A 72,089-nucleotide genomic window follows, 5' to 3' on the forward strand; every position below is an offset into this window, starting at 1 on the left:
AGAAGATGGAATTGAGAGAAGCTGAATGCAGAAAAAATGTAATACATTAACAGAAATATAAACTGCAGACTGAGAAACCTTATTTTATTTTGGTATTATAACATGAACTTGTTCTTGCAAAAAAATACTTTTGTGTGCTCACATTTTATAGGCATTCTATTTTTCAATGAAAGTCTAGGCAATTTTTTAATTAAAGAAAATGAACAGACTAACATTACCATTATATTGCTCCTCTCCAGATTACTGTGCTTAAGCAATTTTCTCACTGTTATAGTTACTATGTAACCTAATATCTTTCATTTTGCATAGCAGTTACAGTATATAACATAATGGAAAAGCAACTTACTTCAACAGCAATTCCATTGTTTTATAATGTAGAAAAATAGTAAAATAAGAGGTACAAACAGCGGAAGGAAAAATAAATATTCTTAATTTACAAGCTGCAATTATTATACACTATATAGTGTATAATAATGGAGGTTTATTATTAGGAATGCACAAGAGTTGTGATAAAAATATTTGAAACAAGCTAATTGATTCCATTCATAAAATTTTCGGTTTGACTCATTCAAATCTCTTTAAAAATTCCCTCAGTTTTCTTTAGAAAATTTCAATAGATTGCATAAAACACTGAAAGCTGAATATGACCTCAAGTTGATGACCTTGAGTTTCCTCATAATGCTTAGTAACTATCATGTTATATGGCCAATCAAGAGGAATAATTATAGCCAGTATAAATGCTTTGTCTGGGAATGAAGCAACCATCCATCTTAGGCCTCTTTCACATGTCAGTGAAAAACACACACGTTTTTCACTGACATATTAAAGGTATGAAGTCTCCCGCGATAGTGTGTCCTGCAGCTGCTGCCTCCCCTCTGCTGTTACTTCCGAGTTGGCTGTGCAATGCATATGTATGAGCATAATTAGCCGGACTGGAAGCAGAGACAGCAGCGGCTGCAGACAAAATCGATGCTGAAGACGGGTGAGTTTAAAAAGCTTTTTATTTTAAATGTACGTGATTTTTATGGTACAATGTTTCACGGATCACACAATAGCGTGGTCCATGGGACATCAGTGATGCCAGAAAAAATGAACATGTGTCCATGCGGAGCACACGGCCACGCGTGTACGCCGCACAGAAACACATCCGTGAGAAATCACTGATGTGTGCATAGACCCATTGATTATAATGGGTCTGCGTATGTCCATGATTCCAGTATGTATAACAACAGCAACAAACATAACAGAATCACTGATGTGGGAAGGGAGCCTGAAGGTAATTTTAAGATAGTGATAGTTTGTCAGAGTTCACAATTCATCAATACGAACAGGTAGAGAAAGCACTAGAACATAGGACAAATGCTGCAAACAGTAATATGTTAAATAATTGTAGCAGCGAAGAAAATGAGGATAAACGTCTTGAAAAAGCACAAAGATACAGTTTATATGTGAAGAGAGAGAGATAAAAGGTGCTAGTCTTAGTAATAGGCTGGGTTTCTCCTTCGAGAGAATTGGGTCAATTATGTTAATGACTAGTGATGATTGAATACTTCAAATATTCGGCTTCGCGAATATTTGCTGAATAGGTCGCCGCTATTCGACTATTCGCGAATATTCAATGCGCAATGCTAGTCTATGGAAAACCCGAATAATAACTATTTGGAACTATTCGGGCTACCCATAGACTTACATTGCGCATCGAATATTCTCTTAGCAGTGACCTATTCGTCGGATATTCGCGAAGCCGAATATTTGAGATATTCAGTCATCCCTATTAATGACATTTTTATCATACTATGATCTGCGTTTGATCCAAGTATCAGAATAGTGTGCTCTGATTCTCTTGGATGAGAGAATTGGAACAATCAAGACAGTAAAATGGTTTTTACAGAAAAAGAATCTGTAATCAAGGTTAGGGTAGGTGCACATAATCAATTTCTCTCCAATTTGTCCAATTATGCTAATCAGACTCTGATCAAAGCCTGATCCAAATTTCATCAGAGTATGATCAGAGTGAGATCAGTTTTTCTTTGTGTTGGGGAAGAAAAAGTTTCCCTATTTTCTCCATTTATTTCAGGCTGTGAAAATGAGATCGCACTTGGATATCTTCGGAGCGTGGTCCCATATTTTTCATGGATCCACAAACTTGAATGAGTGAATGCCATCCAAAATTCAAGGAAATTCATGCATGCTGCAATTTTTTCACATGCTGAATCAGATAGTGAAAAATAAATGTTAATCTACACAGCCCAATTGAAAAAAAAGGGGTTAGAGTGTTATCTATTTTATTAACGAATAGCACTTACACCAAAAATACAGTCATCTGCACAAGCTATTACAGAGTATGCTTGCTTGTCACAAGCAATTGTCCAGAGGTGGCAAATATTTTTACTTAAAGATGCAAATTAAACTTCTCACAAAAAGCCTACATGCCAAAAACGAGGAAAAAAAACAATTGATCTGTACACCAAAATATTCACTATAAAATATATAATACAATCTAAACTTTATGAAATATGCCTTACCATATTCTGCATCCTTCATTTATTGCATTGTCATATTGAACAAGGGCTTATTAGAATTGTAATTTAACCAGCCTTGCCCATTTTGGCTTACAGGAGAGTCAGTTCATGTATTGCTATTGTTTTTAAATGTTTTTAGTATGCTCCTTGATATATAATAAAGTTTAATTACAAGGGACCTAGAAGTCCAAATTTTTCCCACTTGGGTACCCACTCCATCCTTCTGTATTACTTGGAAAAAAGATCTTCTAAATTGTTTGAATATCACCTATAAAATGTTATTGGAACAAGATAGGTAGCTATTTCCCAACACAAAGGCTAACACCTGTCTATCACCTTTCATGTCCTTTCCTTGGCTTTTTCCCTTGACAATCACTGCAACAGTCAGCCCTTCATCTACAATTCAGATTAACGTTTTGCCGCCACTGCACAGTCAAGCTCTCTCTGCACTATTCCAATGGCAGCTGCCGGCCAATCAAAGGCAAGCAGGTGACGTCATATGCATCAGCTGCTTTCATTTGATTGGCCACCTATTGCAATTGGACTAGTGCAGAGAGTGCTTAACTCTACACAGCGCCAATAAAACATTCATCTGAAATAAAGCAGCGAGCAGTGATGGCGGTGGCCCCTGCACTGGCCACGATTGTCAAGGTGGGCACATGCCTTTGGGTTGCAAAATGCAGCCTTTGGTGCTGCATGCAGCCTGCAGGCCACGTATTTGAGACCTCTGTATTAGACCATGCTGTGACGTTTGTTACTTGAAGATGTGAGAAAAGAACCCAGTAAAATGAATGGTGGCTGTCTAAGAGGTGAAACCTTGGTAAATATACACTGATGAGCAAGAGGGTAAGAATGTTTTGAACTTTTGACTTTCAGGCTATATATTTCACCATTCACTGCAGGTTTGACTGTGAGACTACCTTCATTTTATAGACAATCATCTTAACTATCTCATACATAAATTTGTTGCTAGTATGTAACATGATTAATTATGCAGATTTCTGTCATGTAACTGCAATACTAGTAGTTTTGCTCCTAAAAATCTAAGTTTTTATTTTTAGCAATTTGTTGATATTTTGTAAATCCACCTTTGTCTTTTAACACTGGAACCCTCAGATGCTTCACACAATTTTATAACGTTGAGAAATGAAAATTGTTACTTCAACCAGATGGCTGTTTTCATAAGGGTAACAGGACAAAATGCATCATACAATTTATTGTGCAATTTCTCCTGAGCACGCTGATACCACATATGTGGTGTAAATCTACTGTTTGGGCGCACCGCAGGGCTCAGAAGGGAGGAGCGCCATTTCAGTTCTTGAATGCAAAAATTGCTGCAATCGTTAGAGAACACTGCACCCACTTAGGAGCTTTCTGCCTGTGCACAGTGTAGACAGAACGCTAACAATCAGTTTTGTGAATACAATTATACAGCGCTTAGAATCCAGAGACCTGTTGGATCTGCAACAGATAAAGCTGGGATTTTATAAAAACTTTAGCAAATATCCCAGAAAGTGAAGAATTGTCAGAATGAGAGTATGCTGTTCTTAGAAGGGATAGCAGAAACCTGGTGACATATTCCCTTTAATACTATTTACAGCATTTTACTCTGTTTTATAATTCTCTAATGCATGCATCTTCCGATATTAGTAATAGCTATCAAATTGTAAATATTCAATGAAACTGTGAATCTTTTTTAATTTTTAGTTATTTTTCATATTCTTGTCTTCACTGAAAAGAGGTTGTGAGCAGGTTAAACAGTAACCACATTTTCGAGGTTATGCAGTTAAAATTGCAAGTGCTTCTTTGTGAGTGGTAAAAAAAAAATATTAGGAATCCCTAATTCAATATTTATCATTTTTTATATGAATGGAAAATGGATTTAAAACACTTTTTAGTTATTTTACTACCTCCAATGTTTATTTAACAGATTTGTATTTGCGTAAGTTATATGACTATCCCTCAGTCACATTTCTGGAAGATTACCTATTCATTTTCAGCCGGTAGACTTACTGCTGTTTCTATTATTGAGTATATAAACAATGGCTCTGATTGGAATGGAGTGTTATACTTCATACGGGGATCACTTACAACAGAGTTTTATTGTCAATGTTAGTTGTACTGTCTTCAAGTGCAATCCAGTTTTATTAACTCAAAACTATATAATTTAAAATTCCTTATGGAGAATTGCATTTTGAAAACTGAAAGGAAATCTGCTTGTACATTTACACATTTAAAAGAAGGATCTTTTAAAGTTGATTTCTGATACACACTGCATTGAAACGTTTATTAATCTTTTATTGCTGTTGGTGACTTTAGTGTAGAGTAGGAGAAGGAAAATAATATTATCTGCATTTTTTGAAAGCGATCTACCTCCCTCAATTTTTAGTGCACAGGCAAAAAAGAAACATTATCAGCCTTACCTACCCCTGTTGCTCTAGGCTTGCCTCTCCTCTTCTTGAACCTCTTCAATTTTTAAGGCGATGAGGGAGGGGGGGCAGCAGAGCCAAAAATCATGTAAGGACAAGATTTTTTTCGTTTATAAACTCCAAAACATTTTTTTTAAAACCAGACCCATATATCAGACTCTTAATAGCCACGTTATAATTCCATTTGAACTGTAAATAGCCAAAACTCTAAAATATGCTGCAAAAACAGGTTACAAAAATATAAATTAATGCTGGGGAAATCTTCACTGCATCTGATACTTACTGATGTCAGTGCATTTTGGGTAAAGGAAAAGTTTGAGAAAAAATCCTGCCTAAGGCTTCGGTTCAACTTGCATTTTGCACAAACAAGTGCAATCTGATAAAACATCGGATTACACTCACACCAGTGCAAAACTATGGGGCAGTGTGTTAGGAGATCTGACTGTTTGAAAATAATATGTAATGAAATTTACAAACGTAGCCCGGTGTCTACGATGCAGTAAGAATGCTGCTGCTAAATAACCCAGAGGCTAGGCAGATATAAATAGTAATACTGTAGCACTAGCACTGCCTGTGTTACGCCACACAGGAGTGTAGGAGAAAGTGGCGATAACCCCTGTTTACGTCACAGGGATTATGCAAAATAAACCTAAATCACCGTAATCTCTGTTAGCATCCACAGAGGCTACGCACAAAAGGAAGAACAAGCTGAAGGTGAATGCACACCGTGTAGTAAATGCCTCCGCTTAGGTGACTACCGGACAGTGGAGTAACCCTCTCACTATCCGGCTAGCGATGTGTGCGGTATCTGCCTAGCATTCTGCTCTAATGTGCGGAGTACCCCACTCACCAGAGCCAGACTGCAATCACGCAGAGTACCTGTCTAAGCTACCTGTTCTTGTTGTGGAGTAACCCTCTTGCAGGACAACAGGTAGCATTAAGCACAGCACCTACCTAAGCAACCTGCACTAGTTGCGGAGTAACCCTCTCACTGGACTACAGGTCGCAGAATAGCTGGAAGCTAAAATGGTGGATGAGCACATGGAGCCAAGATGGTGGGCATCCACACACATTCACCAGCAAACAAAGAATGATCAGAGCACACTCCCATACTTGCAGCTGCAGTATTTAAAGGCTAAGCCATGCCTCCAGCCGCATCACCAATGATGTCTCCCGCAAGCCAATCAGATGGTGCCGCATCATCAGGTCTGCTGATGCTAGACTTCCAATCATGACCCGCCACGTGACGGGCATGCTTAGTGCCGCAAATTTCAGACTTAAACTCTGGAGACCTTGTTTTCTACAACTGAGCATGCTCCACAGCATTCACTATGCTGTCAGGAACAAAGTCTCCACTAAGATCCTGGATGTCACCTGTCCAGGCTGGGTGCTGGGTCTAAAAGTGAAACTAAGCAGCAGTTCCTGTGGCCAAAACTAAATGGGAGACCATTGGAACCAAAGCTGCCCTTGGCTGAGCTTCAGAACCAGGAATAAACCAATGTCTAACACACTGTCCATCTACGATTAATTTCTCTTACCATATTGGCATGAAAAATGAATCACAGCATGCTGCATTTGACAGCGATTCTCAGGTCAGACACACTTGTATAAGTCTATGGGAGTGTGGGAAACATCACACTATACTTGCATGTCATCCCAGTGCAGTGTGATATATGCAGAGACAGACCACGGAAGAGAGGGGGAGAAAATGCTCCCTCTTCCTTGCAGCTGTGATCTGATTGGATCACAGTTGCTTCATCCTCAGCTGATGCTCAAAACAGAGGGTCATTAGCATGTTGCTTCTAATGATCTCACATCAGAAGCTAAATGCTAAGCCTAACATTCATTGTGTTTACTTCATCCAACCATCCCTAACAGCAGCAATAAAAAATTGTTAAAAAGAACTGAAGTCCTCAGTGGTTGATACCTTTTAATGGCTAACTTAAAAGATGGTAATAATAGCAAGCTTTCGAGACTACTCAGGTCTCTTCATCAGGCATGGTATAACACAAAATCTGAAGAGTCACATATTTATACACAACAGGACTTAGAATAGTGCAGTAAAAAAAAAAAAAACAAGTTAGGGTAAGTTCACACAGTGCGTTTTTCGCGGCGTTATTGCACGTTTTTCGGGTGCGTTTTTGGCCTCAAAACTGCATGACATTGCTTCCCCAGCAAAGTCTATGAGTTTTCATTTTTGCTGTCCGCACACAACTTTTTTTTTAAGCTGCGTTTTTGAGCTTAAAAAAAATGGACATGTCAATTCTTTCCTGCGTTTTTCTGCGTTTTCCCCCATGCAATGCATTGGAAAAACGCCGAAAAACGCAAAGATCAAAAACGCAGCAAAACGCAGCCAAAAACGCACCAAATCGCGGTAAAAATGCATGCATTTTTTTGCCGCGGGTGCATTTTTGTGCGTTTTTAGTGGCAAAAAACGCACAAAAACGCAGCGTCAAAAAAACGCAGCGTGTGCACATAGCCTTATATGAAACAGAACTATCACTATGGCAGGGGGGCAAATTGTTGTGGCCATAAATATTGCTGCAGTTCAGTGTGAAAGTTTTATTGTCTTCTGATTAGGGTCTTGTCAAGGGCTGTGACGCGCTCGGATGGTCAGAGGAGCACATCTCGCAACAGCAGCAAGTAATACATTGAAAAATAGTTCCATCTTCATATTACTGAAAACTGCATTTTAAACTTGTTGCCTAAAGCTATGTTGACACATTGCTTTGTTGCTGCTTTTTTCTGCAGCCAAAATCTAATATCTTTGTGTTAAAAAGATGCAACCAAGACACATGTTTTGCTGAATTATTTGCTTGGGTTGTTTTTTTTTTTGCGGCCTTTTTCCTGTGCTGTTTTGCTTTATTTTTCTGTATCTCAAAGTTAAGTTTTGCTTCCAACTTGTAAGCATAAACAAGACAAGGTGTTAGACCACCAGTGCAAGATGTATGACACCATAAAACATTGTTGGAAAAAAGGGCAACTTGATCAAATTATTTAGAGGAAATAGTTTATATCTAAATAAAAGTGACTATTCTTAACAAATTAGTTGGATTCATGTATGAAGCACAATCGTGAAGTAAGGATATAAGAGTTCATAAAACATACACAATTGTATAGATGGAGGGGAAGTTAAATTGGTCAGGTATTATTTACTAAACACATATATCTAATTTAATTAAACTGTACTTGGAGTCTGGAAAAACAAATGGAGTCCTGTAAAAAAATACTATCATAATATCAATGCTCCTTTGAGGATACCAAAAAAATATGATATATATGTGACGGGGTATGCGGCAGAGCAGTAAGGGATGCCAGACCAAGGAACAATCCAAAGGGCTTTATTGGAACCACAAAGATAAAGTACCAAACAAATATAAATACTTAAAGTCTCCAAGGAGTCCTCAACAAAACAAAAGATCCATGGGCACCTCCCGGTATTCCGATGCCAGGGAAAATATGGCAATGGTCCTTATATGAGTTCCTTGAGTCCAACAGGGTGAACAACAAAGCGCAATCCCACATGGCCACTGATCTCGTCTCTAATAGTCCATACACAGGCCCTAGGATCTAGCCTCAGCTACAGATCCTAGTACTTCTCCAGCCGAGATCCAACTAACTGACCTAACATGGGTCTCATTGTTCTTCTCTCCTGGGATCAGCCCCTTAGGAGGGCAGAAGAGTCCAACTTTGCCTGGACACTTAATACATGAATGGACTTTAGACTCCTGGCTCTGTTCTGTTTACCAAGTTGTGGATTGGAGAAGTCCCATGCTGAGAAGAACAAACAATCCCCCACCAGTAGTACATACAGGACAGTCAAGGAGAGACAGACTATTACACCATGAGCCAAGGGGGGGAGGGACACACTGTTACAATATATACTAGGAAGAAGCACAAAATTATATGGGCTTCCCATGCTGTTGTACATGTGTTTAACCACAAAGGGTGCAAACACTGGTAGCAGAAATTTTGCTACATTTTTATTTTTTTCCACTTAGTCATTGCATTGCATTGAAAAAAATTAGCATATTGCAGTTTTCAAAAACATGTGCATGAAATTTCTGAAATCTCACAGCTTTTGAAGATACTGTAAAAAGCAAATTTTTTTTTTTAATTTGTTTATTTAACAGCAAAGAAAATGTCCAGGTACAACACAAAGACATATGAGATATGTGTACATAAGCTTTCAGTAGATTAATTAAGTAAGCTCGTTATTGCCAAATAACTGTTCATCTCAAGGCTTCTACAATGTTACACAACCTAAATAAAATTGTAGAGTTGTTGTACCTGAGATACACAATAGTCACAACAAGAACAAGAAACAATAAACAATAATTAACCATTTCTGCCAAAGGGTACTAGTCCAAATGTTTTAAATCAACACCAATCCATGATCATTAGTATACTTTCATCAGTTATGTAAGGTACTGGAGAAAGAATGGATGTATTGCCACGCTACCACCAATGCGAAGAAGTGTTGATTAATATTAGTAATTTATTTTACAGGTTGACGCATTTCTGGGATCAAGTCCTCTTCCTCAGGACCATAGAAATCAACAACATTTATCTGGGAAAGCCCTATTTTGCGCTCTCCTTTGTTTTCATCTTGATCAGTTATGGACACAGGGAACACTTAAATTAATCAGTGTCAAGTGGGAGGAGTTCCCCTTTTCCCACACTTTAGTAAACTTTTCCGGGCATCCTCTATTCTGGTACACAGTCCGTTCATAGGGAAGCACTGTGTTCACTAACTCTATCCACACTCGCACCTTAGAGAGAGAGCTGCCTATCTATCCTAAAGCTATAAGTTTCCTGGACATGAACAGGGACTCACGTAAAAAAAAAATTGTGATGATGCAACCATGTCTCCTCATCCATGACTCAAAGACAGAGGATGGGTGGTTTAGTAATGTAGGGAATTACGCATTCTGCCATAAGGGCATTTCAGCTATACGCACACATTTTGCTTGGCCTGTCTCCAAACCTGTCTTGCCAACCTGAGAAGCGGTAATATTTTTGGTTAGCCTAGTTTATCTGTTTCCAGAAATCCAAAGAAGCATCTCGTCCCTGCTGCCTGCACAAGATGGCTTTCCGAATTTAGTAGATAGGAGTCGGGCATCCATGAGGGTAGCACTTTTAATTGGTCAGGCAGATAATACAGGTAAAAATATAGGAATTTTTAATTTGCCTAAAAAAAGCAGAAAAAAAGCAGCATAAACACAATGTATGAACAGACCTTAAGTGCTATAAACTTAATTTACTGTTAATAGTAGGAGAAGGCTGAGGGATGAGTTTACCAGTTGGAGGAAGAAAATACTAGAGTTACAAATAATCCAAACACTCTCCATCTTGTTTAAGTCTCCCACCATCTATATGATGTATCAAGGTCACTTGCTACGTAGCTTTTCATTGATTCATTTACTGTACAATCCTTTAAAAAAACCTTCTATCAAGCAACTGTAAAGGGTGGTCGAGCCCCTTCCCTTGAAGATGTTGATCATACTGTTGCTATATGATGTTGCATGAAAATATGTCCCTATAGCAAAAAGGTATAGATGATAAACAGATGTAGCAGTAGCAGTGATAGTCATGTTAGTTAGAGAAATAGTTGGTAAGGTATTGCTATGTAGGCTTCTAGCATAGGGAGCCTTTACTGTAAAAGTAGTTCAGGGGCATTGATATCTGAGAATAGAATTAGCCTCTATAGTAGGGGCTAGTGAGAGGATATTAAAAGCTTTCTAAAAGGTTAGATAACGAAGGGTAAGTAGTGTTCGTAGGAAAGTTACCTCCTCGTGGAAAACAAGCTGTTGCCAACAACTGTTGGTAACAACTCGGGCAGATGGAGGCTCATGGAGAGTGGAAAATTGGCAATTGGGAGACTGGCCACTGATAGAGAAGACAGGCGTGTAGCTGCGGCAGGGGTAGAAAAAAATATCCCATAGGGTTTCATGCTCCTAGGACTGAAGGATCTGGCTACTGTAGCATTCAGTGAGTGCAGCAGTTTACGAAGAAGTGAAGGATTACCCTGAAGTGTAACATACTGTGTAAATTCAGTTGAAACCAGAAGTTTATATACACTATCTAAAAATACAGATACACATGTTTTTCACACTATCTGACATGAATTCAGAATAACTAAAGAATGTACGTCTGGAACACCAGTAGTGTGAACAAGGTGCAAAACTCAAAAAACATAACTATACAATAGGATAAAGAGTTGCACACTATTTACAATGTATAGGGGAAAAAATAAAAGCAGAACTGCTTTGGGAATACTAGAATGAAAAATACAATAAACTATCTGAAAAAGTGAAAATTATGAAAATGGAATATGCATAACTGTTATGAATAATAGAAATATAAGAGATGTTTAGCCATTGTATTGATCAATGCAAAAGAGACCCAAATCTAAGCTATATATGTGAAATTGTATGGGAAGCTTGGTCTTTTGCTTCCCATACAAAGCAAGTTTTTTAACTGCAGGTGAGGTTACATATAGGTTAGGGATCCCAAAAATAGAGATTACCTTGGTGTAGTTTTGGGGCTCTTTTGCATTAATCAATACAATGTCTAAACATCTCTTATATTCCTATTATTCATAGCAGTTATGCATATTCCATTTTCATTGTATTTTTCTTTCTAGTTTTCCCATAGCCGTTTTGCTTTTCATTATTCCCCTATACATTATAAAATCAGAATAAACCTTTCCCATTTTAGGTCAATTGGGATTACCAAAGTTATTTATATTTGCCTTATGCCAGAAAAGTGAGAGAGAGAATGTTTTAAGGCATTGTTATTAGTTTCTACAAAGTCAAAAGTTACATCCACAATACCTTTAACCCCTTAACGACCGTTGACGTACTGGGTACGTCATGGTGACATGGTGCTAAACGACCCATGACGTACCCAGTATGTCATGGCGAAATCGCGGTCCCGGAGCCCCGGGGAGTCCAATTTGTTTAATTAAACAGTAGATTCGGGAAGGAGGGGACCTCTGCCTGACCTCAGGAGGGGTGGTGCCTCCTCTCGGAACCTACAGAGGCTGTGATTGGCTGACGAACGCCGCTCAGCCAATTACAGTCACTGTAATGTTCCAGCCATTGAAAATGGCTGGAACATTGAAATCCAGCCCTGATCAGTGCTGCTGTAGCACTGGCCATTGGCTGGAGCTGGGTGATCGGTGCTTCACCCGCCCCCAGCTCTGATTGGAGAGACTGGTCTTGTGACCGATCTCTCCAATCACAATGGATCTGGTGCCGGTGACCTGTGTCCGTCCCTGAAAGCCGAGGAGAGCGGTCTCTGCGGGTGCCCATCGGTAAGTTGCTGCCCCCACCGCCCGCCCCTCTCCCTGATCGCCCTGCCAGTCCCGCCGCTGTCTCCTATCGCGCTGCTCGCCACCGCCAGCCCCGCCGCTGTCTCCAATCGCCCCGCCAGCCCCGCCGCTGTCTCCGATCGCCCCGCCCGCCACCGCCAGCCCTGCCGCTGTCTCCGATCACCCCGCCCGCCAGCCTCAGCCCCGCCGCTGTCTCCGATCGCCACTGCCAGCCCCGCCGCTGTCTCCGATCGCCCCGCCCGCCAGCGCCAGCCCCGCCGCTGTCTCCGATCACCCCGCCCGCCAGCCTCAGCCCCGCCGCTGTCTCCGATGGCCACTGCCAGCCCCGCCGCGGCTCCGATCGCCACCGCCTGCCAGCACCAGCTCCGCCGCTGTCCGATGGCCCTGCCCGCCACCGCCAGCCCTGCCGTGGCTCCGATCGCCACCGCCAGCCCCGCCGCTGTCTCCGATCACCCCGCCGCTGCTCCCAATCCACCGCTGTCCCCGATCGCCCCACCCGCCACTGTCCCCGCCGCCACGTTCGCCACTGTCCCCACCGCCACGCTCGCCACTGTCCCCGCCACTGTCGCACCCACCTTTTTCAGCCGCTGCTGCCCCCGAATTGGCCCCCACTGTTCCCGATCGGCCGCCGCCGCCTCCTCCATCGGCTGCCCCTTCTCCATCGCCACTACACCTCCTCCCTCTCCATGTGCTGCAAGCCACCCTCCCCCCACATGTGCTGCAAGCCACCCTCCCCCCTCCATGTTCTGGGGGCCCCCCTCCCCCCGGGGCCCCCCTCCTCCATGTGCCATCTCTCTCTCCCATCAGACTCTGCCCCCCTCCCCGATCTGCTGCCTGCTCTCTCCTATTCTCTTAATCTACTGCCCCCTCTCACACTCCTCAATCTGTTGCCTCCTTCATCTGCTGCCTCTTCTGTCTGCTGTGATCCTAATGCCTAGATCCATCCTGTAAGGCAGGTATCCCCATCTCAACTCCCTCCCCCCCATCCTCCACCGCTCCTCCATCCGCTGCGCCATTTCCCATCATCCATCCGCTGTGCCCTTTCCCATCCTCTGCCGCTCCTCCATCCGCTGCGTCCTTTCCCATCTTCCATCCGCTGTGCCCTTTCTCATCTGCCGCCCCGCCCTCTGGCATCGCATTATCCAGCGCAGTTGCTCGCTTCCAGACTGGAGTGGATGATGCGATGCGAGACTCGTGCATTGCTCTCACGTTTGCCACTGGTCTTAGTGGCAGGCGCTCATATTTTTTTTTTTATTGATTTTTTTCTTTCTACTGATGTCTGTATTTTTTATTTCGCCAAACTAATTTTTTTGTATGAGGGGGGTCTAGTTTCCAAAATGGGATCACCTGAGCTACCTGGTTGAAGCAACAGTTTTGTGGTAAAAAAATTTGTTTTTCTTTTCACGGCTCAACGTTATAAACTTCTGTGAAGCCCCCAGGGGTTCAAAGTGCACATCAAACATCTAGAAAAGATATTTGAGGGCTCTAGTTTCCAAAATGGGGTCAATTGTGGGGAAGCTCCATTGTTTAGGCACCTCAGGGGGTCTCCAAATTCAACATAGCGTCTGCTAATAATTCCAATCAATTTTACTGTGAAATGGCGCTCCTTCTCTTCTGAGCCCCGCCGTACGCCCAAACAATTGATTTCCACCACATATGAGGTACCTGGGTACTCAGGAGAAATTGCACAATACATTTTATGGTGCATTTTTCCTGTCCTCATACCCTTGTGAAAAAAAAGCTACCTGTTTGAAAAAACAATTTTGTGGTAAAAAAAAGAATAAAATATTTTCACGGCTGAACATTACAAACGTTTGTGAAGCTTCCAAGGGTTCAAAGTGCTCACTAAACAGCTAGATAAATTGCATGAGGGGTCTAGTTTCCAAAATGGGGTCAATTGTGTGGGAGCTCCATTCTTTAGGCACTTCAGGGGGGTCTCCAAACGCAAAAAATTTGTTTTTCTTTTCACGGCTCAACGTTATAAACTTCTGTGAAGCCCCCAGGGGTTCAAAGTGCACATCAAACATCTAGAAAAGATATTTGAGGGCTCTAGTTTCCAAAATGGGGTCAATTGTGGGGAAGCTCCATTGTTTAGGCATCTCAGGGGGGTCTCCAAACGCAACATGGCGTCCGCTAATAATTCCAACCAATTTTGCTGTGAAATGGCGCTCCTTGCCTTCCGAGTCCTGCTGTGTGCCCAAACATTTGATTTCCATCACATATGAGGTATCTACGTACTCAGGAGAAAATGCACAATACATTTTATGGTGCATTTTTTCCTGATACCCTTGTGATAAAAAAAGCTACGTGGTTGAAGCAACAGTTTTGTGGTAAAAAAAAAAGTTTTTCTTTTCACGGCTCAACGTTATAAACTTCTGTGAAGCCCCCAGGGGCTCAAAGTGCACATCAAACTTCTATAAAAAATATTTGAGGGCTCTAGTTTCCAAAATGGGGTCACTTATGGAGGAGCTCCATTGTTTAGGCACCTCAGGGAGTCTTCAAACCCGACATGGCGTTTGCTAATGAGTGCAGCTAATTTTGCACTCAAAAATTCAAATGGCGCTCCTTGCCTTCCGAGTCCTGCCATGTGCCAAAACATTTGATTTCCACCACAAATGGGGTATTTGCGTACTCAGGAGAAAATGCACAATACATTTTATGGTGCATTTTTTCCTGATACCCTTGTGATAAAAAAAGCTACCTGGTTGAAGCAACAGTTTTGTGGTAAAAAAAAAAGTTTTTATTTTCACGGCTCAACGTTATAAACTTCTGTGAAGCCCCCAGGGGTTCAAAGTGCACATCAAACTTCTATAAAAAATATATGAGGGCTCTAGTTTCCAAAATGGGGTCACTTATGGAGGAGCTCCATTGTTTAGGCACCTCAGGGAGTCTTCAAACCCGACATGGCGTTTGCTAATGAGTGCAGCTAATTTTGCACTCAAAAATTCAAATGGCGCTCCTTGCCTTCCGAGTCCTGCCGTGTGCCCAAACATTTGATTTCCACCACATATGAGGTATCTGCATACTCATGAGAAAATGCACAATACATTTTATGATGCATTTTTCCTGATACCCTTGTGAAAATACTAATTTTTATGGCTAAAGTAACATTTTTGTGTTAAAAAAGTAAAATTTTCATTTTTTCGTCTACATTGCTTTGGTTGCTGTGAAGCTCCTAAAGGATTAATAAACTTCTTGGATGTGGTTTTGAGCAGAGTGAGGGGTGCAGATTTTAGAATGGGGTCACTTTTTGGTATTTTCTGTCGCCTAGGTTTCTCAAATCACTCCAAATGTGATGTGGTACCTAAAAAATTTTTTTTTGTAAATTTTGTTGGAAAAATGAGAAATTGCTGATGAACTTTGAACCCTTTTAACTTTCTAACGGAATTTTTTTTTTTTTTTCAAAAATTGCGCTGGTGTAAAGCAGATAAGTGGGAAATGTTATTTAGTAACTATTTTGTGTGACATACAGTTAGGTCCAGAAATATTTGGACAGTGACACAATTTTCGCGAGTTGGGCTCTGCATGCCACCCCATTGGATTTGAAATGAAACCTCTACAACAGAATTCAAGTGCAGATTGTAACATTTAATTTGAAGGTTTGAACAAAAATATCTGATAGAAATTGTAGGAATTGTACACATTTCTTTACAAACACTCCACATTTTAGGAGGTCAAAAGTAATTGGACAAATAAACCAAACCCAAACAAAATATTTTTATTTTCAATATTTTGTTGCGAATCCTTTGGAGGCAATCACTGCCTTAAGTCTGGAACCCATGGACATCACCAAACGCTGGGTTTCCTCCTTCTTAATGCTTTGCCAGGCCTTTACAGCCGCAGCCTTCAGGTCTTGCTTGTTTGTGGGTCTTTCCGTCTTAAGTCTAGATTTGAGCAAGTGAAATGCATGCTCAATTGGGTTAAGATCTGGTGATTGACTTGGCCATTGCAGAATGTTCCACTTTTTTGCACTCATGAACTCCTGGGTAGCTTTGGCTGTATGCTTGGGATCATTGTCCATCTGTACTATGAAGCGCCGTCCGATCAACTTTGCGGCATTTGGCTGAATCTGGGCTGAAAGTATATCCCGGTACACTTCAGAATTCATCCGGCTACTCTTGTCTGCTGTTATGTCATCAATAAACACAAGTGACCCAGTGCCATTGAAAGCCATGCATGCCCATGCCATCACGTTGCCTCCACCATTTTTTACAGAGGATGTGGTGTGCCTTGGATCATGTGCCGTTCCCTTTCTTCTCCAAACTTTTTTCTTCCCATCATTCTGGTACAGGTTGATCTTTGTCTCATCTGTCCATAGAATACTTTTCCAGAACTGAGCTGGCTTCATGAGGTGTTTTTCAGCAAATTTAACTCTGGCCTGTCTATTTTTGGAATTGATGAATGGTTTGCATCTAGATGTGAACCCTTTGTATTTATTTTCATGGAGTCTTCTCTTTACTGTTGACTTAGAGACAGATACACCTACTTCACTGAGAGTGTTCTGGACTTCAGTTGATGTTGTGAACGGGTTCTTCTTCACCAAAGAAAGTATGCGGCGATCATCCACCACTGTTGTCATCCGTGGACGCCCAGGCCTTTTTGAGTTCCCAAGCTCACCAGTCAATTCCTTTTTTCTCAGAATGTACTCGACTGTTGATTTTGCTACTTTAAGCATGTCTGCTATCTCTCTGATGGATTTTTTATTTTTTTTCAGCCTCAGGATGTTCTGCTTCACCTCAATTGAGAGTTCCTTAGACCGCATGTTGTCTGGTCACAGCAACAGCTTCCAAATGCAAAACCACACACCTGTAATCAACCCCAGACCTTTTAACTACTTCATTGATTACAGGTTAACAAGGGAGATGCCTTCAGAGTTAATTGCAGCCCTTAGAGTCCCTTGTCCAATTACTTTTGGTCCCTTGAAAAAGAGGAGGCTATGCATTACAGAGCTATGATTCCTAAACCCTTTCTCCGATTTGGATGTGAAAACTTTCATATTGCAGCTGTGAGTGTGCACTTTCAGCCCATATTATATATATATAATTGTATTTCTGAACATGTTTTTGTAAACAGCTAAAATAACAAAACTTGTGTCACTGTCCAAATATTTCTGGACCTAACTGTATCTCTCAGATTTATGGGCATAAAGTTTCAAATTTTGAAAATTGCAAAATTTTCAAAATTTTCGCCAAATTTCCGAAATTTTCACAAATAAACTCAAAACATATCGGCCTAAATTTACCACTGACATGAAGTACAATATGTCATGAAAAAACAATGTCAGAATCGCCAGGATCCATTGAAGTGTTCCAGAGTTATAACCTGTCAAAGTGACACTGGTCAAAATTGCAAAAAATGGCCGAGTCTTTAAGGTGAAAACAGGCTGGGGGCTGAAGGGGTTAAACAATATGGAACAGCCCATATGATGACATCATGTCTTTGGAAGCTTACAATAAGTTTATTGGCAACATCTGAGTTAACTGGAGACACACTTGTGGATGTATTTTAATGCACACCTGAAACACACTGCTTCTTTGTATAGCATCATGGGAAGGTAAAAAAAAAATAGCCAAGATCTCAGGAAGAGAATTGTGCACTTGCACAAGTCTGGTTCATCCTAGGGTGCAATTTCCAGATACCTGAAGGTACCTCATTCACCTGTACAAACAATTAGAAGCAAGTACAAACTAGATGGGAATATCCAGTCATCATACCGCTTAGGAAGGAGATGGGTTCTGTGTACCAGCAATGAAACGTGCTTTTGTCAGACATGTGCATATTAACCCAAAAAGAGAAGCAAATACCTTGTGAAGATGCTGGCAGAAGCTGGTAAGATTGTGTCATTATCCACAGTGAAATGAGTACTGCATCAACTTTGGCTGAAAGCCCACCTTATCAGGAAGAAGCCATTTCTCAAGAAGAAAAATTAAAAATCCAGAATAATGTTTGCAAATGCACACGGGAACACACACCTTAATTTTTGAAGAGATGTCCTGTGGTCTGAAAAAATTAAAATTGAACTGTTTGGCCATAATGACCATCATTATGTTTGGAGGAAAAAGGGAGACGCTTTGAAGCCTAAGAACACCATCCCAAATGTGAATCACGTCTCCCCACGGGGCAGCATCTTGTTGTGGGGTTGTTTTGCTGAAGGAGGGACTGGTGCACTTGACAACATAAATTGCATCATGAGGAACAAAGATTATGTGGCAATACTGAAGCAACATCTCAAGACATCATCCAGGAACTTAAAGCTTGGGTAGAAATGGGTCTTCCAAATTTACAATGACCCGAAGCATACTGCCAAACTGGTTACAAATTGACTTAAGGATAACAAAATCAATGTTTTGGAGTGGCCCTTAAAAAGTCCTTATTTCAATTCTATTGAAAATTTATGGGTAAAGCTAAAAAGGCTGGTGGAAGCAAGGAAACCTACAATATGGCTCAGTTAAATCAGTTCTGTCAGGAGGAATGGGCCCAAATTCCCACCAACTCCCACCAACTATTGTGAGAAGCTTGTGGAAGAATATTTAAAATGTTTGACCCAAATTATACAGTTTAAGGGTAACAGTACCAAATACTAATGAAATATATGTAAACTTTTGACTTTGCAGAAAGTATTAATAATGCCTTAAAACATTCTCTCTCTCATTATTCTAGCATTTGGCAAATATAAATAATTTTGGTTCCTAATTGATCTAAAACGGGAAAGGTTTATCCTGATTTCATGTCAGATAGTGAGAAAAACATGCAGATGTGTCTTTTAAATAGTGTATGAAATATTCTGATTTCAACTGTACCTTTCAAAAAGTTCATGTCAATTAAAGAAGTGCTGTTATACACTACAATGGAGTGCCACCTGATTTGTATTCAACAGACCCACAACCCTAAATTTTGTAGACGTTCCAGGGCGTGTTACTTTGGACTACATCCGGCTATGACTACGGCGCTCTCAGGTAACCCCTTACATTTTGTCACAGTGGGTAGGATCGACCCCAGCATGGCATGGTTAACACCAGTTCAGAGGTGGGGAAGATTCTAATGTGACAGCACAAACCCTTACTCAGTTACGAATGACGAGCTGTGGCTCAGTGTGAGGGAAGAACACAGTAGATTTTTACCTGAGAGTATTTCGAGGTCTTGGATGCTGCACATCAAGCCAGGGAATGATGAGATGCCCTTCGGTTGAACAATGGCCACCTCCTAAGATTGTGACGAAAGACAAGGTCCTGCCTGCTACAAGAATTTGAAGGAAAACAAGCAGAGAGCGAGGAGCCCCTATCCTGGGACATATGTGCAGTGGCAAAGCTGATCCCACCGCAGAGCAGACCGTCGCCATTTTTGGGGCAGGAAGTGAGAGTGATGGAGCAATGTAGAGTAAACTTTGACGGAGATTGGCATTTGCTCAGGTCCCTGATCCGCAATGGTCCTGGATGAGTGTCCTGGAAAATATTACTTCATTTGCAAGACAAGGAGTCACATCCAGGAAGCCTACTGGGGTCAGATATACGGCAAGAAGTCTGGGGCCCAGTATTAAACTCTGCAGTATGGCCAGGGCCTCGCATTCGAGGAAACACCCAGAGCCCCTGATGAAACCCCAGTATTTCAGAGGTAGCCTGAATAACACAGCAGCAGGAAAATACACCAGATGTGGCCCAGAACCCTCTACCACAGATGTACATGGAGGAGAACCCCACTGCCCCAAGCTCCACAGAGGCCAAAGGGAGTGTCAAAGTGATACAAGGGAAAAAAGAGAGAGAAGAGTGGGTGCGGGCCCAGCTGAATCTCCCTGAGGAATTTGTTGGCCGTATCAAAGGATATGAGTTGATATGGGAGGAGAAGACTAGAGACCGGATATACATAAAAACCTAGAGCCGGCCCTGTATCAGTGTCTGACCCTTGGGATTTTTGCATTCCTATGGATTATCATGTTAGACTATAGGTTGAACTCAATGGACTTATGTCTACCTTCAACCTTAAAAGCTATGAAACTATGAGTAAACTTCTCTTAGATGCCCTGCTAGCATTGTTTAAATAGGTGATCTGTTTACAATTCAGACAGAATGAGATTGTTAGTTGACTTGCTTCCTCATGAATTCAAAAAGTAATAAAAAATAAATAATGCTTACACTAGTGATGAGCGAGTACTAAAAAGCTCGGGTGCTCGAGGCTCGGGCCGAGCATCCCAAGATACTCGTGTACTCGGCCCGAGCACCGAGCCCAATGTTATCCTATGGGAGACCCGAGTATTTTTGTGAAATGACCACCGGCAGCATGTAGAAACCCTAAAAATGGCACAAAAGTCTCAGAAGAGTGCTCAAATGATATGGCAACAGCATGGGGAAGATCCCTTGAAGCATTTATCACTCAAAAGTCACAGCTGTGAACAATTTTGTCCGCGTTTTACGCCATTTTTACGGACTCACCAGAAAACCTTCAAAAATGACACCAAAATGAATTTTCATGGCGGAAATGTTAAGGGCACATACCCAATAGTGAGATAGAGCTAATGTATGTTACTTTTTGAGATCAATACATGAAAGATTTTACGTAAAACATTGTGTGGCACTCCGATGTCCCTGAGAAGAGACGTACATAAAGGCCTCTGAGTCTAATGTGCCCATTTTGAGGAACTGAGTCTTTGTAGTATTTTCCTTTGCCAGGGCAGTCCAAAAATGTGAGGTTCACCAATGACCCTGCATACAGACGTGCATGAGGGCCTGTAAACCTGAAGTGCCCATTGTAAGGAAGTGGGTCTATTGTAGTATAGCCCTTAGGTAGGGCAGCGAAAAATTGGGAGGCTCCACGTTGTCCCTGGATAGAGACGTGCATGAGGGCCTGTAAACCGGAAGTGCCTATTGGAAGGAAGTGGGTCTATTGTAGTATAGCCCTTAGGCAGGGCAGACAAAAATTGGGAGGCTCCACGTTGTCCCTGGATAGAGACGTGCATGAGGGCCTGTAAACCTGAAGTGCCCATTGGAAGGAAGTGGGTCTATTGTAGTATAGCCCTTAGGCAGGGCAGCCAAAAATTGGGCGGCTCCACGTTGTCCCTGGATAGAGACCTGTTAGGTTCTTAGTGCCTCCGTGATGCATTTAAAAACCGCACGTGTGTGCCTGTTGGTGGCAGCTTTCCGCTGCACTTGTGTGCATTTTGCAAAAACTTGGATATAATGCACAAGTCTAGTGAATACACATCAGCACAGCATTGCAAAATGCACAAGGGCGTTGTCAACGAACAAGGAAGTGGACGTGATGGTGGTGCAGGCAGAGACCGAGGTCGTGTGCAAGCTCTAATTTTGCCACAACAAAGGGCCACATCTACTCGCTCGCACGTCCTGTGCCAAATTCTTGGTGACCGCAGCAGTACACCGCTCTTGAACCAAGACCAGTGTCAACAGGTTGTTAGTTGGATAGCGGATAATGCTTCCAGTCAGATTGGCCCCACCACAAACACTCTGTCTTCCACACGGTCAAGTGTCAGTAGCCGTGATACTGCACCGCACATTTCAGAACCTGATCCTCCTTCCTACCACCAGGCCGAGTACACGTCCACGGACATTACTGATCCCACACTTGGACACTCGTAAGAGCTGTTCGTTCACGTTTCCATTCACACATTCTGGCCTCTCGCCAGCTCCTGTTGAAGTGGGCCATGACGAGATTGTATGTACAGATGCCCAAATATTTGAGCAGCCACATTCTCACGAAGTTGGCAACGTGTCTCAACAAGGGGTGGACGATGATGAGACACAATTGTCAGGAAGTCAGGAGGAGGAGCACGGTGCGGAAGAGGAAGACGACGTGGTGGATGATCCAGTAACTGACCCAACCTGGCAGGAGGATATGCAGAGCGAGGACAGCAGTGCACAGGGGGAGGGAGGCGTAGCATCCCAACAGGCAGTAAGAAGCAGGGTGGTGGCCCCAGGCAGACGTCAGGCAACTGTTCCCCGGAACAACACGACACAAGGTGCCTGTACAAATGTTAGGTCTTCCCGAGTCTGGCAGTTTTTTAAGTTGGCTCCAGATGATTCTAAAAAGGCCATTTGCAACACCTGCCATGCCAGCATCAGCAGGGGTACCAAAACTAGCAGCCTGACCACCACCAGCATGATCAGGCACATGTCAGCCAAGCACCCGACTTTGTGGGATGTACAACAGAGTCGAGGAGCAGTGCTTGCTGATGTCACTGCTACGTCTTCACTTGTTGTGCATGCGAGCCAATCCCCTGTCCATGCTGCCCGTGAACAATCCTCCTCCGGCCCTGCACCTGCAGTTACCCACGCAGAAATAACACCATCATCAAGCACGTCCTTGTCCCAGCGCAGCGTTCAGTTATCCATTCAGCAAACCTTTGAACGCAGGTGCAAATACACTGCCAACGCCCCACATGCCACACTTCTAAATGCTAACTTTTCGCGACTGCTTGCGCTGGAAATGTTGCCTTTTAGGCTGGTTGAGACAGAAGCATTCCGCGACCAGATGGTGGCAGCTGTCCCACGTTACTCGGTCCCCAGCCGCCACTATTTCTCCCGGTGTGCCGTCCCCGCATTGCATAACCACGTGTCGCAAAACATCACACGTGCCCTGAACAACGCTGTTTCAGCCAAAGTCCACCTAACCACAGACACGTGGACAAGTGCATGTGGGCAAGGCCGCTACATCTCGTTGACGTCACACTGGGTTAATATTGTGGAAGCTGGGACCCTGTCTGAGCGAGGGACGGAACACGTCCTTCACACACCAAGTTTTGCAGGCCCTACCTCAGTCAGGGTTTCACCCACACTCTACAGCTCCGGAATGTCATGCTCCTCAGCCTCCTCCTCCTCCTGCGCATCCTCATCCACTTTACCCTCCACACCAGTCCCAAGCTGGAAGTGTCGCGGGCGGAGGAGGGGACGCTGCGCTCTCCCACTGCTCGGGTCCGGCTGCCGCTGCTCTACGGCTGCTGCTGCTCATTGGCTCGAGCGATGGCCGGATCCCGGGAACTCGAGCGGCGCTACTCGCCCGTGAGTGAAAAGGGGTGGTTTGGGTTTTGGGGATATTGTCCGTGACGCCACCCACGGTTGTGGTGATTGTGTGGACACCACCGCTGCTCTGGACGGGGATCCCGGGAGCCTGTGACAGGAAGCAGCTTTGTTGTTATTTCTCCCCTCCGTGGGTATGGGGGTTGGTTGTCCCGGGGCCCGGTGATGGGGTAGAGATGGATGACAGGCGGGTTGCGGGGCCTGATGAGGTGCAGGGTCGCAGGGGCAGCGCTGTGCCGCACGGCACGGAGGTACTCACTCAGCCCAATGATGATGACACAGTTCACGGTAAAACAAGTGGCTGGATGGACGGGTCCCTTGGACGGCTGCGGTTGTTCCTCCCTGCAGGTTAGTGATGACTGTCTCTCCCTGCACCTAAGTTAAGTGTTGGTAGTGATGGTTTCGCACCGGTAACCCGCTCCCCGACCTGGATATGGGCCGGAGGAGCTCCTTTTGCCCACAGGCGCTGGCCCTGGGAGACGGTGGCCCTTGGCGGTGTCTCCCCTTCACGGTTGGACGGTTGCCTTCTATCGGGACTTGGCTGTTTGGAAACCCTGAGGTCCCCTTCACTAACGGATTTGGCAAATTCACGGCGACACCAAGCCTTGCCGGGATCTGAAAGTCCTCTGCCAATGGTGCTGGCTTCTCTTTGTATACCGGTCCGGTACGGCCGGGTCACCACCCGTCCACGGTCCTTACGGCAGACTCCAATCGGCCTCCACTGCAGACGGTCACCACATCCTGCCAACCTTGCTGTCCTGTCCGGGCCACACACCCCGACCAACTTCAGGCTCTTTGCTGTCACTTTTCTCCTCTCTACTACTTTCCTCCTTCCACTTCCTTAGCTTAACTCTCACTGCCTGTGTTTTCCCTCCTCCTTGGTGGGTGGAGACCAACCGCCTGGCTCCACACCCTGGTGTGGACAACAGCCCCTGGGGAAGACAACAAGGATTTTGTGTTTTGACTATGATATGCCTGCAGGGAGTGTGGGGTGTTTAAGTGTTGTGCTCTGTGGCCCCTGGCTTGTCCAGGGCGACACAGAAGCACTGCAGCACTGCCTCGGCAAAGCGGCAACAGGCATTGCTGAAGCTAATCTGCATAGGTGACAAACCCCACAACGCAGAAGAGGTGTGGACAGCTCTGAAACAGCAGGCAGATCACTGGCTCACAACTCTGAACCTAAAGCCAGGAAAGGTCGTGTGTGACAATGGCCGGAACCTGGTGGCGGCTTTGAGGCGAGGCCAGCTGACACATGTTCCATGCGTGGCCCATGCGCTCAACCTCGTGGTTCAGCGGTTTCTAAAGTCATACCCAGAGCTGTCTGATCTGCTGGTAAAAGTTCGCCGCCTGTCTGCACATTTTCAAAAGTCACCTACTGCTTCAGCCGGCCTTGCCGGCTTTCAGCGCCGTTTGCATCTTCCGGCTCACAGACTGGTGTGTGATGTCCCCACGCGTTGGAATTCAACTCTGCACATGTTGGTCAGGATATGTGAGCAGAAGAGGGCAGTTGTTGAGTACCTGCATCACCTAAGCCGTCAGGAAATGGGTCAAACTCCACACATAACACCTGAGGAGTGGAGATGGATGTCCGACCTATGTACCATCCGCCAAAACTTTGAGGACTCCACCAAGATGGTGATCGGCGATGACGACATTATTAGCGTCACCATACCGCTTCTCTGCCTTCTAAAATGGTCTCTGCTCAAAAAACAACCATGATGCATTGCAGGCGGAGCGCGATGAGTTTGAGCAAGAAACAGTAGTGGGTGTGGGTGATAACACACAGCCCAGCCTCGTCTCATCACAACGTGCAGTGGAGGACTATGACGAGGAGGAGGATGAAGACATGGAGCAACTCTCTGGCCAAATTGAGGATATGACATGCAGTCATATCCTCGGTTCAGCGTGGCTGGCCAGAGGACAGGGTAGATGATGAGGAGGAGGAGGAGGAGGAGGACAGCATGTTCAGTCATCGTGTTGGTCAGGATACTGAAGTGATGGCTGTTAAGAGTCTGGCACACATGGCTGACTTTATGGTAATCTGCCTGTCTCGTGACCCTCGCGTTAAGAACATCTTGGCCGACAATCATTACTGGTTGGTAACACTGTTAGACCCACGCTAAAAGGAGAACTTTGTGTCTCTTATTCCCGAGGCGGAGAGGTCAGGCAAAATGCAGCAGTTCCAGAAGGCCATAGTCACAGAAGTAGGCAAAGCATTCCCCTCACAAAACGCTAGCGGCATAGGTCAGGAATCAGTGGACAACCAAGGCGTACAGCCGAGAGGGGCACAAGTCCAATCCGCCAGAAGTAGGGGAACAGTCTTTAAGATGTGGGACAGTTTTCTCAGCCCCTCACATACCACAGCCCCTGAGGTGCGGGGTAGTGCCACAAGAAATCCTAAGTTTGCCCAGATGCTCAAGGAGTACCTTGCAGATCAAACAACTGTACTCCGACATTCCTCTGTGCCTTACAATTAATGGGTATCCAAGCTGGACAGACACGTGGCATGAATTGGCTCTCTATGCCTTGGAAGTCCTGGCCTGCCCTGCCGCTAGCGTTTTGTCAGAGCGTGTTTTTAGTGCCGCAGGTGGAATCATTACAGATAAACGCACCCGCCTGTCAACTGTAAATGCTGACAGGCTGACTCTGATCAAGATGAACAAGGGTTGGATTGGGCCAGACTTCACCACACCACCAGCAAATGACAGCGGAATTTAAAGTTTGTAACGGGAATTTGCCATGTACCTCCACTCAACCATGGTAACACACTTCTGGACTTTGGCTAATCGCTGGACTGCTCCTCCTTCTCCTCATGCGCCATCATGATGACCGTTACAATAGTTAGGCCGTTGTTTCAGGTATACCCCCAGTGGTAAATTTTTTCGCCCATTCTTTCAGAATGGGCATTACAACGAAAGGAGACCCGCTCCTTTGCAATGGTAACAATGTTTTGAGGCCCTCATGCCCATCTCTATCCAGGGACAATGTGGAGCCTCCAAATTTTTGGCTGCCCTGCCTAAGGCCTATACTACAATAGACCCACTGCCTTACAATGGGCACTTCAGGTTTACAGGCCATCATGCACGTCTCTATCCAGGGACAATATGGAGCCTGACGCTGCCACCAACAGGCACACACGTGCGGTTTTTAAATGCAAGCACGGACGCAATAAGAACCTAACAGGTTTTTAGGAGCGACAATTACTGAGAAGTCTGACACTATCAGCCACTGCTGACTGACGTGTATTATACACTAGACTTGTGCGTTATATAATAGTTTGTGAAAAACGCACACAAGTGCACCTGTACGCTGCCACCGACAGGCACACACGTGCGGTTTTTAAATGCTAGCACGGACGCAATAAGAACCTAACAGGTTTTTAGGAGCGACAATTACTGAGAAGTCTGACACTATCAGCCACTGCTGACTGACGTGTATTATACACTAGACTTGTGCGTTATATAATAGTTTGTAAAAACGCACACAAGTGCACCTGTACGCTGCCACCGACAGGCACACACGTGTGGTTTTTAAATGCAAGCACGGACGCAATAAGAACCTAACAGGTTTTTAGGAGAAAAAATTTCTGAGAAGTCTGACACTATCAGCCACTGCTGACTGACGTGTATTATACACTAGACTTGTGCGTTATATAATAGTTTGTGAAAAACGCACACAAGTGCAACTGTACGCTGCCACCGACAGGCACACACGTGCGGTTTTTAAATGCAAGCACAGACGCAATAAGAACCTAACAGGTTTTTAGGAGAAAAAATTACTGAGAAGTCTGACACTATCAGACACTGCTGACTGACGTGTATTATTCACTAGACTTGTGCGTTATATAATAGTTTGTGAAAAACGCACACAAGTGGACCTATACGCTGCCACCGACAGGCACACACGTGCGGTTTTTAAATGCAAGCACGGACGCAATAAGAACCTAACAGGTTTTTAGGAGCGACAATTACTGAGAAGTTTGACACTATCAGACACTGCTGACTGACGTGTATTATACACTAGACTTGTGCGTTATATAATAGTTTGTGAAAAACGCACACAAGTGCACCTGTACGCTGCCACCGACAGGCACACACGTGCGGTTTTTAAATGCAAGCACGGACGCAATAAGAACCTAACAGGTTTTTAGGAGCGACAATTACTGAGAAGTCTGACACTATCAGCCACTGCTGACTGACGTGTATTATACACTAGACTTGTGCGTTATATAATAGTTTGTGAAAAACGCACACAAGTGCACCTGTACGCTGCCACCGACAGGCACACACGTGCGGTTTTTAAATGCAAGCACGGACGCAATAAGAACCTAACAGGTTTTGAGGAGCGACAATTACTGAGAAGTCTGACACTATCAGCCACTGCTGACTGACTTGTATTATACACTAGACTTGTGCGTTATATAATAGTTTGTGAAAAACGCACATAAGTGCACCTGTACGCTGCCACCGACAGGCACACACGTGCGTTTTTTAAATGCAAGCACGGACGCACTAAGAACCTAACAGGTTTTTAGGAGAAAAAATTACTGAGAAGTCTGACACTATCAGACACTGCTGACTGACGTGTATTATACACTAGACTTGTGCGTTATATAATAGTTTGTGAAAAACGCACACAAGTGCACCTGTACGCTGCCACCGACAGGCACACACGTGCGGTTTTTAAATGCAAGCACGGACGCAATAAGAACCTAACAGGTTTTTAGGAGAAAAAATTACTGAGAAGTCTGACACTATCAGGACTGTTTTAGACTGTGTACACCAGCCCCAGATATGATGAAGGCTGGTATACGGTCACCACTAGGAATGGCTCTATACTCTGCCTGCCTGCCTGCCTGCCTGTATACTGCTACAATAGTCCTGACAAGGACTCTTCTGGTCACTAGCCTGTATTCTGACCTGGCTATACCCTGCCTGTATATAGCAACAATAGTCCTGAGAAGGACTCTGCTACTGTACTCCGACCTGGCTATACCCTGCCTGCCTGTATACAACTTATTGTATGTCCTGAGAAGGACTTCTGGTCACACTGTTTGCAGCCCTGCTCCGGAACTAACTATAAAGGGCCGCAAACCTTTCCCTGAAGCAGCGACCCTCTCCCTGCACTGACTGTCTGGATGGCTGTGAGCAGAGCACAGCGCGGCCGCTGGTATAAAGGCTCGGTCACGCTGTGCAGGCCGGCCAATCACTGCAATTCCACAACTAACAGGGCTGTGGCATTGCAGTGGTCTGCCAGCCAATCCCTGCATGAGGGCTGGCTCTCAAAAGAGCGCCAACATGCAGGGATGAAGACCACGAGTACAGCACGAGTATCGCGAGATTACTCGGTCCCCGCCGAGTAGCCCGAGTACAGTGATACTCGTGCGAGTACCGAGTAGTAACAAGCATACTCGCTCATCACTAGCTTACACCTATTTTCATTTTATCTTGTGACAGAGTGGGAAGTGCCCTCAATATTGTACAGTACATTTCTATTGCAGGATACTAGCATGCATATAGTACAGTAGATATAATAATTAATCTCTCTTAGAAATTGGATGAATTAGAAAAGTGTATTATAAAAATAATTACACATGTATTTTTAGGCTCATTAATTTTACTTGCCAGAAATTTAGTAAAAAGGAGGTTAGAAACATCAAGGTATTAATCAACTATAATTATTCTGACAAAGAGCATGAAAGAGACAAGTGATATCCTGTAATCTATGGACTGCCAAGCCCTTTATACAAAGCCTATATGGCAATGTGCAGGCTGTACAGTGCTATGGTATAGAACAATGTAAATATTGTTTGGAAGCAATGTTTGTTTTTCACTTTATGTCCATATACAGTCAGGGCCAGAAATATTTGGACAGTGACACAAGTTTTGTTATTTTAGCTGTTTACAAAAACATGTTCAGAAATACAATTATATATATAATATGGGCTGAAAGTGCACACTCCCAGCTGCAATATGAGAGTTTTCACATCCAAATCGGAGAAAGGGTTTAGGAATCATAGCTCTGTAATGCATAGCCTCCTCTTTTTCAAGGGACCAAAAGTAATTGGACAAGGGACTCTAAGGGCTGCAATTAACTCTGAAGGCGTCTCCCTCGTTAACCTGTAATCAATGAAGTAGTTAAAAGGTCTGGGGTTGATTACAGGTGTGTGGTTTTGCATTTGGAAGCTGTTGCTGTGACCAGACAACATGCGGTCTAAGGAACTCTCAATTGAGGTGAAGCAGAACATCCTGAGGCTGAAAAAAAAGAAAAAATCCATCAGAGAGATAGCAGACATGCTTGGAGTACCAAAATCAACAGTCGGGTACATTCTGAGAAAAAAGGAATTGACTGGTGAGCTTGGGAACTCAAAAAGGCCTGGGCGTCCACGGATGACAACAGTGGTGGATGATCGCCGCATATTTTCTTTGGTGAAGAAGAACCCGTTCACAACATCTACTGAAGTCCAGAACACTCTCAGTGAAGTAGGTGTATCTGTCTCTAAGTCAACAGTAAAGAGAAGACTCCATGAAAGTAAATACAAAGGGTTCACATCTAGATGCAAACCATTCATCAATTCCAAAAATAGACAGGCCAGAGTTAAATTTGCTGAAAAACACCTCATGAAGCCAGCTCAGTTCTGGAAAAGTATTCTATGGACAGATGAGACAAAGATCAACCTGTACCAGAATGATGGGAAGAAAAAAGTTTGGAGAAGAAAGGGAACGGCATATGATCCAAGGCACACCACATCCTCTGTAAAACATGGTGGAGGCAACGTGATCGCATGGGCATGCATGGCTTTCAATGGCACTGGGTCACTTGTGTTTATTGATGACACAACAGCAGACAAGAGTAGCCGGATGAATTCTGAAGTGTACCGGGATATACTTTCAGCCCAGATTCAGCCACATGCCGCAAAGTTGATCGGACGGCGCTTCATAGTACAGATGGACAATGACCCCAAGCATACAGCCAAAGCTACCCAGGAGTTCATGAGTGCAAAAAAGTGGAACATTGGCCAAGTCAATCACCAGATCTTAACCCAATTGAGCATGCATTTCACTTGCTCAAATCCAGACTTAAGACGGAAAGACCCACAAACAAGCAAGACCTGAAGGCTGCGGCTGTAAAGGCCTGGCAAAGCATTAAGAAGGAGGAAACCCAGCGTTTGGTGATGTCCATGGGTTCCAGACATAAGGCAGTGATTGCCTCCAAAGGATTCGCAACAAAATATTGAAAATAAAAATATTTTGTTTGGGTTTGATTTATTTGTCCAATTACTTTTGACCTCCTAAAATGTGGAGTGTTTGTAAAGAAATGTGTACAATTCCTACAATTTCTATCAGATATTTTTGTTCAAACCTTCAAATTAAACGTTACAATCTGCACTTGACATCTGTTGTAGAGGTTTCATTTCAAATCCAATGTGGTGGCATGCAGAGCCCAACTCGCGAAAATTGTGTCACTGTCCAAATATTTCTGGACCTAACTGTATATGGCAATGAAACATTTTGTATATGAAACACGAAAAAAAAACCCCGAAAAATTGAAGCAAATCTGCGATCTCATTTCATCTATGGCGCATATATATATATATATATATATATATATATATATATATATATATATATATAGATATATATATATATATAGATATATATAATGTTTTTATATATATATATATATATATAAAAAAAAATTATATATATATATATATATATATATATATATATGTATATATATATATATATATATATATATATATATATATATATATATATATATATATACATATATATATATATATATATATATATATATATATATATATATATATATATATATATATATATATATATATATGAAATGGATCCATAAAGTAACCCTACGTAATAGTCTAATGCAGAGGGTGTCAACAGAAAATTACCTATTACTTAATTCAGGTTTTTTCTTCCATTTGATTTAAAAAAAAGTTGCAATGTTTGTTCTGGAATCAAAAATAAGATTGGCAGTCATTTAAATTTCACTCTGGAAATCAGGGCTATTTCAGATTTTTTCTTCCTATCCTTTTCAGATAAGCTTTCAGCACGCTCATTATCACCAGAGGAAGGGTAACTAAAACCAGGTTCATATTCATACAATGCAAATAATAAAAGAATATAAGTGGTGGCACAGATGACCTTACTGCCCCTCACTTCACAGTGACCTTTGCATACTCTCCTCAGACTATTAGATTATTCCCACAATTGATAGGGTCTATTTCAGTCTGTTGCTGCTAAATTGCATGTCATTGTCAAGAAGCAGCAGAAACAGAGTCTCAAATAGCTCCAATGGCCAGTGAGAAAATTGCATATTCTTTTTCTAAATACCAATTATATGTAGAAAAAAATCATTGCCCAAAATTTTACAAAATATATTTAGTATAATACAAAGATTTAATCAATAGGTCAATTTCTAATGACGTAGTCCATTTAAAGAGAAACTGTCAGCAGGTTTTCGTTACCTCATATGACAGCAATATAATGTAGGCAAGGAGATTCTAAATTTAACGGTACATCACATAGATTAATATAAAATTCTAATTTTCACAACAGAATTTACAAAAACTTTTTTTTTTAGAAATCACATCACTATTGAATTGACTTTAAGAGGCCTAGGTGACAGACAATACCCAAGTAACACCATTTTAAGAACTGCACCCCTCAAACTGCTCAAAACCATATCTAAGAATTTTACATGAACCAAAGAAATGTGAAAGGAAAAAATGAAGTTTTTACTTCTTTCCCACAAAATTGTTACTTTAGCCCCAAATTTTGTATTTTTACAAGAGTAATAAAAGAAAATGCATCATACAATTTGTTGTGCAATTTTTCCAGAGTACACCAATACTGTGGAAATGTACTGGTTGGGTGCATGGCACGGCTCAGAAGAGAGGCACATTATTTGACTTTTTGAATGCAAAATTAGCTGGAATAGTTAATGGATGCCATATCCCGTTTATGATGTTCCTAATGTACATGAACAGTGGAGGTCCCCACAAGTGACCCTGTTTTGGAAAACAACTTCTCAATGAATTTTTCTACATGTTTGGTGATCATCTTAAATAGAGATGAGCGAACCAGCCGCGGTTCGGCTCGAGTTCGCTTCGAACCGCATAGGAAACAATGGCAGGCAATTACAAACACATAAAAACACCTAGAAAACACCCTCAAAGGTGTCCAAAAGGTGACAAACAACTCACAACACAACACAATTACATGGGAAAGTGACAAGGACATATACTCATGCGAAAACAAAAGAGCTGGACAAGGAAAAAGAGGAGGAGACACAGATATAGGCATGGCACACCCTTCTAAAATCATGTAAAACACCACAAGGTGACTCCAAGCGGAGTTCTCCCTTTTTTCCAAAAATTGGGCCACACACACACCCACCCCTTCAATGGCAGCACTTGTGCCCCAGTTGTACACTTCACAGCTAGATTTGCATCAAGCACATTCAAAAATACGCCATACTTAACCGTCCTCAGGATGACAGTGGGGTAGGTAGCTAAGTCTTTCCTGATCCCAGCTCTGTTCATCTTGGCTCCTTTTAAAAAACACAGCAAGGGTTACTCCAAGAAGAGTCTCCCTTTTTTCCAAAAATTGGGCCACACAGACACCCCATCAGTGGCAGCACTTGTGCCCTAGTTGTACACTTCACAGGTAGATTTGCATCAAGCACATTCAAAAATACGCCATACTTAACCGTCCCCAGGAGGACACCGGGGTAGGTAGCTAAGTCTTTCCTGATCCCAGCTCTGTTCATCTTGGCTCCTTTTAAAAAACACAGCAAGCAAGGGTTAATCCAAGCGGAGTCTCCCTTTTTTCCAAAAATTGGGCCACACACATAACCACCCCTTCAGTGACAGCACTTGTGCCCCAGTTGTACACTTCACAGGTAGATTTGCATCAAGCACATTCAAAAATACGCCATACTTAACCATTCCCAGGATGACCCTGGGGTAGGTAGATAAAGTCTTTGCTGAACAATGACTTGTTCATCTTGGCTCCTTTTAAAAAACACAGCAAGCAAGGGTTACTCCAAGCGGAGTCTCCCTTTTTTCCAAAAATTGGCCCCACACACACCCACCCCTTCAGTGGCAGCACTTGTGCCCCAGTTGTACACTTCACAGGTAGATTTGCATCAAGCACATTCAAAAATACGCCATACTTTACCGTCCCAAGGATGATACCGGGGTAGGTAGCAAAGTTTTCCTGATCCCAGCGCTGTGCATCTTGGATCATTTTTAAAAACAATGTAAGCAAGGGTTACTCCAAGCGGAGTTTCCGCTTTTTTCCAAAAATTGGGCCCCACACACACCCACCCCTTCAGTGGCAGCACTTGTGCCCCAGTTGTACACTTCACAGCTAGATTTGCATCAAGCACATTAAAAAATACGCCATATTTAACCGTTCCCAGGATGACCCTGGGGTAGGTAGATAAAGTCTCTGCTGAACCATGTCTTGTTCATCTTGGCTCCTTTTAAAAAACACAGCAAGCAAGGGTTACTCCAAGCGGAGTCTCCCTTTTTTCCAAAAATTGGGCCACACACACACCCACCCCATCAGTGGCCGCACTTGTGCCCCAGTTGTACACTTCACAGGTAGATTTGCATCAAGCACATTCAAAAATACGCCATACTAAACTATCCCCAGGATGACCCCGGGGAGTTAGCTAAGTCTTTGCTGAACCATGACTTTTTCATCTTGTCTCCTTTTAAAAAACACAGCAAGCAAGGGTTACTCCGAGCGGAGTCTCCCTTTTTTCCAAAAATTGGACCCCACACACACCCACCCCTTCAGTGGCAGCACTTGTGCCCCAGTTGTACACTTCACAGCTAGATTTGCATCAAGCACATTCAAAAATACGTCATACTTAACCGTTTCCAGGATGACCCTGGGGTAGGTAGATAAAGTCTTTGCTGAACCATGACTTGTTCATCTTGGCTCCTTTTAAAAAACACAGCAAGCAAGGGTTACTCCAAGCGGAGTCTCCCTTTTTTTCAAAAATTGGGCCACACACACACCCACCCCTTCAGTGGCAGCACTTGTGCCCCAGTTGTACACTTCACAGCTAGATTGCAAACAGGATGTTTTGATTTGCATCAAGCACATTTCAAATCCACAAGCATTTACTCTCCCCAGGATGACACAGGGGTAGTAATTTCCTTGTGGATCCATGACTTGTTCATTTTGATGAACGTTAGACTGTCCACATTGTCACTGGACAGACGCGTGCGCTTATCTATCAGCACACACCCAGCAGCGCTGGAGACACGTTCAGAGACAACGCTGGCAGCTGGACACGACAAAATCTCCAAGGCGTAAGTTGAGAGTTCTGGCCATTTTTCAAGATTTGAAGCCCAAAATAAGCAAGGCTCCATTTGCAAAGTCATGGCATCGATGTTCATTTGGAGATACTCCTGTATCATCCTCTCCAGCCGTTGACTATGTGTCAGACTTGTCTCTGGTGGCCTTGCAAAGGACGATCTAAAAAAATTTTGAAAAGATTCAATAAAATTGCTGTTACCAGCACCAGATACGGTGCTACTGGTACCGGTAGACTGTTGAAGATGACGAGACCGTCCCATGTTTGTCAAGTTACAACTGGGAGATTCACTCCCTGCACCTGCTCGGTTGTTTGGTGGAAAAGCCGAGCTAAGATCGAGTAACAGCTTTTGCTGATACTCCTGCATACGTGCGTCCCTTTCTATGGCTGGAATTATGTCACAAAATTTGGACTTGTACCGGGGATCTAATAGTGTGGCAAGCCAGTAGTCATCATCACTTCTAATTTTGACAATACGAGGGTCATGTTGGAGGTAGTGCAGCAAGAAGGCGCTCATGTGTCTTGCGCAGCCATGCAGACCAAGTCCACGCTGTGTTTGGGGCATAGAGGTGCTAACCGTTCTTTCTTCCTCTGACATCTCCCCCCAACCTCTTTCAACTGAAATTTGACCAAGGTCTCCCTCATCCGCTGAGTCTTCCATGTCCATGGACAGTTTGTCCTCCATTTCTTCATGTTCTCCTGCACCTTCCTCAACATTTCGCCTGCTACCATGCACCCTTAATGATCCCTGTCCCCCATGGTCCCATGTCTGCCGCGTTGGTGATAATGAACGTCTGGACCTTGGTGATGTTGTTGTGTCTTGCGCATATGAATCCTCCTGTAGTTCCTCCCCTTCCTGTTGTCCCACCCCCTGACTCCGAATAGTTTTTAGCGTGTGCTCCAGCATGTAAATGACTGGAATTGTCATGCTGAAAATGGCATTGTCAGCACTAAACATATTCGTCGCCATGTCGAAACTGTGCAGAAGGGTGCATAGGTCCTTGATCTGAGACCACTCCATCAGGGTGATCTGCCCCACCTCGGAATCTCGTTGGCCGAGGCTATACATCATGACGTATTGCACCAGGGCTCGGCGGTGCTGCCACAGTCGCTGAAACATGTGGAGAGTCGAATTCCAGCGTGTCGGCACATCGCATTTCAGGCGATGAACCAGCAGACCGAAAGACTTCTGGAGCAATGCAAGTCGCTCAGCTGCGGCGGTTGAACGGCGGAAGTGAGCAGACAGTTTTCGTGCCCTGGTCAGAAGGCCATCTAGGCCGGGATAGTGTGTTAAAAATTGCTGGACAACAAGGTTCAACACGTGAGCCATACAAGGCAGGTGTGTCACCTTGCCCAGGTGAAGGGCCGCACCCAGGTTTGCAGCATTGTCGCACACGGCCTTACCAGGCTGCAGGTTGAGTGGAGACAACCATTTATTAAACTCAGTCTCCAGGGCTGCCCACAACTCAGCCGCTGTGTGACTCCTATTTCCAAGACATGTCAAGCTAAAGACCGCCTGATGCCGTTGCGCTCTGCTGCCAGCATACTAATGAGGGGTGCGTGATTCCTTCTGCGCAGTGAGAACGCTGGTGTCCTGACCAGGCAGGCTTGGGGTGGAGGTGGAGGACCCAGATCAGGTGGAGGAGGCAGAAGCAGTGGCGGAACTTGGACAGACAGAGGATTGACACACAAGTCGTGGGGACGGCAAGACTTGTGCAGCAGACCCTTCACCATCTATCACCATAGTTACCCAGTGCCCAGTCAGCGACATGTAACGTCCCTGTCCATGCTTACTGGTCCAAGTATCGGTGGTGAAATGCACCCGTTGACACACAGAGTTTCTCAAGAAAGCGGTGATGTTGTGTGCGACATGCTGGTGTAGCGCGGGCACACCTTTTTTAGAGAAGTAGTGGCGACTGGGCATCTGGTACTGGGGCACAGCAACAGACATAAGGTCTCTAAAATCCTGTGTGTCCACCAGGCGTAAAGGCAGCATTTCAGTAGCCAAGAGCTTACAGAGGGATAAAGTCAACCTCTTAGCGTTGTCATGGGTCGCAGGAAATGGCCTTTTATTTGTCCACATCTGAGTGACAGAGATCCGGCTGCTCTGTGTAGATGGTGGTGAGTAGGCTGTCCCTGGAAAAATGCAGGTTTGTGAGGAAAGTGCAGGCGGACACATGATGTTGCCTTCATCCAACGTTGGTGCTATCGATGTCTGAGAGAGCTGTACACACGCACTTGTTTCCCCATCCAAACCAACTGACGACCTACCAAGCAAACTGCCTGTTGCGGTTACAGTGGTGGAAGTTGTGCATGGAAAACCAGGTGTGACAGCTGTCCCCACAGTCCTAGAAGATGAAGAGCGCGCGGATGCACTGGAAGGGGCAGGCGGTGGATGGTTCGCTCCGCTAGGCCGCATTGCAGCACGGTGAGCTTCCCACTGGGACATATGATATTTATTCATGTGACGATTCATGGAAGAAGTTGTCAAACTGCTGAGGTTTTGCCCTCTACTAACAGAATCACGACAAATTTTACAGATCACATAATTTGGGCGATCTTTTGCTATGTAAAAAAGGACCAGGCTAGGCAAGGCTTAGAGGGCATGTGACCTGCTGAGCCCCCCCTACTAGTGCTCAGAGGCAGAGTGGTGGCTAAGGATGCAGTTGTAGACGTGCTACCAGTGCTCTGACTCTGTCCAGGAAGGCGCAAGGTAACTTCGTCGTCGGTTGCATCTTCCTCCACCGCCTCTGTTGACCTCCTCGAGTGCCTGACTGTGGGTTGACAGTAGGTGGGATCTAGAACTTCCTCATCAATTGTTGTGTTTGCACTCCCCTCACCCTCAGACCGAGCCTCTTCTTGCCCTGACCGAATATTTAAGTTATCATCCCAATCTGGTATCTGCGTCTCATCGTCATCAGTATGTTCCTCATTGTCTATAACAACAGGTGTTACAGTTTGTGAAAAAGGGTCAACATTATGCTCAGAAACTTGGTCCTCACGGCCTGAATCTGAGTCACAAAGGTTCTGGGCATCACTGCAGACCATTTCCTGGTCTGTACTCACTGTAGCTTGGGAGCAGACTTCTGATTCCCAGGCTATAGTGTGACTGAACAGCTCTGCAGACTCAGCCATCTCAGTTCCACCATACTGTGCAGGGCGGATGGAGACTTCAGAGCTGGGAGAATGCAAGTGTGATTGGGCTGACAACTCAGAGGACTGGTGTTTTTTGGATGCGGTAGTTGAGGTGGCGGAGAGGGCACTTGTTGGACCACTTGAGATCCATTCAAGCATTTTCCTTTTTTGGCCATCATCTACCTTTGTTCCAGTTGTTAGTGTCCGTAAAAAAGGGAGCACATCGGATTGTCCACGGTCAGTAGTAGACATCTTACTTATGTTGGAAGATGGCCTATCTTCAGCAGATGTTAATGGAGCCTTGCCACCTTCCCCACGGACAAACCATTTTTTTCCTTTTCCAACACGCCTCTTCCCCTTTCCACCAGCATCTGTCATTTTGCCACTCATTTTGATTGCGACAAGATTGTGCACTTAAAATGTGGTAGTAAAAATTGAGAGGTGGTGTAGATTTCAGCGTTGGTCTAGCTTTATTAACAGCAGAATAAACAACAATAAGTATCCCTGACAATGCAACTACGGCCCTTAAACTGGCAGCATAGTTTGCTAGTATAATGGCTTAGTAACAATGAGTTTGAGTGTGCAATGCAGGCAGACGTGCTGCAAATATCTTTGCACTAGTGGGACAATACAGAAGTTCAACAGCCACGTTTAGGATGCCACTAAGTTTCCTCAGTGTTTGCTAGTATAATGGCTTAGTAACAATGAGTTTGAGTGTGCAATGCAGGCAGACGTGCTGCAAATATCTTTGCACTAGTGGGACAATACAGAAGTCCAACAGCCATGTTTAGGATGCCACTAAGTTTCCTCAGTGTTTGCTAGTATAATGGCTTAGTAACAATGAGTTTGAGTGTACAATGCAGGCAGACGTGCTGCAAATATCTTTGCACTAGTGGGACAATACAGAAGTCCAACAGCCACTTTTAGGATGCCACTAAGTTTCCTCAGTGTTTGCTAGTATAATGGCTTAGTAACAATGAGTTTGAGTGTGCAAAGGGCAGGAGGGTACAGTGGCAGGGTTGTGGGTCTGGGTAGAGATAAGGAAGCCTCCCTTTCTATCCCTCCTAATGGGGAAATGCAGCGAGTAAATCCCTGACCTTAGCTACACAGACGCTGTCATCTTGTGTAGCTGTTAAAATCTGTTTTCACGGCCCTGACTGTCACCTATGGCTCTGACCCTGCCAGTATTAGCCCTTACAAGGGCTGAAAGAAACTTCTATCCCTATTCTGTACAGCGCTGTGTATAGAGCGTACACAACAGTATCGGAGACAGGAGCTACGCCAGCGGTGACTGACACCAAGACGCAGAAGGCAGATAATGGCGTGCTGGAGGAAAATGTCCGTTTTTATAATGCAGGGACATGTGACATGGACATCCTATCACACATGCCGTTGCTTCTCTGGCTAAAAGTCCACTTAGCTGTGTGTGTGTCTGGGATTGGCTGACATGCTGGCCCGCCCCACTACACGCACGCGCTTAGAGAAGGAAGACAGGGAAAAAAAAAATGGCGATCGCCATTATCCAAAGAGCAGTGATCTGAATGCGCTGTTCCCGCACACTATACGCTGAAATTTCATAATAGTGTGAGTCACAGAGTGACTTACACTATTACAGCGGAAAGCCAGCTAGTAATTAGCTTGTCTTTTTGCTGCTAGAACCGTTCTCGAACGTATCTAGAACTATCGAGCTTTAGCAAAAAGCTCGAGTTCTAGTTCGATCTAGAACAGCCCCCAAAATCACTCGAGCCGCGAACTGGAGAACCTCGAACCGCGAACCGCGCTCAACTCTAATCTTGATCCCACAGGTGCTTCATGGAATTTTGCAACATTGAGCCATTAAAATGAAAAAACATAATTTTCACCACAAAGATGTTGTTTCAAACTCAAATCTTTCATTTTTACAAGGGGAACAAGAGAAAATGCATGATACAGTTTGTTGTGCAATTTTACCCGAGTATGCTAATTCCCAAAATGTTGTAGAAATCTACTGTTTGGGTGCATAGCAGGGCTCGATATTGAATTTTTGAAAGCAAAATTAGCTGGAACTATTAGCAGATGACATGTCGCATTTGGAGAGCCCCTGAGGTACCTAAACAGTGGAGCTCCCCCATAAGTTACCCTATTTTGGAAATGAGACCCCTCAAGGAATTTTCTAGATATTTAGTGAGCACCTTGAACATACAGGTGTGTCACAGAATTTTATAATGTTAAGCAAGGAAAATTAAAAAAAACTTTAACCCCAAATGTTTCCTTTAACAAGGACAACAGGAGAAAATGGACCATATAATTTGTTGTGCAATGTCTCCTGAGTATATCTTTTATGTGGTCAAAAATGACTTTTGAGGCACAATGCAAAGTGAAGAAGGGACGTAATGCCATGTTTGAGTTCAGATTTAACCGAAATGGTTTGCTGGTGCCATGTCACATTGGCAGAGCCACTGAGGTGTCTAAACAGTAGCGCTCCTCCACAAGTGACCCTATTTTGTAATATAAACTCCTCAAAGTATTCTTTTAGATGTTTTGTGAGCACCTTGAACCCCCTGGTGCTTCACGGACCTTTATAATGTTGAGCAGTAAAAATGAAAAAATACATTAAATGTTGCTGTAACCCATACATTTTTCATTTTCACTAGGGTAATAAAATATAATAGAAGATAATGGACAATGCAATTTATTGTGCAATTACTCTTAAATGTGCTAATAACCCATATGTGGTCAAACATTACTTTTGAAGCTCAGTGCACTTGTGAAGATTGGAAGGAGCGACATATCTGAGTTCAGATTTAGTTGGAATGATTTGCGGTTGCCATGTCACATTGCCAATGCCCCTAAGGTGCCTAAACAATGATGCTCCCCTATTTTACAAACAGTACCCCTCAATGTATTCATCCAGTGGTGCAGTGAGCATATTAGCACTACAGGTGTATCAGAAAATGTTAGACTATTGCGCAGTGATGACAAAATAATTACATTTTTACCACTAAAACATTGTTTTAACCAGATATTTTCAAATTTCACAGGGGGAAAAGGTAAAAAAAACACATGGTCTGTTGCACAATTTCTCCTTAACCCCTTAGTGACAGAGCTAATTTTGACCTTAATGACCAGACCAAATCTTGCATTCTGACAAATTCTGACCAGTGTCAACTTATGAGGTTATAACTCTGGAACGCTTCAACGGATCCCGGTGATTCTGAGACTGTTTTTTCGCTACATATTGGACTTCATGTTAGTACTAAATTTTGGACAATATTTTTTGAGTTTATTTATGAAAAAAATTGAATTTTGGCAAAAATTTAGAACATTTAGCAATTTTCAAAATTTGAATTGTTATACCGTTAAACCAGAGTGTTCTGTGACACAAAATAGTTAATAAATAACATTTCCCACATGTCTACTTTACATCAGCGCAATTTTGGAAACAATTTTTTTTTTGTTAGGAAGTTAGAAGAGTTCAAAGTTTATCAGCAAATTCTCATTTTTACATCAAAAGTTACAAAACCATATTTTAAGGGACCACATCACATTTGAAGTGACTTTGACAGGCCTTGGTGACAGAAAACACCCAAAAGTGACACCATTCTAAAAACTGTACCCCCCAAAATACTCAAAACCACATCCAAGATGTTTATTAACCCTTCAGGTGCTTCACAGGAACTAAAGCAATGTGGAATAGGAAAGGGTTTTTTACAGTTAGAGCACTCAGACTGTGGAATGCCCTACCACAAGAGGTAGTAATGGCAGATACTACTAACAGCTTTTAAAAAAGAGCTGGATGATTTCCTCAGTACACATAACATTGTTGGTTATAAATGACTTAGTGACCAAATGTAGAACTGGTGGAGGAAGGTTGAACTAGATGGACCTAGGTCTTTTTTTCAACTTAAGTAACTATGTCACTATGTAACTATGTAACTATGAATAAAAAAAAGCTAAAAAATAAACTTTTACCTAAAAATGTTGTTCTGCCCTAAATATATTAACTTTTAAAAGAAATAACACAACAAAATGGACCTGAAAACTTGTTACCCACTTTCTTATGAGTGCAACGGTACCTCACATGTGGTAAAAAACCTCTGTTTGGACAAATGGGAGGGCTCGGAACAGAAGGAGCAATATTTGAATTTTGGAATACAAATTTGGCTGAAATAGATTGCGGGCACCATGTTGCATTTACAGGTCCGCTAAGGTACCTAAAGAGCAGAAACCCCTCTGAAGTGACACCATTTTGAAAACTACACCTCTCAAGGCTTCTATCTAGGGGTATAGTGAGCATTTTGGACCCACAGGTACTTCACAGATTTTGATAATGTTATGTTGTCATATTGAAAATTTTCATTTTTTTTCTCAAAAATGTTGCTTTAGCATTAATTTTCTCACTTTTTCAAGATGTATTTCCAAAAATTGGACCACAATGTTTGTTACCCATTTTGTTATGAGCACGGTGATACCTCACATGTGGTCAGAAACCTTTGTTTGGACAAATGGGAGGGCTTGGAACAGAAGGAGCAATATTTGAATTTTGGAAAGGATCTTTGGCTGAAAAAGATTGCGGGCACCATGTCGCATTTGTAAGACCCCTCATGTACGTAAACAGCAAAAAAACCCCACAAGTGACCCCATTTTGGAAGCTAGGCCCCTCAAGGCATTTATCTAGATGTTTGGTGAGTACCCTGAAACCCAAGGTGCTTTGCAGAATTTTATACGTTGATCCATGAAAATAAAAAAAATAATTTTACCACAAAATTGTTACTTCAACCAGGTAGTTTTTATTCTCACAAGGGTAACAGTAAAAAAATTACCATGAAATGTATTGTGCAATTTCTCCTGAGTTTGGCAATACCTTATATTTGGTGGAAATCAACTGTTTGGGCACACGGCAGGGCTCGGAAGGGAAGGAGTGCCATTTGAATGCAAAATTGGCTGGAATCAGTAGCGGACACCATGTTGCATTTGGAGAGCCCCTGAGGGGCCTAAACAGTGGAGTTCCCCCACAAGTTACCCCATTCTGGAAACTAGACCCCTCAAGGATTTTATCTAGGGGTATAGTGAGCATTTGAACCCACAGATACTTCATAGAATTTAATAACCTTAGCAGTCATATTGAAAATTTTACTTTTTTTTCTGAAAAATGTTGTTTTAGCACCAAATTCCTAACTTTTTCAAGAGGAAATATCAAAACATTGACCACACAGTTTGTTATCCAATTTCTTATGAGCACAGTGATACCCCATATGTGGCAAAAAACCCTCTGTTTGGAAAAATAGTGGGGCTCGGAACAGAAGGAGCATGATTTGAATTTTGTAAAAGTTGAAATAAATTGTGGACACTATGTCGCATTTGCAGGGCCCCTAGGGCACCTATAGAGCAGAAACCCCCACAAGTGACCCCATTTTGGAAACTAGACCCTTCAAGCACTTTTTTCAGGGGTATAGTGAGAATTTTGAATCTACAGGTACTTCACAAAAATGTTGCTGCAGCGCCAAATTTCTCAATTTTAGGCTATGTTCCCACAATCTGGCGACATTGTGTCTAGGACGTAGTGCCAGCCCTCCTGCAGAGATGTGAGTGTTGTCCATGAGAGAACGCAGCTGCCTGTGCATACAATCCAGGTTTCGGCCACTGCGGAATTTATTTTCCCTCCGAATAACACTTTAGTCTCTGCAGCATAAATTGACATCCTGCTGCTCAGGAAGTTGCTTCTCAGGTCAGTTTATACTGCAGAGAAAAGAAGTGACGTGGGCAGAGGTTTTCTAAAAATCCTTCCACTATGCTTGTACTGCACAACACAGCATTATCGACGCAGCAAAAACACTCTGCATCCAAAACGCTGCAAATCCTGATTGTGGGCAAATAGCCTAAAAAGTTAGAATGGATGGATTGATGGATGGATGGATAGATGTCTAAAGGCTAATTTACACACTGCGATATCGGTCCTGATATCGCTAGTGTGGGTACCCGCCCCCATCTGTTGCGCGACACGGGCAAATCGCTGCCCGTGTCGCACAACAGCCATCACACATACTTACCTGTCCGGCGACGACGCTGTGACGGGCGAACCGCCTCCTTTCTAAGGGGGCGGTCCGTGCGGCGTCACAGCGACGTCACTGAAGCGTCACTGAACCGCCGCCCAATAGCAGCGGAGGGGCGGAGATGAGCGGGACGTAACATCCCGCCCACCTCCTTCCTTCCGCATAGCGGCCGGGAGGCAGGTAGGGGAGCTTCCTCGTTCCTGCGGTGTCACATGCAGCGATGTGTGCTGCCGCAGGAACGAGGAACAACTTCGTTACTGCTGCAGTAACGATTTTTAAGAATGGACCCCCATGTCGCCGATTAGCGATTTTGCACGTTTTTGCAACGATGCAAAATCGCTTATCGGTGTCACACGCAACGGCATCGCTAATGCGGCCGGATGTGCGTCACAAAATCCGTGACCCCAACGACTCCGCATTAGCGATGTCGCAGCGTGTAAAGCCCGCTTAACACATATATAATGTCCCACCCCCTGCATATTCTAAGCTTGAGCCCATTAGTTACATTCATTGTGTTTAGCCTTGTATTTAGCCCAAATATAAATAAATAATTAAAAGAAACGACGTGGGGTCCCCCCCATGTTTAATAGCCAGCTGAGGTAAAGCAGACTGTTGCAGCCTGTAAACCAGAATACCATCCCAAAGCTGTCGGGCTTTATCTTCGCTTGGTATCAAAATTGGGGGGGGCCGAATGTCGTTTTTTTTTAAAATTACTTATTTATTTTTTTATTTATTTTTTTAAAAATTGTGGTTCCTCCTATTTTCTCCTATTTTGACACACAGCCAAGATGGGGGCTGCAGCCTGTAGTCATGGGCTTTATCTCTGCTGGTATCAATAGATGTGGGACCATTTTTATTTATTTTGTACCATGATATAGATGAGCAGACAGGGTCTGTGATTCCAACCAATCCCAGGAGCTGTCTGGGGCGGAGTCTGACCACAGCCAATCAGAGATGCCAATGAGTGAGGAAAGCAGTGACTATGGATAAGGGATAATTACTAGCCCTGGAAATACTGCCGCTGGAGCAGATACAGCCATGGGGAAACTCGGTAAGTATGTCAAGCTTTAACCCTTTTGCTTCCTTTTATATTTACAGTGATTTCTCTGGCCAATCATAGTCTTACCAAGACTTGACATGGCTCTGATGGGGTCGGGAGTGGAATTTCTGCAAACGAACAGCTACCTAACATTGTTGACTGTAGTGCAGAGTGTTCAGAAAGCCAAGCCTGAATGAACCAGCCAAGGTTCATACCAAATCTGAAATTAGCGAAAGCGAACCAAATAGGCTCCTCATCTCTTTCCTCAGCTTCAGGTTAAGCGGTCTTTACACGCTGCGACATCGCTAATGCGGAGTCGTTGGGGTCACGGAATTTGTGACGCACATCCGGCCGCATTAGCGATGCCGTTGCGTGTGACACCGATAAGCGATTTTGCATCGTTGCAAAAACGTGCAAAATCGCTAATCGGTGACATGGGGGTCCATTCTTAAAAATCGTTACTGCAGCAGTAACGAAGTTGTTCCTCGTTCCTGCGGCAGCACACATCGCTGTGTGTGACGCCGCAGGAACGAGGAAGCTCCCCTTACCTGCCTCCCGGCCGCTATGCGGAAGGAAGGAGGTGGGCAGGATGTTACGTCCCGCTCATCTCCGCCCCTCCGCTGCTATTGGGTGGCGGTTCAGTGACGCTTCAGTGACGTCGCTGTGACGCCGCACGGACCGCCCCCTTAGAAAGGAGGCGGTTCGCCCGTCACAGCGTCGTCGCCGGACAGGTAAGTATGTGTGATGGCTGTTGTGCGACACGGGCAGCGATTTGCCCGTGTCGCGCAACAGATGGGGGCGGGTACCCACACTAGCGATATCGGGACCGATATCGCAGTGTGTAAAGTAGCCTTAAGGGACCACTGATTTAGGAATCAGTTGTTATTAAAGATTTTAAGAAGTTTCAACACATTTGTTTTTTTTTTTATTTTCATCTAAAAAGTAATTTTTACTTTACAGTGTCTAAGGAGTCTTGTTGGTTAACTTTTATTTTTCGCTTTTAAGCTGTACATATTGTTGAAAATGAAGTAGCTCCAGGGGATGATAATGTGCTCATAATTCATTTTAATAGGCAAAGTGTAGTTGGTGCAGCTCTCCAGGAAACAAGAGTAATTAGACAGATCATGACTAAAGACAATCAAGATTCTAAATGACTCATTTTCCATTTACATTGTTCATCTTTGAGATCTAACACAAAGTGGCTGTTCTATCAAGAACAGACAATTTACAAGAACATTTTGCCAGAAGCCTTGAATTTTTTAATCCATATGCCTGAAAATGACAGTGCCCTTAAAAATTACACTAATGTTTTCCACCAGAAGGAAAACACGATAATATCTCTTTTCAGCTGTTAGTCGATCAACAGATTAAAGGAAATCCAAGTTCCAACAGTGAAAACATTAAAAATGTTACTGCAGCTCTATGAGACAAAAATATTATGTGCTCAGCAATACACACTGAAAGATTATGATAATAATGCACTACAGTATTTTAAATGTTTTTATACTTTATTCTCTCTTTATAGTCTTCATTTATATAAGTATTGCTTGTACTACTTTATACAATTAAAGGAGCTATCATCAAGACAACTTTTTCAGAATTCTTTAATAAGATTTATAGAGTTTGTGGAGTTCACATTTTCTCAAAAGTGGACTGTCAACTTTAACTTTTTCCATGAGATGTAACTATTTTCTGTCGATTTATAGTAGCATTGGATAAGTCAGGTTTCTGATTACTGTGGTGGCTCAAATGTATTGTCAGTAATGAGATAGCTTTTCACAAAGCCAAACCTTTAATTCTTATTACTAATATTATTTCATACTTGCTAATCAAATAAAGAAGGCTGATTATTACAGTCGTATAAGTTAATGGGGTATTTAATTATCTAGTGTTGCAATGCCAATGCATGGGAACATGATAACGTCATATCTGCAATGCAATTATAAAGTGCAGATAACACATCAAGGCTTAATGAGCTATTAGTTAGAGAAAAAACCTCAACTGTGCATTTTTCATGATATGCTTTGTAAGGGGAATCTGTCACCAGGATTTTGCTATGTAATCTGAAGATTACAAGCAAATAGGAGCTAAAGGCCCAGTCACACACAATGACTTACCAGTGATCCCGACAACAATATGTCCTGATAAGGATCGCTGGTAAGTCGCTGGGAGGTCGCTGGTGAGATGTCACACAGTCAGGTCTTAAAAACGACACAGTAATGATACAGGTCGCAGTAGCGACCTGTATAAGGATCTCGGCGGTCATTTGGACCTTCTCACACAGTGTCAAAAACAGCGATGTGTCCTGCCCAGCAGGACTTCGCCTTTGAAGAAAATGGTCCAGACCATTATGCAAAGACTAGGGATCTCACAGCAGGGTCCTGATCGCTGGTAGGTGTCCCACATAACGAGATCACTGGCAAGATCGTTGCTGTGTCACAAAAATTGTGACTCAGCAATGATCCGATTAGCGATCTCGTTGTGTGTGACAGGGCCTAAAGGCACAGATTTTATCACTGTGTTACTTGCCAATCTGTGTGATGTTTACTTACAATGAAAATTTTATCAGCAGGAGATCATTGTGGCAAAGACTACAGCTCCTGCGCCTGCTAAACTGACCACACCCGCTCCTCTGATAAGAAGCTCACTATCAATAGACAAAATACACAGAAAACTGTGGAGTGGTTGGCATTAGCTTTATGAACTCTGCTACCTACTACATCCAAAATCTCTGATTGTGTCACAACTGCTGCGCCCAGTAAATTAAGAGATACATCATTGGAATGAGGGTGTCTTTTCTGCATAATGCTGCTCTCAGATGAGGTAGCAACAAATTGGTGACATATTCCCTTTAAAGAGGTATTACCATCTCTAAGATCCTATCCCAAAATGTAGTAGGAATAATAATAATAATAATATCAGCAAATACCTCCAAATAAAAATGCAGTATAGTTCTCTTGATTATCTATGTTGCTTACTTCATGTGCAGGGTATTAAAAAAGCAAAGGTATTCATGGATACAACCACTAGAAACTAACTGCACTATATGAGGCATCGTAACTATGGATACTTAAGCTGCAATGCCCTGCACATGAGGTAAGAAACATAGCTTATCAAAAGAACTATACTGCATTTGGAGGTATTTGCTAATATTATTATTATAATAATAATAATAATTATTATTATTATTATTATTATTATTATTATGACATCTACAACTTATTCTAATGGGATCTTGGAGATGAGATAACTCCTTTAAAAATGTTAACTACATCCGAAATGTGTGAAATGTTAACTAAATTAAGCTTAAAATCAAAATCCATTTCTATTGTATTTGTTAAATAAAGTTTACTTTAACAAGTAATTTAAAAGTGAATAAAATAATTTAACATGAATAATTTCAAACCAATAAAATCGACTTTTACAACTAAAGATATTTGATATGGTATATTACAAACCAAAAATACTATGAAATGCCCAACTAAAAAATGCTGTGGATGTAAATCTTATATTTGTGCTTTGATTTATATACTTTGTCAAGCATTATAAGTATTAACTCAAGTTAATTTTCTTTTGGAAACAAATATTTTAAATTTTTAATATAGTATCACATACAGTACATATGCCAATTACATAGATATTTAGCTACTCAAGGTACAATAAGACATAGATCCTTGAAGATCTACCTTTCTAGATCTTTCTCTATTGCTAGATCACTTACAACTCATTGCTATTTGTTGTAAGAAAAGAATGTAGCCCTTTTTGAGATGCAGCTGTAGTATCTGCTATTAATACCTCTTCTGATCTGAAATAAACCCTTTACAATTTAGATACCGAAAATGCCTTTCTTTCACAACTAAGAGACAATTCTTTGTAACCCTTGAGAGGTGACAATCATGTGTCGGCCCTTTGTATTGATCACATGTATTTGTACATATCAAAGAGGTGTCTTTTTTCTAAACTAAACAAGCACAAGTGAAGAAGAACGGAAGTATCTGCAGGATGTGAGCTTTATTTCTACGCATTTTAGAGGCACAACTCCTTCATCCAAAAAAAAAAACATGACAGCTGCACATCCATAGACATATGCACAGAGGTATATATAGGGAGGGTGAAACTGAAAAATGTAAAAAGACGTGCACAGGTAACGGACCAGTTGGCTGATAAAACCCTGCAAAACACAGTATGAAAGCACACATTTAAATAACTAGCAAAAGAAATCATGACAATGAAAAAAGATATAAAATGAAATTCTAAAAGATGAAGGAGAAAAGGAAGCAAACAGAAAAGAAAACACATAAAGAAAGCTAAACCAGCACAGTTTTCTAACCTCTCCCTACAGGAGAAGCCTTCCTTTCCATTTAATAACCTAGTTGCCTCCTTGGAACTGACTCTTGCATTTTAAAATTCTTTTTAAAACGTGAAAGCCAAAACTGGATCCCAAATTTTAGAAGTGGCCTTACAAGTGATTGATCAAAAAGTAATATTATAGTGGGATCACGGAATTCTGTTTTCTTTAATTATACACCCTGAAATCTTATTTGTTTCTACTTTTACGTTCAGCATTCTTGTAGCTAAAAAGCATAAGAGCTTCTTCTGATCTGTAATCCAGAGTAGAGATGAATGAACGCAAACTGTAAAGTTCAGGGTTTGTACTGAAAATGTATGTGTAGGGCTCAAACTCGAATGCAGACTTTTTTCAGAAGAGAGTTTCAAAATTTGAAGTTTGGATGCAGAATAAAGGCTGTTGAAATGCTGCAGCTCAGCCAATCAACAAGCTTTTTAGCATGTGGAAGTTGCCTAGATGCTGCTGTGAACCAAATAAATGAAAATAAAACAAAATGATGTGGGGTCCCCCTTTGTTGTTAACCAGTCTTCAGCTGTCTTCTTTAGGTCTTGTTCGCACCTAAATGCTGAAACTTCTGCAGCAATTTGACAGCACATGTGCGCTTCAAATTGCTGCAGAAACACTGCGCAAAGCATGCAGTGTTTCAGCAGAAAAAAATGCCGATTTCATGCGCTCTGGATGCCGTCTCTCCCATAGACAGAGTGGGAGCCACATCCAAAGCATACGAAAGAAGTGACATGTTGCATTTTTGAACGCACGGATTTGGGTCAAAATTTTGACACTCAAATCGCTGCGTTCAAAAAAGCAATGTGCGCACGAATTATGCACAATCTACATAGATTGTGCTGTAGACGCAGGATGCATGCATTTTCGCTGCACTGCTAAACGCAGTGTAAATGCATGAAATTACGCAACGTGCACACATGCTCTTACTTTGACTGGTTATAAAAATAGAGGGGTACAAGACATTTTTTTTTATTTTACTCTACTTTTTTACAGCAGCATCCAGGCTTCCTACCCATACTTAAAAGATTGTTGATTGACCACGCTTCAGCCTTTCAAGCAGGTTTATTCAAGAAACTGGAAAAATGGAACAAATACGGTTTTATTCAAGTAGGATTGTATAATAAACACAAGGAAGTTGCTCACCAGGAGCAGTTGTGAAAAGTCACAACAACTATAAAAGCGTTACCGATGGGCACCGCTGCAGCAGTACCCATAGAGAGATATCAAATTGATGCTGGAAGTGAAAGGGTTAAAAAATGCATTCAAATCCAAAATACCCATGGAGGTTTAGGCAAAATCACCAAAAGGGGGATAGTGACAAAAACAAAATGTGTGGAGAAAATGTCATAATTTATTGAAATTTCTATTAAAAACAATTCAATAAATATTAAATGAAGACATGTTCCCTTATAGCTGGTAAAAGTAACAGGCCATATATATTACTCCATATCACAGTTAGGGCTTAAATAAGGTGCAAGAAAATGCAGCAAATAAAGTGGCTGAAAAAGGATTTTTCCTGGAATAATATGTTATATATACAGTGTACAAGTGAAAAGAAAATAATAAATACCAAGATGACCCAGTGCAATGTGAAGTTCAAAACATACATGGCCAGATAGAAACAATCCTAGTAAGAGCCAAATTATGTAATCATAAATGTGAGTAAAAGCTTACTACCTTGGTAGATGGTCAGGAGATCCAGTGTGCTGCTGACCCTGATGCGCGTTTCATCTGCTGGTGACTTCTTCATGGAATGCTGTGTTGTAGCACATGTCCATCAAGTCACCCTATTCTCTCTAAGACATCATAATACCTCTGCTGGTTTGAACCCCTTCATTTTTTTTTCTCTCTACTTTCTTTATGTGTTCTTTTTTTCTTTTTGCTTGCTTTTCTCCTTCATCTTTCAGAATTTCATTTAATAATTTCTTTACATATTGTTATAATTTCTTTGGTATATTTATTTAAATGTGTGTTTCATGCTGTGTTTTGCGGGGTTTGATCAGCCAACTGGTTCATTACCTGAGCACACATTATTTTTAAAAATTTTCAATATCATCCCCCTTTTTATACCCCTGTGTATATGTCTATTGATGTACATCTGTGATTTTTTCAGTCCTGATGAAGGAGCTGTGCCTCTAAAATGCGTAGAAAAAAGATCTCATTCTGCAGATGGCTTCAGTTTCTTCTTCACAGCAGAGTAGTTTTTAACTCATTCCCTTCCAGCATCAATTTGAAAAAGCTTTATTCAGCATCTGAATTCTGAACTCTGACATGGACATCCTTAAAAGTCCCCTCTATTTTCATAACCAACCAAAGTAAAGCAGACAGCTGGGAAGCATGGCTCTGTACAGTACAAATAATCATCTTCTATGAACTTTGACTCGCAGCCAGCATTTACAGAAAGTTTGTCATAACAGATACAGTTAGGTCCAGAAATATTTGGACAGTGACACAATTTTCGCGAGTTGGGCTCTGCATGCCACCACATTGGATTTGAAATGAAACCTCTACAACAGAATTCAAGTGCAGATTGTAACGTTTAATTTGAAGGTTTGAACAAAAATATCTGATAGAAATTGTAGGAATTGTACACATTTCTTTACAAACACTCCACATTTTAGGAGGTCAAAAGTAATTGGACAAATAAACCAAACCCAAACAAAATATTTTATTTTCAATATTTTGTTGCGAATCCTTTGGAGTCAATCACTGCCTTAAGTCTGGAACCCATGGAAATCACCAAACGCTGGGTTTCCTCCTTCTTAATGCTTTGCCAGGCCTTTACAGCCGCAGCCTTCAGGTCTTGCTTGTTTGTGGGTCTTTCCGTCTTAAGTCTGGATTTGAGCAAGTGAAATGCATGCTCAATTGGGTTAAGATCTGGTGATTGACTTGGCCATTGCAGAATGTTCCACTTTTTTGCACTCATGAACTCCTGGGTAGCTTTGGCTGTATGCTTGGGGTCATTGTCCATCTGTACTATGAAGCGCCGTCCGATCAACTTTGCGGCATTTGGCTGAATCTGGGCTGAAAGTATATCCCGGTACACTTCAGAATTCATCCGGCTACTCTTGTCTGCTGTTATGTCATCAATAAACACAAGTGACCCAGTGCCATTGAAAGCCATGCATGCCCATGTCATCACATTGCCCCCACCATGTTTTACAGAGGATGTGGTGTGCCTTGGATCATGTGCCGTTCCCTTTCTTCTCCAAACTTTTTTCTTCCCATCATTCTGGTACAGGTTGATCTTTGTCTCATCTGTCCATAGAATACTTTTCCAGAACTGAGCTGGCTTCATGAGGTATTTTTCAGCAAATTTAACTCTGGCCTGTCTATTTTTGGAATTGATGAATGGTTTGCATCTAGATGTGAACCCTTTGTATTTACTTTCATGGAGTCTTCTCTTTACAGTTGACTTAGAGACAGATACACCTACTTCACTGAGAGTGTTCTGGACTTTAGTTGATGTTGTGAATGGGTTCTTCTTCACCAAAGAAAGTATGCGGCGATCATCCACCTCTGTTGTCATCCGTGGACGCCCAGGCCTTTTTGAGTTCCCAAGCTCACCAGTCAATTCCTTTTTTCTCAGAATGTACCCGACTGTTGATTTTGGTACTCCAAGCATGTCTGCTATCTCTCTGATGGATTTTTTTTTTTTTTTCAGCCTCAGGATGTTCTGCTTCACCTCAATTGAGAGTTCCTTAGACCGCATGTTGTCTGGTCACAGCAACAGCTTCCAAATGCAAAACCACGCACCTGTAATCAACCCCAGACCTTTTTACTACTTCATTGATTACAGGTTAACGAGGGAGACGCCTTCAGAGTTAATTGCAGCCCTTAGAGTCCCTTGTCCAATTACTTTTGGTCCCTTGAAAAAGAGGAGGCTATGCATTATAGAGCTATGATTCCTAAACCCTTTCTCCGATTTGGATGTGAAAACTCTCATATTGCAGCTGGGAGTGTGCACTTTCAGCCCATATTATATATATAATTGTATTTTTGAACATGTTTTTGTAAACAGCTAAAATAACAAAACTTGTGTCACTGTCCAAATATTTCTGGACCTAACTGTACATAGATCCTAAACTGGCGACTGTGACAATTGCAGTTTACGTAGCTTGTTAAACTGTTGAAAACTTCTCTCCTAGGCAGGTTCCTCTTTTGCAGCAAGTGAACTAATGAAGGTCAATTGTTTGACTGAAACATCTTTCAAGCACTAGACTGCTGCTTTTACAAATAATCACTATTGCACCATTCGAGTGCATTGTTATAATTTTGTTTACATTATAGTTTTGGATCCTTCCTGAGCATTCTAATCTACCCAGAAGTGCCATGCTCTGAATTCCCATCAGCTGACCTCTAGCTGTCATGATAACCTATCGATGACATCACAAGAGCGCTGCTGGGAGTGGGGAATGATGCTATTGTGTCACCCTGGCGTCGCCAGGTGGTCACACACAAAATAGACCCCCACACAACACCTTCCCTCACAGGGTTACACCAATCTGACAAAACCCTAGTCAACCCCCCCAGGGTAGGAAAGGCACACTAGTGGGAGGGACAAGGTGGAAAGAAAACGCCCACCTAGGGGCCTAGAGAATCCAAGGTGGGAAAAGAGTTCAGTTCAAGTTGGAGTTCGAGTGGAAGTTCAAGTTGAGAGAGGAGAGAGAGAGGAGAGTAGAAAGTGAAGTTTGAGTGGAGCCAAAGAGGAAAGGCGTCGGGGTTGGAGCCCCGGCGTGCTGGCTAGGTGGCAGACGGTGGTCCGTGTCTGTCAGGAGACGAGAAGATGGCGGAGTTCCGAGGTGGACCGGGACAGGGTAGGAGCCCACCGTTACCGACACCAGAGAACCGACCCAGAAACCGTGCACAGAGGGGGTACCTGGACCCTGAAGCAGAGATCGGAACAACCGAGTTTGTTAATTTACCAGTTGAGGACAGGATTATAGGTCCTGTCCCACCCAAAGTTCCAATAGCAGACCAGCAGCCCACCAAAGGGGATAGGGCATCCGCCAGGGCCCCTTTAGACCCCAAGGGTCAGCGTCTGCGGGCAAAGCTCCCACCCATAGTTCTGGGAGCGGACTCCCGAGTTCCATACCGAGAAGTCCAAAGAGAACTAAGAGCAGTGCAGAGGAAAGTTACACAGACCATCACCCCGGGTGAGGGACCAGAATACACCCGGCCGCGGAGCTCCGGCCACTGGCACCTTGTTTACCACTGGACTTGTGTGATTTCTTTAATAGTAAGTACACTAACATTTCCCGATCCGACCGGGCGCGTCGGCCCCTGCATCCACCATCCTCAGCACAGAGACACTGGGCCCCGGGGCATCCACCCCTACCCACGGAGGGTTAGAAACAACTAGCTGCCGTTCCAATGTCCCCGGGGGCTCCCCAATAGCAGCTGTGGTACCAAATCTTACCACACACCGTGGGTGGCATCACGGACTGTATAGAAAATCCCACATACAACCAATCCCCCTTTTTATTCGAAGTGTCCGCGAGACCCCCGGTTCCGGAGACCCCTCGAGCCACACCGCAGATCCGGATCCAAGCAGCCCGGCTGCTGCCATTGGGGGAGGCACACTATTTGTGTTTAATCCCACTATCAGAGATTGACAGTGGGATTTGCAGCTGTTCTGCTATCCAGCAGTGCAGACATGTGCACAGAAAGATGCTGGCTCAGCATGCGAGCCTCCCTCAAAGGCAGGGAGAGGACCTTGGATGTACCAGCACATTCACTGTTATGAAGAGGTTAAGCAAGTGTGCTGGAATCTGATAAGTGTATTACTGGCTCTGTGAATGGAAAAATAATTGATAAAAAGAACTGTCAACTATTGGACAACCCTTTAGTAATGGACTTAAGTGAGAAAAAAAAGCTGCAGTTCATCAATGAAATGTACATGAAGGTTGCTGTTCACCCACATATGGAACAAGATGTCTCAAGGTACATATAATAGCTTATTAGCTTGGCTGCTATTTATGTAAATGTGTTATGTTTGATACACTAAAGCCCGCTTTATACACTGCAATGTATCATACAATGTGTCGGCGGGGTCACGTCGTAAGTGACGCACATCCGGCATCGTAAGGTACATTGCAGTGTGGTGTGACAGGTACGTGCGATTGCGATTAAACAGTAAAACATTCATCGCGCACACATCGTTCATTTCTCTAGAATTGAACATCAGATTGTTCATCGTACCTGTGGTAGCACACATCACAGTGTGTGACACCCCGGGAACGATGAACAGATCTTACCTGTGTCCTACGGCTCACGGCAAGCAATGTGGAAGGAAGGAGGTGGGCGGGATGTTTACGTCCCGCTCAGCTCCACCCCTCCGCTTCTATTGGCCGGCTGCTGCGTGACGTCGATGTGACTCCGACCGTCCCTTCCACTCCAGGAAATGGACGTTCGCCGCCCACAGCGAGCTCGTATGGACGGGTAAGTACGTGTGATGGGGGTTAATCGTTTGTGCGGCACGTTCAACAAATTGAACGTGCCACACATACGATGGGGGCGTTGCAAATCGCATACAATATCGTATGCGAAATTGCAACGTGTAAAGCAGGCTTTTGCTATAGTCTATTGTGGCAAGCATCATATGTGGATATCCTTCCTAATCTTTTTATCTTTTAACCGTATTAATAGACTTGTAACATCATCAGCTATATCTGTGGATCTGTGTGTAATCTACTGAAATTAAGGCATGCATGTTAATCTCTGGACTGCAGCCAAATCTGGCCTGCAGAATGATGATATTTGGCAGCTGTGTCAGGGGCGTCACTAGACACTTTGAAATGAGGTCTGCAACCCGAATCACAAGTGAAAATCCTCGGATCTCTGGGGCTGTGTGATTTAATTTAAAATAAAGTTGACTTTATTCAAATAGAAGCTACTGCAGTGCTGTGTAGCTACGGAGCGCTCACAAACTGACATTTCAGTCCCTGCACATAGATTGCCTCTCCTACCATCTTCTGCTCTCCCTAGCCTATAACCATAGAGCCTTCTCCCAGCCTCCAACCTGCACAGAACAGCATGCTCACACATACCCAAAGACTCTTCTATTGATGCAGATGAGAATGCTATCTTCTGACTGAGCGTCTTCACAGCAGCGATTATTGCAGACTTGAGATTAGAGTGATTTAGTTAATCTCCATGCCCCGAGTTTTATGGTGGGGGTTGCATGATCAGGTTTCTTTGCCACAGAGAACTGATCAGCTTGGAGCTCAGAGCACAGAGCAGGTGTACCTAAAGTTCAATGGGCCTCGGTGCAAAATTTGGACCTGAGCCACTTACTTGTACTTACTTACATTGGGGATCAGAAAAATATTCCAGCAAACAAGTCCACGGAAAAATCTTCATTAAAACTTCATTTTTTATTTATCAATTCTTATAAAACAGTCCATGTTATCACAACTGCCCCACTAGAGGACGCGTTTCGAACGACCATGTTCTTAATCCATCTCTAATTCTTTTGAGAAAAAAATGGACTCATTAAAAAGGGGCTGAAACCCCAACATGAACATCATTAACCAGTGAAAAATTTAGAAGGTGCAGCAAAGAAATTCTCCTATTAACCCTGCATGTCCAATGTCCTAGAGAAGAAAAATTTTTTTGTAATCTTTTCATATCATGGTGGATATAGAATTGGACAGGAATAAGATGTGGATTGGTTTCCAGTGTCCTTTTTCTTATTGAGAAAAAAAAGGGAGGACTTTATTAAAAGTTTATTAAAAGTTTATAAAAATGTATAGAAAAAATCCCTAGAAATATAAATTCTATTATAAGAGGACTTTTTTCCTCTGAATTTGCTTCCGATTTTCTTGTATTTGGAGATTTAGTGATAGAGGGATAGAATGATAGAATGAGGAAATTAAAAATAAAGAATTAGAAATAAAAATAAAAATAAATAAAAATAATAAAACAAACAAAATGTTGGACATATATGAATTAGTGCTATAGGAGACTGTGGGAATGTCTTCTCTAGGACATTGGACATGCAGGGTTTATAGGAGAATTTCTTTGCTGCACCTTCTAAATTTTTCACTGATTAATGATGTTCATGTTGGGGTTTCAGCCCCTTTTTAATGAGTCCATTTTTTTCTCAAAAGAATTAGAGACGGATTAAAAACATGGTCGTTCGAAACGCGTCCTCTAGTGGGGCAGTTGTGATAACATGGACTGTTTTATAAAAATTGATAAATAAAAAATGAAGTTTTAATGAAGATTTTTCCGTGGACTTGTTTGCTGGAATATTTTTCTGATCATGAAATGAGTTCTGCTACCTTCTTTTCCGTGCACGGTCCTGGATAAGCGGTCTCCGGTGAGAAGCAGGTGAGCTGGACAAAGTAATTTGTTTGTGTCGGAGTCTTGGGCAGGTTATGTCCGTGCTCCCTGCAGTATATTCAGCACAATTATATATATCTTATGAATGAGCATTGACTTTCATTTCATTGAAAAAGACTTGGTAGTTATTGTGCGATTTACAAAATGGAGATTGCTCAAAGTGAACGTTCAAGATGATTTTTTTAATATTAATAATCAGAGAAGAATGGAGAGAGCAGCAAAGATTTTTTCCACAAATGCACAAGATATCCCCGTGGAAGAACACATGGAGTTGAGTAAACTCATCTGGGATCTGGAGAAGATTATGTCTTCTAGAATTCGCATATGGTGGGATAGTAAGACCTTACAGGCATATCTTGACAAAGGAATGATCCCTAGAGGGCTTCGCATGAGCAAGAGACCCACCACAGAGTTTAACCAAGAGTTTATGACTAAGTGGAATCTAACCTTGTCGGAGTGTTCAAAAAAGTTGATTCAGCTTATCATTGAACAGGAGCAGTGCAAATTAATGGATTTGGAAGGTAGAATGAAGGAAGTTGAGAACTCATTGGCACAATATAACAGTCTGGAGTCCTACAAACTCATGAAAGAACAAATTAATAAAAAGATCATTGCATTGGAGGATAAAATCACAGCCTTTAAAGAAAAGAAGTTTAGTAGGGATTCAAGGGACTATGAGAATGATAGAGTGTATACATGGCATGGTTATCGGAGATATCCTCGAGATGGTCCTAAATCTATTTTAAAAACGAAGAACAGAGGAAATCAAAATAAAGTTAATTTTTCTTCAACGGATCCTGAGACAACGGATTTGGAATCCACAGATTATAACACGGATGCATCTGAAAATAATATAGAGGATCCATCGACTTCTATGGGGAATTCAAAAAACCAATATTTTTTTCAAAAGAATCAAAGAAAAAAACAAGGAGGGCCGGCCGCAGGCATAGAAGGAAGAGAGTATCAGCATGGACATTTCACGAGGGGGAAAAAGAAATAAATGAAAAAGATGTGCAGTCTGTAATAAATATGTCAGCATGTATTTTGAGTGGAAATGAGATTAAGATCTTGGAAAAAGGTTTAAATTTTGTACCTAATACGGGTTTCAATTTATTTGAAACCATACTTGATGTAAACAAATTTGTTAGAAAATTGACTGTCAGGAGACATTTCTTTTGCGATCAGAATGAGGAGTGGGAGGAACCTCATCTAACTGATGCGGTTTTTTCCCCCTCTTCATTCTGTGAGCAATTGGCGTTGCAGGATCTGAGAGATCTTTCCACAGATGATTTGAAGCTTACGGTTCAAGATGACATGGTTAGGAAAAATAGGATACCTAATCCAGATTTCTATCCTATTGTTTCCAGAACGGATCAAATGACAGATTTCCAGAATATTGTTGAGAAAGAACTGACATGTTTGTATAATCAGAAAAAAGCCATAGCTCAAAATCTGTCTAAAAAGGAGAAAGATGCTATAAGAACACTACAGAATAATCCGAATATTATCATAAAAAACTCCGATAAGGGGGGAGCGGTAATAGTGATGGACGTGGGACTGTATGAGAGAGAAATTTTAAAATTGCTTAAGGATAGTGAAACATACAAAAGTATAGATTATGATCCTGTAGAGAGGGTTAGAGAGGCCCTAGAGAAGTTGACAGATGAGGGCCTACATTTGTAATTGATTAATGCCAAACAAAAAGAGTATTTTATTCCCTCATGTCCACGAACATCACTGCTACATGCTCTCCCCAAATCACATAAGAATTTATTTCCACCCAGTTTTAGACCTATAATTTCAGGTATTGGGTCAATGACAGAGCATTTGTCAGAATGGCTTGATGACCATCTGCAGGCACTGGCAAAAGCATCTCCGAGTTTTGTGTTAGATGGGAAACATGTTTTGAATATTCTTTCGAAGGTGGAGTGGAGGAAAGGTTATAGTTGGTTCACATGTGATGTACAGACGCTTTACACGTCGATTCCACACTACCTTGCGATTCTGGCTCTGAAGAATCAGCTCGAGCGGTATTCTGGCTATACATCTGATTTACAAGAATTTATATTGGAAGTGACTAATTTCTTATTAAAGAATAATTATTTTTCATTCTTGAATAATCGATATGTCCAGCTGCAAGGATGTTCCATAGGTTCCAAATTTTCACCCTCTTTGGCAGGGATATTCATGTTCTGGTGGGAAGAGCAGTATATTTTCAATTATTCTAATCCATTTTCACAAGACATGGCTATATACCTTAGGTATATAGATGATATACTGATTATATGGAAAGGGGAGAAAGACAGAGTAAAGGATTTTTTATTTTACATCAGTAATAATGCTCATAATTTATTTTTTACCCACCAGCATGAGGAACAAGAAATACATTTTTTGGACATGAATATGAATGGTAATCCTAGTATGGGAATGATAGAGTGTAAATTATATCGAAAACCTGCAGCGGGGAATTCTCTGCTTCATGCAGGGAGTTGTCACCCGAGGCATATTATTGAGAACATCCCAACAGGTGAGTACATAAGGGCAAAAAGATGTTGCACGAGCGAGGAGGATTATAAACTAGAATGTAAAATTATTGATGAAAGATTTGTAGCCAGAGGTTACCATCGGGACAATTTGGAAAGAGCTAAAGAAAAAACTAATTTAAAAAGCAGGGCGCAGTATTTGGAAGCAAAGGAAGTAGTGGGGAGGGTAAAGTTGCCTGTGGTTTTCTCCACAAAATTCAGTAAAGACTATCATGAAGTGGTACATGTGGTCAAAAAGTATTTGCCGATATTATCAACGGATGAGACACTGTTTAAAATCTTGAAAGAAGGAATCAAGTTTGTGTCTAAAAGAAATACGGCTTTGACTGCGTTATTGTCACCTAGTGATCATATGAATAGGTCTAATGTGAATGGAGTGGAGAGGGCCACGGGGAACTGGCTTCCGACAAAATGTTCTTATAAGTGTGGACATAAATCGTGTGGCTCTTGTGTCTTTATGCAAGGTACTAAAAGTTTTTCTTCTTTTAGTCAAGGTAAAAACTATGAGATAAATTCTATGATAAACTGTGGTATGGATTATGTAGTCTACTTGATCTCCTGTGTAACTTGACGGTTGCAATATATTGGGAGTACTTCGCGTCCTTTAACCCCTTCACGACCTTGGACGGATCTATCCGTCCAGGATCGTGTCCTGTTAAGCCCCGCCCCCTGCCGCGGGCAGGCGGCGTGGATGGGCACACATATCAACTGTTTTCAACAGCTGACATGTGTGCCTGCTAGCCGCAGGTGGAATCGCTTCCACCCGCGGCCATTAACTCCTTAAATCTTGCTGCCAAAGTCTGGCAGCAAGATTTAAATGCGTGCGGCCATGTTTGTTACTTACCGCCGCCCCCACCGGAAGTCACGTGTGTTATCACGTGACTATCGGTGGTTGCCATCGTAGCACAGGGTCATGTGATGACGCCTGCTGCTATGATGTTTCACTTTCATTTTCCCTCGGCCGAGAGCAGAGGAAAAACCAAAGTGACTGAATCTGCTGATTACAGCGGTATAGCTGTGATCAGCAGATAGCGATCAGCAATCGGATTGCTGATTGCTATAGCCCCCTAGGGGGACTAGTAAAATAAAAAAAAAAGTAAAAAGAAAGGTTTAAAAAATAAAAAAAAAAACAAAAAACCTAAAAGTTCAAATCACCCCCCTTTCCCCCCATTGAAAATTAAAGGGTTAAAAAATAAATAAATATACACATATTTGGTATCGCCGCGTTCAGAAATGCCCGATCTATCAAAATATAAAATCAATTAATCAGATCGGTAAACGGCGTAGTGGCAAAAAAATTCCAAACGCCAAAATTACGTTTTTTGGTCGCCGCAAGTTTTGCGCAAAATGCAATAATAGGCGATCAAAACGTAGCATCTGCGCAAAAATGGTACCATTATAAACGTCAGCTCGAGACGCAAAAAATAAGTTATCACTGAGCGATAGATCCCAAAAAATAAGAACGCTACGTGTTTCGGAAAATGGCGCAAAACGTGCGCCACTTTTATTGGACAAACTTGTGAATTTTTTTTAATCCCTTAGATACAAGAAAACCTATACATGTTTGGTGTCTACAAACTCACACCGACCTGAGGCATCACATAGATACATCAGTTTGATCATATAGTGAACACTGTGAATAAAACATCCCAAAAATTATTGTGTGATCACACTTTTTTTGCAGTTTTTCCACACTTGGAATTTTTTTGCTGTTTTCCAGTACAATATATGGTAAAACCTATGGTTTCATTTAAAAGTACAACTCGTCCCGCAAAAAACAAGCCCTCATATAGTAAGATTGACGGAATAATAAAAAAGTTACGGCTCTCGGAAGAAAAGGAGCAAAAAACAAAAACGCAAAAACGGAAAGTGCCCGGGGGCTGAAGGGGTTAAGGAGAAGAATTTCGGAACATGTGTATGACGCGAATAATGTGACAACCAGGAGCCTGTCTGGAGTGTCCCAGCATTTTCAGGATGTACATTCAGGAGATTTAACAGATATGAAAGTAACCGCAATAGAAAAAGTAAAGTTGCCTAGAAGAGGAGGTGATTTGAAGAGGCTGTTGTTGCACAGAGAGATCAAGTGGATTTTCTTGATGGGAACTAGATCCCCGATGGGTTTGAATAGGAGGAATGATGTGCTATATGCATACTAAGGGGGGGGATAGTGTGTTCAATTTGAGTTTTGGAGTTTTTTGTAAAAATATTTTTGTAATCTTTTCATATCATGGTGGATATAGAATTGGACAGGAATAAGATGTGGATTGGTTTCCAGTGTCCTTTTTCTTATTGAGAAAAAAAAGGGAGGACTTTATTAAAAGTTTATTAAAAGTTTATAAAAATTTATAGAAAAAATCCCTAGAAATATAAATTCTATTATAAGAGGACTTTTTTCCTCTGAATTTGCTTCCGATTTTCTTGTATTGGGAGATTTAGTGATAGAGGGATAGAATGATAGAATGAGGAAATTAAAAATAAAGAATTAGAAATAAAAATAAAAATAAATAAAAATAATAAAACAAACAAAATGTTGGACATATATGAATTAGTGCTTTAGGAGACTGTGGGAATGTCTTCTCTAGGACATTGGACATGCAGGGTTAATAGGAGAATTTCTTTGCTGCACCTTCTAAATTTTTCACTGGTTAATGATGTTCATGTTGGGGTTTCAGCCCCTTTTTAATGAGTCCATTTTTTTCTCAAAAGAATTAGAGACGGATTAAGAACATGGTCGTTCGAAACGCGTCCTCTAGTGGGGCAGTTGTGATAACATGGACTGTTTTATAAGAATTGATAACTAAAAAATGAAGTTTTAATAAAGATTTTTCCGTGGACTTGTTTGCTGGAATATTTTTCTGATCATGAAATGAGTTCTGCTACCTTCTTTTCCGTGCACGGTCCTGGATAAGCGGTCTCCGGTGAGAAGCAGGTGAGCTGGACAAAGTAATTTGTTTGTGTCGGTTACTTACATTGGGGGTATGGGATAATGGCACTGACACTCAGTGTATTTGTACACACACAGTATGTGCATGGCATATGTATATGTATATATATATATATATATATATATATATATATATATATATACACACACACACAGAGTACTTCCACATGTGCTCACATACCGCTATGGAGAAACACACGCTGTATATTGTACATGCAGAGTACTACATTTACTGTATACCATATACACACTTATATAATAGTTTGTGGTGTATATACATTATATGCTCACTTCTGTACACTACTGACATACAGACTGATATACACTATACAGTGTGTCCACCCATATCCTGTCCACTTCCATTAACTTGAGAACGGCGGCAGCTATAGACATAGAAGTGGTGTTTAGGTATAGTAAAGTAGCCATGCGCTATGCAATGAAACCACCTATAGCGTCACCTGGTGGAAAACAACAAAGTTAGCATTTTTATCTCGAAAACGGAACGAGATAGAGAAAAAAGTGAACTACAAAGTTTTAGGGCATCATCAATTCAATACGAAACAACACCTTGCATACAGAAATGCTATGATTAGAACCTGTAAAACTCACAAGGCTGCGGATGTGAAGCAATACCTCATGTAGACCTTCCTACAAGTCCTTGGGTATGGTGGATGCGTGGAGTGGCCTCCACGCTCACCTGACCTGACCCCATTGGACTTCTTTCTGTGAGGTCACATCAAACTGCAGTTGTATGCGACCCCTCCACCAACATTGCAGGACCTATAACGACGTATCACAGATGCTTGTGCAAATGTGTCACCTACCATATTGCACAATGTGCAGCAAGATACAGTATGCTGTCCAGAGTCCAGATGTGCATTGCAGCTGACGGTGGCCACTTTGAGCATCAAAGTTAAATGAGCGCCATATGCATGACCAGCATTCAATGATTTGGGGGGATCAGGGGTTTCATATCATAGCATTTCTGTATGCAAGGTGTCGATTCATATTGAATTGATGATGCCCTACAATTATTTAATTCACTTTTTCCTCAATCTCGTTCCATGTTCGAGATAAAAATGCTAACTCAGTTGTTTTCCATCAGGTGGCGGTATAGGTGGTCTCATTGCGTAGTGCATGGCTACTTTACTATAAATAGACACCACTTCTATGCCTATAGCTGCCACCTCAGGCACTGCACACTGTATGTGTGACTGCTCCCTCACGCAGTGCCCATGTCTCCTGCACAGACCCTGCCAACAGCAGCTCCAAAAGTAACAGAAGAAGCAGGGCCAGCATTATCATATTCAGAATGCGGTAGAGCAGCTCCTATATCTGCAAATGATGCCAGAAGGGCCCCTGCTTCTCCCATCTGCAGTCACTGGTAGACTGAGTTTCAACAGTTGTTTGGGCCCCCTCCTTAGGGGTTGTGGTGTAACTGTATGTCCGCCAGTGGTTCTCTTTAGTAGCAGCACATGTGATCACCCAGCAGCAGCAGGAAGCTAGGTATCATTTGTACCACTATTAAAGGGAATGCATATTCACTGCTCCCTATGCCCATAAGCCCGCCCACCTGTCAGGATCAGCTTCAGTTCAAAGAGGTGAGCGGGATTATGGGCTTGGGGAGCAGCGAATAGACAATATGTTAAGCAGTCGGCACACTGCTAGCCTCAGATTCGGCTACTGCCTCCTGCAATCCCGCGGTGCCGCAATTTGCAGTGCAGGGACCAGAGCAGGGTCTCTTTGCTGCAATTCAGATGGATGTATACCATCAGAAGCACATCAAGATGAAGCAGGAGCTGAGGTCAGTGGGCCCTTCCACCTCAGGTCTAATTGCAATTGTGACCCCTGTGACCCCGATTGTTCAACTGTTGCACAAGGTCACCATATTATGAAATGTAATCTCTGACATGGCAGCCTCCTGTCTCTGCTGGTCTGATAAATCCATGCATTGACTGATCTGATATCCATTACATTTCTTACTGTACATGTTATATACACACTGCAAAAGTGTAGTATAAATACTCATATGCTCATACAAATCTAGTAATACACATATATAAATCATATATATTGTATGTGGGTATATCCTACGTGTGTGTGTGTGTGTATACATTATAATAATCATTATAATAATCTATATTTTTTATATGTAAAATGCTCCTAAATTGAACCTCACACAAGACCCATGTTGGTCAAACTATAAGCACGTGGATAATTTAAATGGCAATTAAAAGCTATGTTCACAAGCAACATTTTTGGTTTTTTGCTGCAGTTTTATTGTTTCAGCCAAAACCTACTGTATTGGCAATAAATAAAATCTTTTCTCAATTGTAAACATCTATTTAATAAATATTAGGGCTAGGACACACGACGAGAAAAACGGTGCGAGTGGAATGCGATAAAATAAATCGCATTCCACTCAGACCAATATTACTCTATGGGGCATCTTCCATGAGCGATTATTTCTAAGCCCTAATCGGACCAAGAAAACAGTCGCTGCATGCTGCGAGTGTAATGCGATCCTCTTTCACTCGCACCCATTCAAGTCTATGGGGTGAGAGAAACATCGCAGTGCACTCACGGAACACCTGTGTAATTCGAGTGCAGTGCAAAAATCGCAATAGCTGGCAACGGAGAAGAGAGGGAGATAAATCACTCCGTCTCAACCGCAGCGTCGGACCTCCCCTCCGCAGCACTGACCCCCCTCTTCAGCTGTGGTCTGATGTGGTCAGAGTCGCATGACCCTCGCAAGACACTCGGATCCCGCTGTGCTGCGAGTGTGAGAGGAGTGTCATGCGAGGACTTGCATATAACCCTGTGTGGCCTCAGCCTTAAAGTTTCTCCACCACTTTGTCCAATTCTTTCCCTCTGTATTTTTGAGTTTGATATCCCTGCCCTAAGGGCATCATTTACCAATAGGTATTTATTTTTTTTCACATGCACTTTAATATCCGAGGGATAACATATGTGTGGAATTTTTCTACTTTCTCAGGGATGTTTAGTCCTTCTCTTTTGCACTTCCCTCTTTCTTTACTGAATTTCATTCAGCTTGTTTATTAATTTGTTTTAAATCATTAAAAGATTATATCCTACCACTGGTGTTTACTAATTTAACAGTTGTTTTACATATTTTTGAAAGGTTAAATATTATTTGAAAATAATTATAATTTATGATTATGATTATTATTTGTATAATTATTGCTTCAATATAACTGCCCCAGATGTTATTTTGATTCTCCATTGCATGTAACATTCATCTCACATTCAAATTATTTACTTTATGTTTTAATGGGGATTATGGTAAGTTTGTTACAAAACAGGACTTTGGTTGGTCCTTTTTACTTGTTTATGTTCTACCAATCCTCTGCAGGCAGCACTTTTCAGGATTCGTTAATGAAAGATGTGGTTACTGAAGCAAGTTTATCATAGTCATCAATCACTTTTTCCAAATGATAAAACTGCTGTGACCCAGTGTCAGCCTTATGGACTTTGCTTGTTAAACATTATCTAAGGACTTTAAAGATTGTCAGTTTGAAGCTTAAACTGAATTGAAAAGTTAACTGTATAAAATGAGAAGTCTTTACTGTACTAACCAATGAATTAAATGAATATTTTCTAAAATGTATGTTGGTTTATGCTACACTGAACAAAAATATAAACACAAAACTTTTGTTGCTTTTCAGGAGCTGAAGGCTTAAGACACATGGCATGAAAATCGAAGCGAGTGGAATGCGATAAAACATCGCATTCCACTCGGACCAATATTACTCTATGTACCAGCACCCATGAGCGATTATTTTCTCAGCCCTAATCGGACCGAGAAAACAGTCACAGCATGCTGCAGGTGCAATGCGATTCTCTTTCTCTCGCACCCACTCAAATCTATGGGGCAAAAGAAACATCACACTGCACTTGCGTTACACTGGTATAATGTAAGTGCAGAGCGAGAATGGCAATAGCGGCAATGGAGGAGAGAGGGAGATAAATCCCTCCCTATCTTCCTCAGCGCCAGCCCTCCCATCCTCAGCACTGGCCTTCGCCTCCTCGGTGCCGGCCCGCCCCCCGCAGCTGTGGTCCGATTGCACGATCGAACCTCAGTCGCAATGACATTCGCATGACACTCAGCTCCAGTGTGAGCCGAGTGTCATGCAGTAGTCCCTGTGTAGCCCCGGCCGAACTCTAATACTTTTTCTATGGACACAAAACCCCTTTTTCTCTCAAATATTTTACACATTTGTCTAAATTTGTGTTAGTGAGCATTTCTACTTTGCCAATTTAATCCAACCACCTCACAGGCATGATATAACAGGATACTGATTAGACACCATGAGTATTGCACAGGTGTGTATTAGGCTGGCCTCAATTAAAGGCCACTGTAAAATGTGCAGTTTAATCACACAAGACAATGCCACAGATGTCACAAGTTTTTAGGGAGTGTGCAGTTAGCAATTTTAAAGTGGACTTTTATTGTGGCCAGCCTATGGCATACCTGTGCGATAATTATGTTGTTTAATCAGCATTTAGATATACCAGATCTGTGAGGTGGCTGGATTATCTCTGGAAAAGAGAAGGGCTCACCAACACAGATTTAGACAAATTTGAAAATATGTGTGAGAAAAAAGCCTTTCGTGTACATAGAAAAAGTCTTAGATCCTTGAGTTTAGCTCATGAAAAATGAGTAGTAATGGGCAAACTCGCAGACAACCAGGACCGGCAGATCTCTGCTCATTTTTTTTTTTTAATCCGGCTATAGTCCATAATCCAGTCCCCATATAAGTCTATGGGAACCAGAATCCAGGGATTAAAAATGTTGGTGGAAGGGATTGGGTGATAGGAGCACAAGCAGTGTATTCACCGATGCTCTATGTCATGGTGAGCTGCTACTTCCATGTTGTGCATTCATTTGCAGAGCTGCGTGGGTATAGATTGTGCCCTAAAAATAAAGGTAGATGCTAGAATGTATGGGCACCTTCCAGGTATGATGTAATTTATAATGTAATAGAGGGGTGTGTTGAAAATGCAGAATAAACATTATTTTTCTAAGTCCAAGAGGGCATGGAGTTGTTTATAATAGAATCATGGTTCTGGGGTTAAGACCCAAGGATGGAGGGGAGATGGATGAACACAGCTCTGTACCCATGATGATGTGTCCTCCTCTATTCATCCTGAGCCTCCTGCTTCATACAGCAGGAGGCTCAGGATGAGTGCAATATGTCCTCCTCTGCTCATCCTGAGCCGCCTGCTTCATGAATCATGATTCTGACATGCAGACAGCGCCTGTCAATGGTTGCAGGCAGATGCTGTGACACAGGCTGGGGGCATGTCTGACTGCAACCAATCAAAGACACCAGGCCAGCTAGTGGGTGGGTAAAGCTGGAAAAGCAGTGCAAATGTATGAGCAATGATAAGCTGCACAGGGAGGCCGCAGGGGCAGTGTACAGATGTGTGGGAGCAGTTTACAGCTGCACCGGAGCCTTGGTAAGTATGATGTGCTTGCTTCAATCTTCTTTTCTTTATTTTTTCTTTATTTTTTAAAATTTTTCGAGCGCCGGATCTGGATTAAACACCTGGAATCCCGGCCTCGGGTCCAGCACACGGGAACCTTTCAAACCAAAACTTTTACAGTCCGGGTCCACCCATTACTAAAAATGGGTGCAAAACCAAAAGTGTTGTGTTTAGATTTTTGTGCATTGTATATGCAATATGTGTTGATATCTTGTATTTTACACTGTCTCTTAGTGCCTGAAGACCCCACTTGTTTTGTAACACACTTTATAGGGTAAAACTCACTTTATAGGGTAAAACTTATTTTATCCACAGTTTTATCTCTCTAAGGCCCGTTTCACACGTCAGTGAAAAACACTGACGTTCTTCACTGATGTGTAAAACACGCACATGTCCCTCCGTGTTCCGTGATTCACAGCACACGTGGGTTGTCCATGTGCAATCTGTGATCCGTGATCTGTGATTGCATATGGACATTACTCACCTGCCTTCACTGCTGCTGTCCATGGTGCTGAAGTCTCAGGCTCTGCAGCGTCCGCCCACCGCTCTCAGCACCTACTTCCTGGTCGGCAGTTCCTGCTTTCATGACTATTCATGAGCCAGGCAGGAGCTGCCGAGAGCGGAGCAGGCACAGCGAATCGCAGGCAAGGTAAGTTGAAAATTTTTAATATTTAATATGTCCGTGATTTTCTTGTACGTGTTTCACTGATCACACACGGATCACACCAAAGTGTGGTCCGTGGGTCATCAGTGATGCCAGACAAAAACTGACATGTCTCCGTGCACAATCACGGCCAAGAGTGCATGCTGCATGGAGACACGTTCAGTGAAAAATCACTGATGTGTGAGCAGACCCATTAATTAGAATGGGTCTGCGTATGTCAGTGATGCTGATACGTATAAAAAAAAACACAAACGTACCAGAATAACTGACGTGTGAAAGGGGCCTTAGTTCCTGAAAATATTTCTAGCTCCTGTTGACTCTTTGTCAGCATTTATTTTCTAGGTTTTATCAAATTTTCCTTACAGATTGCACAAATAAAGTATTATGAAGTGTTAAGTAGTCAAAATGCAACACATGCTTTTCTTTCTCATATCAGTTACAATTCATTAGATATATTTATGGCAAGCCATATGCAATATGCTACTTTGTTTTAGCAGATTGACATAGTTTAGACAACACTTAAGTATTTATTTTGAAGAACTGTTTTTCACTTTAATTAGTAGAACATTATTTTAAAGAAACATCCTTATTTTTTGCTTAAATTGCATTGTGTTACAGTCAAAAATGTATATATGATTCTAAATTTATTCTTGCAAATGAAATTTCAAATAAACACTGTACTCTCCTGCAGATTAGTATAAAAATAGAATATTCTAAATTATGGCTGGTCTTTTATTGTTGTGCATTGTCAGCACGCACCCTTGCATGTAATCACAATGTAAGCACTCAGCATAGAGCACAGGATAAATATGAGCCGCGCTATACTGCAATATTTTAGAGGAATGAAACATTTCAAATGCAGTTGAGAAATTGGCTTTATTTATTTATTTTTTACACCGTTCACGTTGCGGTATAAGTGATTGGGCAGCTTTATTCCTCTGGTCAGTACTACTACAGTGATACCAGATTTATATATTTTTTTAGGTTCGGCGACTATAACACTAAAAAAGTCTTTTAAAGGTTTTTTTGCATCACTGAATTTTGAATGCTATAGTTTATTGTTCTTCTGTCCGAAATGTCATGTGAGGGCTTGTTTTTTGCAGGATGAGTTGGAGTCTTTATTGGTACCATTTGTCATGTGGTGTTTGGCTTTGCCCTCGCTGGGTGTCATGGCAGTGTCATACTCTGTTCACACTGCAGATTCTGACAAACAGCCTGGGTTCCCTTAGTTGCACAGCCTATCATGGGCGTCAGGGGTTCTGGCTTCACTGCTCCCCAGTACAGCAGGAGTTAGTTCCTGCTGGCTTGTGCTGCTGATTACCATACTCAGCCACCTTCACCCTCTATAAAGTTCTGGACTCTGGGGCTAAGTGCCTGATATAGCTTCTTCTACCTCAGTTCTTGTGGTTATCCAGTTCTATGGTGATCTACAAGTTGGGATTCTGGTAGTGTGTGAGCTCTCCAGTTGTACATTTAGTTCCTACCCCTTTTGCATTACTCCCCAGTTCACACACTGTCCCTCCTTGTGTTTGTGTGCAGGGTGCACAAGTTTTCATTTACCCTTGTCTGTGCCTTGTGTGGGGTTTTTGTTAATGGGCTTCTGGCCTGCTCCATGGGTGGGAGAAATAGCATCAGGGCCTAGACATGAGACAGGGTCATGCTGGGGGCTCAAATCTGGCTACCATCAAGCTTACCTTCGAAATAAGGGATAGCATAGGGGCCCCAGTCTTAGGGTCAGCCTAGGAGCCTCTGTTTCTTTGGTACATACCCCGTGACATTATATCCGGCCACCTCATATTTTTTCCCTATGGCTAATGTTACCAGTCTCGCCAAACAATAGAAGGTGCTCACACTGCCGGTGGCTGAGCTCAGGGGGGAGAAGCAGCTACAGGCTCAATCAGCCACTGCATCACAGGGCAAAGCAGCCGCCAGTGCTCCTGAGCCTAGTTTGCTAGTTCCCGAGCAGTTCGCAGTCAGTTTGTCCTTTTGGGAGGAATGCAAGCTGTACTTCTGTCTGCTCCCCTCTCCTCTGGGGTGAATCTCAGCTTGTTGGTGTTGCTGAGTCTTTATTTAGCGGTAATATGCAAGCATGAGCTTTTTTCAGTGCTTGGCTTGAATTGTGATGACCCCGATAAGGTGTCTTTGGCCGAGTACAAACTCCGTTCATGTAAACAGGAGATTTGGCTGGCAGAAAACTTCTGTGTGTAGTTCCGGTGCTGGTTCGTTAACACACTGGGGTAGGACCCTTGTTGTGAATACTGTCTGGTGGAGTTCCATTTTTGGACTCCCTCCTGTGGTCGCTGAGGTTAATGGTTAGATTCTGTTCCCCAGTTCTACACACCTGGTTTGCAGCTCAAACCTTGATTTTGGATATAGGTGTGTTCTGGCTGTTTATCTCTGCCAGTTGTCTGAAATTCCAGAGACAATAGGAGTCTACGTCTTGTCCCTCTGGCTTCCCCGCTACCAAGCTAAGCAAAGTTCATGGTTTTGCTTCATACTTTTAGTGTGTTATTTGCTTAGGCTTCTGTGAATTATCTCTGAAGGTTTTTTTGTACCGTATCCTGTTTTGCTTGTGCCTTCAGATAAAGAAGATTTATCTTCCTAGTCAGTCTTTGCTATTTATTTTAGCAAGGGTTAATCGGCAGGGTAATTGCTAGTCTTTTCCTACCAGAGTCTGTTACGGATTGGGAACGTGCGAGTATTAGATCACTCCTCCTTTTTTGCACATTCCGTGTAGGAAGTTTTGATAGGGTTTTTTCATAGCGACCACAAGAGTTCCCTATCCTGTCTTTTGTATTTAGTATAGAGTAGTCTCTCTTTGTTCCATCTTGCTCTTACTGTGT

Source organism: Anomaloglossus baeobatrachus, chromosome 1 (assembly GCF_048569485.1).
Source record: "Anomaloglossus baeobatrachus isolate aAnoBae1 chromosome 1, aAnoBae1.hap1, whole genome shotgun sequence".
Classification (NCBI taxonomy): domain Eukaryota; kingdom Metazoa; phylum Chordata; class Amphibia; order Anura; family Aromobatidae; genus Anomaloglossus; species Anomaloglossus baeobatrachus.